At 41.1% G+C, this 71,767-nt stretch overlaps 1 protein-coding gene across 2 annotated transcripts; it reads left to right on the forward strand.

Annotated features, from left to right (window-relative positions):
• Positions 1-507: 507 nt before the first annotated feature.
• Positions 508-52,199, forward strand: SMAD2 (SMAD family member 2). Of its 2 annotated transcripts, XM_059834136.1 has the most exons (11): positions 508-542; positions 12,251-12,544; positions 36,538-36,627; positions 37,782-37,975; positions 38,465-38,599; positions 41,744-41,818; positions 43,107-43,160; positions 44,265-44,477; positions 46,249-46,386; positions 46,561-46,705; positions 50,287-52,199. In XM_059834136.1, exons 2-11 carry the CDS (start codon positions 12,309-12,311, stop codon positions 50,408-50,410), a joined length of 1,404 nt encoding a protein of 467 aa, XP_059690119.1. In that variant the 5' UTR covers positions 508-542; positions 12,251-12,308; the 3' UTR covers positions 50,411-52,199. The 2 variants fall into 2 exon arrangements, with proteins under 2 accessions (XP_059690119.1, XP_059690120.1); XM_059834137.1 differs by lacking the exon at positions 36,538-36,627.
• The last annotated feature ends 19,568 nt before the right edge of the window (positions 52,200-71,767 follow it).

Genomic DNA, 71,767 nt, shown 5'->3' on the forward strand with positions numbered 1-71,767 from the left:
GCACTACTTTTTCTCAGCTCCCACCCTTGCCCGGCGCGGAAGATTACGGGGGCCGGCAGCGGTGAGCGCTCACACCGCCAGTGCGGCTGCGCGCCTGCGGGTCACTCAAACCGCATCCCGCTTCTCCTTTCCCGATCAACCGCCCCTAGCGGGCGCGTGGAGCGAAGAGTGACAGCCGGCGCGGCCAGTGAGCGGTGCCGCCCCGCCCCCGGCGCGCGGGGCACGCAACACCGCCCACCCGGCTCCGTCTCCCTTCGCCTCGCGTCTTTTTTTTTATTTCTCTCTCCTTATTTTTTTTTCCGCCGCGGCCACTCGATTGGCGGCTCAATCCGCCAATCGGCGGCTCGAGCCGGGCCTCCGCGCCCCTTGCCCAATCCTCGCCCGCTGTTTCTCAAGTGACGGGCTGCGTAGCCAATGCGCTGCCTCCCCGCCCACTGCCGGGGGCGGGGCACGGCGGGAGCCAATGGGCGCGGGGAGGGCGGGCGCGTAGGGGAAGGCAGCGCTGAGGGAGGAGGGCGGCCGCGCAGCTCGCCGAGGAAGAGGTTGGTCCCGGGGCGGTTTCGGCGGGCGGCCCGGCCGCGCCGCGGGAGGGGGGCGCCGGGCGGCCGCTCCTCGGGAAAGGGTGCTCCGCCGGCTGCGTACGGGCTGGGGGGAGACGGAACGGGCCTGGTCCCGGCGGGGGACGGGGGCGCCTCCCCACGCCCTCCTCCCCCTTTGTTGTGGTGGGACGCGGCCGGCGCTGAGGGCGGCGGGCGGCCGCGGTGGGCCCCGGCGGCGGCTCGGGGCTTGGGGAGCTGCCGCTCTCGGCGGGAGGAAACGGCCGCGTGGGGCGGGGGGGCGGCTGCTGCCGGCCGCTCGCTGGGTCTGCGTGAGGGGAAGCGGGGGGATGTCGCTGTCACCCCCCGCCGCCCACACGCCGGAATAGCCCCCGACGCGGGGCGGTGGAGGGTGGGAAGGGCCGGCTTGTGCCTCCCTGCCTGTGTATGGGGGTGAGGGGAGGGGGGGGGGAAAAAAAAAAGTTCTGTTTCTCCTTCCTCTCCCCCTCCCTCCCTGCCCGGTCTTTTTTTCTTGCAGCGATCAGGTGTGCAAAACTTCGTGCCGGGGTGGTGGAGAAAGTTAGGAGCAAGTTGCAAAGAAGTGTTTAGGATGGCAGGCTTCGCTTCAGCCCGTGCCCTTTTGTCTGTTCCTCTCCTAGTCCAGAGCCATGGATGTGAAATACACGCTGCCTACATGCGACATGTACATGCGAATTGAGATTAGTGGTTTTCTCCATGGCACTGGTTTTAATGCTGTAGCTATCTATGCATTGTAAGATGTAAACAAACATAATCTGATAAGTGTTTCATCTACCTAGATAAGCACATGGGAGAAGTTGTGTTGTGATAAATGCAAGCAGCTGGTGTTACTGCAGAGTTGTAGAGTTCCTATTTGTAGTTTTTTTGTGGGGAGTGGAGGGGAAGAGAAGAAGTGTGACACAGTACGGTCTTTTAGTCTTCACTCTGGGGAAATAAAAGAAGGAAAAAAAAGTGGGTGGGTGAAGAGCCCTTGTGATAGTCTTGGAGAGCTGTTGAATTGAACAGCTGGGATTGAGGCTGCAGCCTAGTCTCATGTCTTTTTGGTTGTTCATCACAGTTTTTGGCTAAAAAAAACCCCAAACGTGTGTTGTGCTCTTTTCAAATACTTTACAAACAAGTGGAGAGCATTAAGAAAAAGTTTTGCTTACTGGGTTTACCAAACAAGTATTTCTGAAAAAGCGGCTAGCGAGTGCTGCAACCTGTGTATACTGTGTGTAGAGCTCATGTTATCGCAGGTCATGGTTATAAACGAGACAGATTCCATCTGTAGCAAGAAGTTTATAATGACAGCTTATTAGGAGACCGCACATAACAGCAGGTTTGTCTGTTGTTAAGTGTTCCTCTCTTAGCCTGGAGAGCTGTACTTTCAGACTGATTCATGACATTATTTCTGTGGGGGCTGGACTCTCTAGTGAGAGACTGATTATTAGTCTTTGCTCTGTTCTCCAGACTGAAAAAAAACCCACCCCTCTTGTTAAGGCGAAAGGCTTCTCTTAGCAGAACAAGGTTGCTGTTGAGGCTTTCCTATGCTTTATCACAGTGTTGGAGCTTGCGTTGGTGCGTGAGTAGATTATTTGTGTGTTTGTTCTGAGGCATAGCTTTAAAACTTTAACACTTACAACCTCTAGTGAATTAGAGGGGAATGAGAATGTAAGTAAAGGGGAGGTTTTTGAAGTCCCTTCACCCCATTTGCTTTGTACTATCGTGATCAAAGATAGCATTGGTTAAAATGCCTTTAAAAAGAGGAAGGGGAGGATCTCATTTAAGGTGGTTTCAGCTTAACTCAAAGATGAATCTAAGCCTGTATTTAACAATATATTGGGATGTTTAATAGAGTAATGTGGTAGTTAGTTGTTCTGCAGTTGTGTGGGTCAGATGGGCTACACTGACAGTCACTGAAATGAACAAAAGTGTTTGAAGATCCAGTTTTCTTTGTGGAAGAAGCTGGGCATGTGTAATGTAATCTTGGGGAATAATTTGTCAACTTTCCTGAGGTTCTGTTTGATGATAAAAAGAACAACGCAGCTGAAAAAAAGAGGTTAAAAAAATTGGTCTCTTAACTGATCTCTTCTTTTCCTCCAGCCAGAAGCTAGATTCATGTACAAAATCAAATAAGTTTGAATTACACAGTAAATCTCCAAATGAAAGGCCCTCCTGGGTCCTCCTCCATCTTCCTGTTCTTCTTGATCTTTCAGAAGTGTTGAGCACCGGTTGATATAATTGAGTTTATTGGAGCTCAAAAAAAATCTCTGCTACTGAGAGCAACTTTAAAAAACAAAACTTGTTTCCATGTCTCTAATCCCTTTCCCACAGAAGTACTGGGAGAACAGGCTTTGTAGTAGGTTCTGGATAACAATGAATCTGAGCTCTGCTTGAGACTGAAGAGAATTCCTAAGTTTTGTTTATATAAAGGACAGTACGCAAAGTTTTAATTATTATAAAAAGTGTTCTAGAGTTTTCAAATGTATTCAACGCTGCCTTAATGATTGTGCATGTAAATGCCCTGTAATTGAAAGCATCCATTTATGGGCCTGACTTGCTAAGTGAGCTGTAAATTCTGCTTTTCAGATTGGATTTAATGACTTTTATCATAAAGCCACAAACTGGTTGTGAACTGTGCCGAGAGGCAAACAATACCTAAGCTTACTTTGCCAAAATATTTGTAATTGTTGATTTGTTAAACTGAATTGCTGCAGGTCATGCGATGGGATTAGTTTTTTGTAATAGAATGGAGAGTACAGGCAGCCCCTGTGTTCAATACTCTCTGGGCTAGAAGAAATTGGCTACTGCAGAAAACCTTCCTAAACATTGCTCCTCACTTCCAGTAGAGAAACTGTGTTACAAAGAGTAACGCTTCGTTCCAGATGACATTTTATTATCATTACGTGTGTTTGACAGCCATAGTGTAAAGTAAGACCAAGACGACGACTGCGAGAGAGCAGTTCCTGGGTCTCCTATCAGTTTAGTCTGGGGCTCAAGCTTGATTTAATTACACTGGAGCAATACGAGCTTAACATAAGACACTCTTCAGTGCAGAGTGAACTCTGCTTATCAAGGGAGTGGGGGGGCTGGCCTGTTTCAAGAACATTTACCTTAGGCCTGATTTGAAAGTGAAATTGCGTTTACTAATTGTTAAATGCAATTATTTATGGTTCAACAAAGTGGAGAAACTGCTAAGCTCTACAGATGAATACTGAAGCAGGTACCTAAGTACCTGATAATCAGTTCTGTGAGTATTCCTGTCAAATTTAGCCTACAAGTATTTATTTTCTAAAATAATGAAACTGACACTTGCCTGTTACACACAGAAAATTTTAGTCAAAACAAATGAGGTGAGAAGGACTTAAACTGCTGTGGTTTGGAGTGCTTATTCAGTGCTTTTGTGGGGCTGTTAAGGTCTTCTAGTTTTAAGGAGCAATACTGTGAGGTTGTTGGTGATACTTAGTATGTGGAAGAAGTTTGCTGCTTTGCAGAGACAGGTGGATTGGCTGCCTGCAGTTGTGGTAATTTTCCTCTTTTGTAATTCTAGGAGAGTTGCTAAAATACATCGGTCCTATTAGTTTAATCAAAGGTCAGTAAAATTAACATCTCTTCTTCTTTCTCATGTCTCCAGTTGCATGCAATTTTAGTGTACTATGAATGCATGTGTTAATACAGTGTACTTATTTTCTAATAGCAATATAGCTTTTCATTATTATATTTGTCTGTAATTTGCAGTAGTCCTTAGTAACTGAAGAAAACCCCAGCTTCTGAAGCTTTCGTAACATGGTGATCATGCTTGTTTTAGTTCTGTGTATGAGAAACATGAGTTTTCTCATTTGATTCATAATCAAACTTCATGAAATGAGTGAGAGGAGAAAAGTCTACTTTCAAAGTAGGTGGATAATTCTGTTTCCAATGAGCTGTTTAAAGATACTGCAGTTATGCAGAGTTTCAAGATGTGTTGCAGTACCAAAGCATAATAAACTTAAAAATCAATGTGTCAAGTGATTCTGTATATAGGCATGTTACAAAATCCTCATTCTAAAGCTGACCCAGAGGAAGAATCTTCTTTGCTCCTGTCCCCCCCAGATCACAAGCAGCCTGCCTTGAACTTTGTCGGCTCTTGTCAAAGCTGAACCGGGACCTTGGCTTTGCTTCTGGGAGCTTTGGCCTGTGAGCTGACCAGATGGAGCTTCAGGCCAGATGGAGCCCCTTGGGAGGGAGCTCTTTAGAGCTGCTCCCCACTGCTGGCCTAACAAAGAGCTGAACTGGGGGATGGATCTGAGGGCATTGCTCAGTAGGGCTGGAATCCCCTTCCCCCAGCTCTCCATCCCTACCTTCCCCAAGGCAAAAAACCCCCAAACACCCAAAAACCAGTAAGGGACTACTTGAAGCTGTCCTACTCTGACCTGAATATGAGGAGAGAAGGATGGGCACCATCTCACTTTGTTGTGGGGCTGTTCTTCAGAAAAGTATGTATGTGGCAGTTGGTTTGAGCTTCTCCCGTATGACAAAACTAGGTGCCTCTAATATGCATTTGTAGGGGAAGAAAGAATTAGCCCTTCTGCAATCTCAAAAGGCAGTTTTTGGAGGGGTTGTGGGTGCAAAAGAAGTGAAACGTCTTCTCTTGTCTGTTCCACTGAGTGCTTTAGCTAGAGTGTATTCTATCTGAAAGAGAAAAGACTGGCTTTGATTTTAGTTTGAACTTCATACAGAATTCAGGTTTCCTGTGAGTTGAGATCATTAACGTTGGGGAAAACTTTCTCAGATTCCACTGAGAATAAGCTGTCTCCTTGTTTGGAGTAACACAGCCTAAAGGATCCAGAAGCAGATCATAAATTAGTTCTGTTTCGCTTCTGTTCAATGCAAGATGAAATACTTGTTTCATTGTTTCTCTAAGTCTTAGTGACTTTGGATTAATATAGCAGATGTATTCAGTACTGCATAAGCTATGCCCTTTAAAACTTCAACTCTTGGTATTGTTTAACCTCATGTAAAGTCTTGATGCTGCCTTAAATGGGCTGTGCTTCAATTAATGTTACCTTATTCCAAAGCAACTGATATTGCAGGGATGCATGTGAAGGGAAAGGGTGGATATTCCCTCCTCTCCTAAAAGATCTGAAACATTGTGCACTTAGTGAAATTGATAAAGAATCTTGTCCAAATTCCAGGATTAATAAAGAAACATTGCCTTTAAAAAAAAAAAATCACAAAAATGGGACTAAAATAGGGAGGAAATGTACTTGTAGACTCTCTCTCAAATGCCACAAATTATTTTCCTCGATCTTCTTTCCTCAGAAGCTTAACTTCTGTCGTCTTTATTCCAGAAGAGCTCTCGCAAATGAAATTCCTCTAAGCCGGAATACTTGTAGTAAAACCAGGAGAGATCAGATTTCTTTATTTCAAGTTCAAGATGAATAAGCGGACTGATATGAAATACATTGCATAAGGCTTTAGAATAAATTAGCCAGAAATCACTTGATATTTTTGGTAGCACCAGTGTGTTTATAGTATGTTCCAGACACTCAGGAAAGGAAAATTTCCCTTGAAAATTTTAGTCTGCTAGCATGCTGCCCTTAAGGTTTTCTTCATCATTTATGCTTACTTATTGCTAGGATCATGGGCTTAATATTTAATACTTGTTCCAGAGAACCACAGTAGAATGGAATAATAGCAGACATGACTCAAACTGTGACTTTAAAAGTTGCCAACTATGACACTGTTTGACCAACTATAGAAACATGTGTGCATCAGGAGGCAGAGATACACTATGGGGGCAGAGATGAAACAAATACCACCAAGGTTAGGCAATTTGTAAATTTTCCAGTATTAATCTGTTGGGAGTAACAGCACGTGCTCCCTATGTTCCAGTGATCTAAAGAAACACTCGTACCTCTCTGGGCAACAAAGTGAGTACTCCGTGAGTATTCAAAGCTGCAGTTTCCAGGCACAATCCCGAGAACGTGGAAAGGGATAAAACAATGGAAGTTTTCTGCTCTGTATCACACTGCTGCCTTGATACTAATAGCTCAACTATAGTTGAGCTCAGAAGGGGGTCTTGAAAATCGCCCTGCAATTACTCACAGAGTCCCACTATGTTGGTGTGTGGTAGTGGTAACAGTACACAGGAAGGTAAAAGATCAGATTTGGGCTATGATGTTGGGCCTCAGTAGAAAAGAGTGAGCAAAGGAGAGATGGTGCGGAGAATAAGCAATGGCAAAGCACATTTAAGGCCCTTAAAAGCAAAGGTCATAAATAAGTACTCAGTTTTTGGAGATGGTTGGCTGTAGACTACAAGGAAATAATAAAAACTATATTGAAAGGAAGAAGGGATATTGCATGTTTAGCATGTATTTAATCTGCAGCCATTTTAGCAATGTGGAAATGTTTCTTGCACCCAGAAAACAATCACAGAATCACTAAGGTTGGAAAAGACCTGTAAGGCCATCAAGTCCAACCATCAGCTAACGCCACCATACCCATTAAACCATGTCCCACAATGCCTCGTCCACATGTTCCTTGAACACCTCCAGAGATGGTGACTCCACCACCTCCCTGGGCAGCTTATTCCAGTGTCAATCTTTGCCAACACTGCATTTGGGGAAAAAGCATTTTATATCTTTTTGTGGATGAAGAAAGTGTACAAGGAAAAAGATTAGAGGAATGTTTTTTAGCAAGAGGCTAGTGTCAACAGTGACAGAGTATGAGAGGATGATTCTTTAGGAAAAAAGATCAAAACTCCTTATGTTACTGTATCAATTCGAAGGCAAAAGTTACAGGTGATGAATTGAAATGGGATTTGCTGGTCAAAAATGAGCTGCGACAGTGACTCCTAAACTCATTAATATAAATATGATGCCTGAGACTGTCTAGGTGGATACAGTTAGAACCCAATGCAAATGTAGGGCTCCTCATTTTTATTTGAGCCTCTGCCAGATGTTTGGCAGCAGACATGTGCTGTCCGCCTTCTCTCTCCAAATTCCTCATGAGGTGTAGATTTCTGTCTTTGTACTTTTTATTTTAATTATAATGTTCAGAGCTTTAGGATAATATGACCGAAAAGATAACCATAGACTGATACAATTATTCTGTGGTCTTTAGATCAGTCCTTATGCAGTATCTTCAAGTACTTGTAATTTAATTGGCTTGGCATCTGTTCAGAGGAGCTTCCCAAACTGTATCAGCTGTCTTCAGATACTTTCTTTGTGACAAAAGGCTGAAAGTCCTTTATTTGAGGGAGGGACGTGATTCAAATGTACAGAATTGTGAAGCTTGTGGATGAGATGAATACAAACAGTTCTTCAGCAAGGCTTGCAGTGGTAGAACAAGGGGCTCTTTCTGACACCAGAAAGAGATCAAATTAAAACAGCTAAAAGTTCTTCTTTAGGCAGTGGGCATTTAAACTCTTGTGCTGTCTGCCACAAGAGGTTGTGGAGGCAGGTTCAAAAAGTGGTTAGATGAATTTGTGGATGACAAGACCATAAATGGCTGCCAAAGGAATAGGTAGGAATGTAGCCTTTAATTTCTTGCTCTAACAGTTTAAGATGCTGAAGAGCTATGAGGAGAATGGGCAAGCTAAAATGGCCAGGCTCATGTGCTTTCCTTGAGTAGCGTGTCCTTTTGCCACCTTTGGAGATGGAGCATTAGGCTGATGCACCGCTCTGCTGACCCGGTAGGGTATTTCTTATTAATTTCTTTATTGCTGCTTTTTCCTTGCATAATTTGCGTTTATCGAAGTTGCTCAGAATTCAACCTAATTGCCTTGTGCTTTGCAGTGCCTCCTCTAGGCTCAGAGCAGAGTGCCACTTTTGTGTAAATCAAGCTGGCTGAAATATTCTCCTATGAGTACTCATCACAATCATCTGAAGTATTAAGCTGAATGAAGTCCTGTCCTACTTGTGTCACATTCTCTCTGCTCAGCCTTTGAAAGATACAGGGCCGCTACTGGAATAACTTAGTGAAATTCTTATTGATACCCCTGGCAAATACCTGACATGGCAGAACAATAGCTAGAAGGAAGAAGTTAGTTCAAGTCTCCCAGACTCTTAGTCTGCAGCTGTGGTGTATGTTATGTTTTGGTTTTTTTAAATAGCTGCTAAGCTGCAATAATCATTGTAATAAAGGGCTCTTTAAGCGTGACCCTTTGTGGTTTTTTTTTTTTTAAAAAGCTTAATTTTCACAGGGGTAGCAGATCAACTTGTGCTTTCTGACAGCTTCTACAGAAGCTGGATGAGCACACATCTGTAAGTGAACTGGTTAAAACTAAGTATAATATCTGGAAATTTGTTATTAGTTAGGTTTGAGCTGACAGTCTATTGGAAATGCGAAAAGAGAGATTTTTTTTTTTCCTCTGAGTATGTCAAAATAGTATGAGAGTTCAAATATAAAGAAAAACTGAAACGTATGGGGTTTCTAAATTCTTTCCTGCTGCGAGACTTAGATCACTCAATGTGCATTTGAAACAGAAAGGCAAATCTTGGTTTAAAAAAAAAATAAAGCACCAGAGAATACAGAAAATGATATATAGATCAGTGTTATGTCTTAAGGGAGAAAATACTGCAAAATTGGACACCTCATCACAAGGAGTATTGTAAAGCTGAAAAATTAGATAAAAGCATTGAGAATGTTTAGAGGGCCTGGAAGAATAGGCAATTTACCTTGGTGGTAAATGGGACCTGACTGAAGTGTGTGTTTTATAAGGCTGACAATCAAAGGAGTATTCTAGGGCATTGAAAGGTGTCAAATTTGAAGCTAAAGAACAGGAAATACGTATATTATGTGTCAGTGAGCTCCATAAACGGGAGAAGAATTGGTGTGTAGGTAAGCAATGACAGTGGTACTTGGTTGCCTACATCTGTCAGCATTGAATTTAATGTTCATATATTGCACCATCAGTTGCTAGTGTTTAAAATGTTATCTTTGAAGCAGAAGAAGCTATCCTTTTTGGTTTGGTCTTTTTGAATTTCTTGCCCCTGCCTCTGAAGCATCTAATGTTGGCCCTGCTCTAAAGTTGAAGTCTTTTTATAAAAGCTTGAAGGACTGCCGTTCCCTCTTTCAGAAACCTAGTGTGAGTGTTTCTTAAAACAGCGGAGGCCATGCAAGCCTCCTGTTTCATCTCTGGAGCTAGCCGGTGCACTGGATTAGGGGTCTAATACATTTCACTCCCAGGCCTGCAAACAGTTCAGGACATGTGGAAAAGGGAGTAAGACTGCTTAATTTGGCTTTGCCACCAAAATAAATGATCTATATTAAAATATGTGCCCGGGGTGCATTTCCAGCAATGTAGTTGAGGCTAACACTGCTGTTGAAAGCTGGGGCTGGAGTCCTCCATCCACATTCCTGTTACTCACCTGACATCAGCGTGAGTACTTTAAGTACTGTACGAGAGCTGATGCAACTTCTTAACCTGAAAGAGAAATAACTCAGAAAAAAAAAAAACAAACCCCAAAACCTTGATCAGTTTTTACTTGGTTGCCTAGCTGAGTCTTTGTGGAAAGGTATCAGCACTGGTGCCGAGGTGATGGTGGTGCCACAGGAGAGAAGGGAAGGAGACCTGGGCTTCCTGTGGCGGAAGGCTGTTGCACTGGCTTGGCTCCCTGTGAAACTGTACCCTGAGTATCCTAGTCAGTGTTTAATTTGAAAAATGTTGGATATTGGGCTTATTGTGTTTGCTGCAGCCAGGGCTCCAGTGCCGTGCTTTTGTAGTCTGCAAAATCTGCAGTCTTAAATATTGGGCACAATTCTGTAATAATTCAATGTTAATGAAAGAATAAAAGTACTTTTCATATTATAGTCTTGTGTGAAAATGAATGCTTTGACTTTTTACCAAGGCCTCTCCTGACAGGACAAAGAGCAACAGCTTTAAACTGGAAGAGAATAGATTTAGATTGGATATAAGGAAGAAATTTTTTACTATGGGGGTGGTGAGGCACTGGAACAGGTTGCTCAGAGAAGTTGTGGATGCCCTGTCATTGGATGTGTTGAAAGTCAGGTTGGATGGGGCTTTGAGCAACCTGATCTAGTAAAGGATGTCCCTGCCCATGGCAGGGGGGTTGTATTAAATGATTTCTAAAGGTTCCTTCCAACCCAAACCATTCTATGATTCTCTGATTTAGGATAGATTAGTTCGAATGACTTGCATAAAGTTACCAGTGTTAATCTTGAGTCCCTGTTAATTGGAACCTCTGTCTCCTTGACCCTAGAAAACTACAATTCTTGCTTCAGTCCTATTTTTAGGTGCTCTCAGAAACTGGTTTATGGAGGTATAATTTAGTTGAAACTGAAATGTCATTCCTACTGAATGTTCTGTTTTGTGGAAGTTGAAAAGTTATGATTTAAAGTTACCTGTAGAATATAAATTAGCATTTGTTGACTTGTTGGTCCTCACTGAAACTGCAAAGACGTGACAAGGCATAAATTAGCCATGAATACTGTAGCCTGAAGTATTGCAAATAAACCATGCTGTTTTGCAGACGGGAAATATCAGTATGATGAAGTTGGTATATTTTGGGTAGAAGTGAGGAACGTGCCTGTACAGGATGGAGAGGCATGTAAGCTGCCTTGAAAGCTCAAATCGAGTAGCCTGAAGGTAGTGTTAGCTCTTAGCTAAAACAAGGTATTTTCAGCTCACTGAACTAACTTATGCAGCTTGGAAATAAGGTAACTTTCTGGAGTTCAAATACCCATTTTCTGCCTGGAAATAAGGTTGGTTTTGACTTCAGTGCCGTACTTCCATCCGTATGACCATTACATCCTCAAGCAATTTCTAACAGCTGTCTGCCTGAAGTAATATGGTTGATTTGGGGCTAAAACTAGCCTAAGAGAAGCTGCAAAAACAATATGTTTTTTCTAAATGGCTATCATTTCTCTTTTAAATGATTTGAAGTACAAACTGCAGTGAATGCTAAACGTAGCCCAGGTTGATACTGAATGAAAGGCTATCAAAACTGAAAACAGACAGTTCTACTCCTCAGGTGCCTGCAAACTAAGATTTTTACATATCCTTTAATGAATTTTGAAAGACTTGGTGATTTTAAGTACTGCCAGTTGAGAAGATTCATTATCTATAGGCCACTGAACTCTAGCTTGAAAGATGGGAATAAGCTTATTGCCAAACTTCTGAGTGAATTTCAAATCGATGTCCCTAGTGGAACAAAAATTAGTAGTTATTTAAAAGATGACAAACAAAATGAGAAAAGGCTTGCAAAATGGCTGGCTGTTGGAGGACTTCTGTCAAGCTGTAATGACTAAATGACATTCCAAACACAATTTTGCTTGCTAAATTAATTTGGAGACGGGTGGAACATGCATATATGTGTATGCAATTTGTCAATCACTTGTGGGAAATTTTAATAAATTACTAAAACCACCCAGCCTAGGTGCAAAGCTAGACTCAAGTTAACTTCTGTATTTTCTGGAGTTTCCGTTAGCCAGGAAAGACTTGAGGAAAAATTAAATGTCTAATCCAACAGTAGCCTTAGTCTATGCTAACTGTTGAAGAGTCTGCAGCAAACTTGCATTTGAACTGTACTGATGAAGTACCTAGCCATGATGCAGACTACTTCTGAACTATTATCTGACCTGTTTTGGGATGCGGTGTCCTATGGCATTTGGTAATGAAAAATCCTAAGCAAGGTATTTTTTTTCATGTGAAACCTCAGTGCTAATGTGTCTGTTCTGGTTTGTGTTTCTAGGGATCAGACGGGAATCTCTAATTTATTGCTTGCTGAGTGTTCTGTCTGGTGAAAAGTCATGTCATCCATATTGCCATTCACTCCACCAGTTGTGAAGAGACTTCTGGGGTGGAAAAAATCTGCTGGTGGCTCTGGAGGGGCTGGTGGTGGTGAGCAGAATGGTCAGGAGGAAAAGTGGTGTGAAAAAGCAGTGAAAAGCTTGGTCAAGAAGCTAAAGAAGACAGGACAGCTGGATGAGCTTGAGAAGGCAATTACCACTCAGAATTGCAATACAAAATGTGTGACGATACCAAGGTAAGTGCTGCTGTGTTTGAAGCTGTTACAACCACTTAAGAAATGACTAAATGGATGTTTAGGCTATCCTGTGAACAAATGACTAAAAAATAAGTTGCATGCTTTTGATTCTTTAAAAATTCTTTAAAACCTATTTTGGTATTACATAGTGCTTGCTTACAACTGAATCACGTGCGCTGTAAAGTCACAGTTTCTAATAATAACTTTACATTTCAATTTTCATTGCTACGTAGATTCCAATTTATATGTATTCTGGTAGTGCCTAGCACAGCTCTTAGTTTTTAGCACTGTGTTATGCTTTTATTTAATAACCCTGCCTATAATCGGAGGGGCATACTTGAACCTACACTTCCCCTTTAAAAAAAAGACTAGTTTTTCCTTGGTCAACACTTCAGTCATCTAATTATTTTCAGTTATATATAGTAGTTTCATTTAAGTTGTACAAGCTGCATCCATTCTCCCTTTTGAAGGGAAATTTTATCTTTGGAGGCAGGTTGTCTGAAGACCAGTTTATTTACTGTAATTACTATTTGTTATTGATTAATGAAAGTGCTTTTTATTAAATAACTTGGAGTATTTCTAGAACTGCTCTTCTGCTTCTGGTATGTATATGCATTGAGGTGAATGACTTGCATTCTACCCCTTTGACTTTCTCAACTTAATTCATAGCAACTGCTGTGCGAGAGGCAAGGGTTACATTTGTAAGTATAATGCAGTCTGCTCTCGATTCGTGTTGTGCAGAATTCCCACTAAGGTACATGTGTAAGCTCATTATGTGCGACATAAGTATCAAATAACTTCTCAGGTGTGTTTTTCTATGAAAAAGTTAGAGGATCTGGTGGCACAGGAATATTCTGGGCACTTAGCCCCTTGACGCTTAAAATAATTTCTAGGGGAGAGAAACTGCATCTGGTTTATGACCTTAATTTCTGTATTAGCACCTTCATCCCTGCTACCTTTAGACTTTGTATTAATCATAGCGCAAACTAGATTTGATTGGTGTCAGTAATGATTTCCATGTATCAAATGTGTTATAGCTGTTATCTGATAATGGTTTTAGCATTCTCTTTTAGATTTGACACAGCTTTCTGGGAAAATCATGAGTATGCTCTGAATGAATGACTACTTTAATTCTGTTCTCTTTTTCTATTCACCTTTTGTTTCTAATGCTGCCTTCTGGTTGTATTTTCTTCCCTAGAGCAGTCCCAAAATTCTCTGGGTTTCCCTTCTGCTTTCTTCCTCTTGCCAGCTGGAAAACAATCAGAAATAAAATACTAGAGCTTTCTTGTCTTAATGTATATCAGTAGACTAAGATTGAAACCTGTAGGCATTGATGTTTCTTGACTTGACATGAGGTGACTCTATGTATTTAGCAAGTCTTTACCATGACGGAGACAAAATGCTTAACTGGAAGGCGTTTCATGTGGCAGAAGCTAAATATGCCATGCACTTGATATGAAATGTGTATCTAACTTTTAGAGCTCTTAGAGAGACTTCCTAGAGCTCTCCTGCAGGGGTGCTGGGGCAGTAAATATTGCTACTTTGGAAGAATAATTGTCTAAATTTTAATTTTGCAGATGATGTTAGAAGTTACAAACAGTACGCTAATATATCATTGTTTTCCTAGTCTACTTGTTGTCTGTACTTGAGTATCTCCTCCTGTTTGCGTGACCTTTTGTGTTAAAGTACTTATAGTAAATAATTCTTTAAAGCAGAACATGAAGCTCTGTTATACTCTGTATAGCCTCCATGTTGTTACCAGCAGCTCTTGCTGGGCTGTTACGTACTGTTCTCATCTATCCTCCAGTCAGCTGTAAAAAGGACTGGACCTAGGTTTTACTTTTCTTGACTAGCATAGGAGTAAGCTGGTCGCTACAGAGCTCTTCAAGTGGTGTTGGCTATTATACAAGGTTTAATTTTAAACTAAGAAATGGCTTTGGTATTAAGGGGTGAGATGATACCGGGGTTGCCAGCAGCGCTATACAGAATTCTTGAGTTTCATAGTTGGCTTTTGGACTGTTGGTATTATTTCACTTTGACAGCAGTAGTCTGGGTTCCCAAGAAAGAACAAATGTCAACTCAGTACTGTAATGACTTCTGGAGATTCTTGTTCTTGGATTTAGTAAGTTAATGAAACTGCTGCTTGAGACCCACTTTAATGAATGTCTTAAAGATCTGCAGATCAGCAGGGATAAATAATAAAAAAGCTGAATTTGAAACTTTTTTTTCCTTCCTAGTCAGCAGGAGGTTTGAGGTGCTAAGCTGCTGAGATGCTGTTCTGATGTGACAGCTGGGCTAACTTTCCAAACATTCTTCTGCTTGGGGAGGGTTTTTGTGTTTGGTTTTGTGTGTGTGGTTTTTTTAACTAGCTTTAGGTTTAATTACTAATACTGTTTAACTCAGTGTAATTATTGACAAGTGTTGTGAGATGCTTCTGTTTGCAACTGGTGCATTATTACCTCAACAGAAGTTTCACTTGTAGTTTCACAAGTTTCTGGTCCCCTTGGAGATTTCCAGACAGTTTGATACAGTACTTAAGTCTTGTGTACTTTTTCGTCATTGAAACCTAAAAGAACTAAACACCAACAAGTTTTTCTCAGAACTGAGAGCGGCTTGGACAAAAGTTGAATTAAATCGCCTCTTCAGAAATCTGCGTATACTTACTGTACGTCATTGGTAATCCTGCTGCGATTAGGATTGTTCTGTTTCTGTGCTGTTTGTCAAGGTGACTACATACTAAGTGAGGCTGATACTGTTTGTACTGTGCAAAAGCTGCTCATGCAGTAATTAACTTACGCAAGCTAATAGAGGTTCTGAGAAAGCAGAAGCAAACAGATGGAGTGGGTGTTGGCATCGCACAGCAGGGCTGCTTAGCTCTTCATAAGTGGGTCAGTAATCTAGAGCAGAGGCTAAATAAGTACAGAGGTCCTTTTGACACTAGCCCTCTAAGTAATTTGTAGTTATCTTGCTGAATCCTCCCAGCAAGCCAGTGGGATTCTAATCGCATAATCCCTGTGTATCCTGAAACTAAACATTGGCACGTGAGTTCACTTTTCTAAAATACGTAATGAATTCGGTAGAGTTTAAGATCCCGTCTTCATGCTCTCCCTTGCAGTTTTGACACAAATAGGGCACAAGAAGCAGTCAGTGAAGAAACAGAGTATGAGCATCACTTTATATAAATCATGTTCTAATGGAGCGGTTTCTTCCTTATTAGCAAGGATTGTTGTGTTTAAATAAATACTTTGTAACTAGTGATAACTAAAATCTAAGCCTTTAACAAACCAAACCATACCATGTAGCGAATAGTCAGCTGGCATATTCCTAGTCTGTCTTCATTATTTAAAAAGTCATTTCAGTGGTGACAGTACAGAGCATTGGAATCCAAAGTAGGGAAACACAAACTGCTGGTTTCAGTGTCCCAGTATTTTGGTGTGATCAGCTGTGTAGTTTTTCTGTCTTAAAAAGAGTATAGATAGGCTTCGTGCTTTCTTCTTGCTTCTTTCAAGTAAGACTTACCAAAATGCAGTTGCTTTTGTAAGATGCCTGATAATGTACAACTAATAACAGAGTTTAGTTGGGGTAGATTTGGGATAATGTTGACCTGGACTGTTGTAGCTCCTGTATTTTTGGAAATCTGCAAGAACAGCTAGGGGAAGGGAAGCATTGAGTTTAGACTGTGTTGTGATGTCTTATGTTCCTCCAGAGCATACATATCTGAAAACTAATGCAGAACTGACTGTGTACTTCCTGAGCTGTAACTCAGGATAACTTCATATCACATGTCGAATTTTGCTTCCATGCAAACATTTGGGTAATGGGACAACTGTATTAGGGCTTTACCTTATATGAAGGATGAGTACTAATGGAGATGACCTGCCTATATAGAGTACTTCCCAGGTACAACTGTAGTCCTCACTTGTTGCGTGTCGTAACCCATTCGCTCTTCCCCAGAAGTTTCCATCTTGTGCTGTGCTTTCGCTTACCTGTTGTTGAACCTACAGAGCACTGCTGTATCTCATCTCCTTGCTGGCAGTTTCCCGGTTCTACTGCTGATGCGGTCTGCACAATGCAGTACTGAACTGAGGCATATGAGATCACTCAATGTATAGGTGCACCTTTTTTTTTTCCTTTCCAGTATATGTGGGAGGATAAAGGAGAGAGGTGCCTCCCATCAGTCTCAGCATCTCTAGCTTTCATTCATTTTAGCTTTGCATACTGAATATAGCTTTCATGCATGCCCTGGCAAAGGCTATTTGTGGTTGGGAGGAAGGGGGCAGCTAAATGATGCATGTATAACAGTATACCTCTATTTTCTCTTTCCAGATGTTTGTGTACTCATCTCAGTACTGTAGAAGGGTTTGATACAGCGTCACACAACTTCCTGATTGATAACTTAAACTTTCTTCTTCAACAGATAAAATTTCTGTTGATGTTAGTAGTTATATTACAGTTATTATGTAAACTTGCTTTTGATACAATGTGTGGAACAGTTCTTAACTCTTGAATCTTAGCTTTAGTGGGAGGTCCTGAGTTTCTGCAGAGGAAACAAATTTTATCACTGCTTTATGTTAGAGGAAACTACAGCACAAAAGCAAAGCGATGTTGAATGTCTATGAAAAGTGAACTGGCTGAAGTAAGATTTTTAAGACCAACTTCCTCAAATCCCAATTCAGAGGTTCTTTGATGGGATGCTAGTACTATGCAAGTGCTTTAGAGTCTTAGGTGAAATGCAGCAGTTGCTTCCGGCACAGAGAGAAGGCTAATACTCCTACCAAACCCTTGCCCTCTGGGCTGCTGTGCCATTAGTGTTTTAGAAGGTATTGTCTGAAAAACGTTTTTTCTTGCTTAGCAGTTCAGTATGTGTATAGAAAATGTAGTCTTACATGTGCCCTCTGTCCTCCTTGCTCAACATAAGGATAGCATCCCTGTGTTATGTTTCCTGGTTTTCAGAAAGCTTATTTTTGCTTTGTTTTCTGCAGCCTCCCAATTCTGACTTAAGTGAGAGAGATAGCGAGAGGGGCTCAAATCCTGACCTTGTTTTTTGAGGAATGTAGCCTATTTGTGGAATTTACAGTCAACAATTAGACTTCTGAAGCATCTGGCTTCTGCTTCAGATACGAGATGAATTCTGAATTTTCATACCATCCAGAGGCAAAGAAACAACCCTACAATGGGTTCCATGGTTTTGGGAATATGGAAGATTGTGAGGGAGTGTTGGGAATGTGAAGCAAACAGCTGCAAGTGAAGTGGTTGGTTGGCACTGAAATTAGGAGCTATTTACTGACCAACTTCACTAACGCTGGTGTTTCCTTGAGCATGTTAGGATGAAGTAGTAATATTTTAAAGCCATACCTGTTGCATATCTTTCACTTGAACCACTGGTGAAGGTTGGTAACTTTTTAAACTGCTATCGCAGAACCAATCACACCCTCGTTCTCCTGGGGAAGTAGCGTGGTGGTGGTATTTAAGCATTGCTTAAATTAATAATATTTTTTCCTTAAAGTAAAAATGTAGTAGTATATATTGACTGCTTCTGAAGGCTGTAATGTTTTTGGTTTTTTTTGTGAAGCAAAAACCTACATATCCAGGAGTTTTTTCCAAGTGACTTCCGAGCCTAAAAGGCTGCTCTTGATGTTAAAGTGAATAATGCTATTGACACTTGACTTCTTTTCTTATATTTGCTTACAGCATCCAGGAAATAAATCCAGTGCATCTTAATTTTGTTGTATTTCCAGTGTATTCTACAAGGCTTCAAATACTTAAAACTGCAGAATCTGGTGAAAGTTCATCAGACACATGAAGGCAAGATCATTTGACATGGTCAAAATTCTCTACAGAAACTATGAATTTATCTATTATGCTAGTGTTATTCCTTCGCTTGCTTGTCCTGCAGCCCTTTCTTCGTTCCCTGCAGTGAGTTAGCACTATGGATAAGATAAGCAGCCTAGGCATAGCTTTCGGCACATGTTAAAATTGTTTTCTGAAGGCTGGCTCTCTTTATTAATATGAGTGTCCGTACATGGAACTTGTTTGTGCTGATCAAAGTGTCTACAAAGAAGTTAACAGCAGAAGTAAACTGGGCAAAGAAAAGACCTGTTTGAAGATGGGACAGCTGGCTTGGAACTGCTGTTTGAGAGCAAACAAATCTTAAAATGATGACATTTTGATGCCTTTTTTCTTCACATATCTGAGTAAAAAGTAATTTCTATTTGAGGTGTAAAGGGCACGTTTTTTCTTGAATATAACTTATGCTACCAGTTAGCATGTTTTTTTTAATTCCTTGGGAATATTTGTCAAGAAAGTGATCTTATAGCTGCTTGCAGTAACCTAGTTTTAGGGATGCTTTTGATCACCCGTACAGCAGAGTTGTCAAGCTACTGTGGCTTCTAGAATAGATTGTTTTCGAGGTTTAAGATCTTTCCCCAAAATAGGTTACTTCAGAGGATAGCGATATAGAAATTCCTTTGTTTCTTCTCAGGTTAAAGCCATAGGAGATGGGCGATTTCAACAGTTACCCTGCAGGTGGGAAGGTTCCTCTGGAAACTGTTTCAGTAGAGTTCCCAACATCTGCTGCTGAGCTATGAGCTAGTTAGCTGAGAGGACAAGAGCAGGCAGTTGGATTGGCACAGCAGATCCTAAAATAACATTGTTATCCAGACAGGGGTGAAGTCTGTTTTCCCAGAAACAGAACTTGGCACTGTCTGTTAGTTTGCAGCAGAGCCGGGATAATTCACTATTCAAGTTGGGGATGGACATTGATTCTTAATCATAGCTCACAAGTTGAGAACTGTTATGTATAAAGAACCTCTTCAAACCATATACTGTATTTCAGTCTGGATGCATTCACTTAAATGTAAATTGGTTCTATAAATGTTTGAAGACTATAGTTGAACATCTTAAGCTTTCTAAAATAAGTATAGATGTTTAAGACAGTACACCAGAATACACAAAAGCATCATTTTTATTGCTGAGATTACAGGAAGTGCGTGCTTGTAAATTGTTTGTTGATAAGCTGACTGCTTTTTCTCATGACAGGATTATTGAGTATGAAGCAGAGCCCTCTCTGCTTTTCTCTTGTTGGAATTTCAATAAAAATAATGCTTTAAAACAAAGCCAAAGAGATCTTTCCTGGAAGTATGGCAAGAGATGGCTGAGATTTTGGGGAGTGTTGGCCAAGATTAGCTTCAAAATCCCCTGATCCTCCTTGTGATAGCTGCTGCTGTGAATTCTTTGGATGTGTTCACTGGAAAGGTGTAGCAAAAGGATCAAGTTGCCCTTGCTCTTCTCAGTCCTGTAATTATGGTGGGACTTGAATGTTGTCTCTACATTCTCTGTAAAAGACTGAAGGAAGTTCTTGGTGCTTTTTAAGTGTGTTGCGCCAGGCTCTGGCCTCGGCAGGGCAGTGACAGAATGATGGCGTGCTTTGCAGTGGCTTCCTGTTGTGTGTGACATCTCTTCATCTCAGAGTTTTCCCCGTGCGTAAGTACTCCTCCAGCAGCTTGCTGTGTAGCTTCCTGACTTCCTCTTAGTAAATGATGTTGTGCAGTCTGAATTTCAGGCCTAGCAAACAGCCAGGCAGCTGCTTGCCAGGCAAATAGACTCCACCTGCATAGTCTGAACACAAAATGTGAAAAGATGATCCTGCAAGAGAATTGGTCTGTTGTTGCTGAAAGGGGCAAGTGCAAAGCAGTTGACTTTAGGGGTGTTTTTTCTGATGTTTTGCAGTGTCTTTTAATGTGTGGAGAGTTTCTTTCAATAATTCTACGATAACAGCTTTCAACTGGTCCATGTTCTGTAGTGCTGTATTGTGCAGAGAGACAAAAAGAGTGCTTTGAGAGCTTGCACTAACTTCCTTGGGGTCTTTCTTGGAGCTGGGGTGGCAGAAGCTGGCACCTGATTTTGCAAGACCGTGTCCTGCCCAAAGATGAATAGGTCCAGCCCTTCTTAGTTTCCAAATGTTCAAGGTGGCGTCATTGTAGACAGAAGGATGCTGGCCCTAATTACATAAATGTAAAATGACATGCTTAAATTTTAGGTTGCAGAACACCTTTAGACACTGTGTGGACATATAATGGGAAATATAAATGTTCATGTCAAGTTTGACTTCAAGTCTCTATGGAATTTCTAAACTTGAAGTAAAACAGTGTTGGTGACACTACCTTCATGTGTTTGAAATCTACTCCCATGCATTTCCTTTAACTACAAAACTACCTTAAAAATTATAGCCTCAAGTTAAATTTTGCTTTCTCCTGTTTGATTCATAACATCAGTGTATTTGATATATAGGGTAGAATGCAGGATTAATATGAGCCTAAGATAATGCTTTTTTTCTAATAGCATATTTTTCTTCTACCAACACTCCTACCTGAATGGCCACTTAGCAGCAAGACCTTATTCCTGATAACAAAGAAACTTACAGCTGACAGTTTTAAGCTCGTGCAATTCAGGAAGTCATGTGGCTTACCCACATAATTTGTTACGGACTGGGTATGCCAAGTAGAAAGTATCTGCATGTCATTTGAGGTAGGTCAACATGTAAAAATATAAATGTGCAAGATGCTTAGCCAATAGCATTTGAGGTAGGTCAACATGTAAAAATATAAATGTGCAAGATGCTTAGCCAATAGCAAAATGCTACGTGGTTCGAAGGAGCTTGCTTCAAGTCGGCAGGAAGAATTGTTAAATTTTGGGGACTGTATTGTATACTAACTGGAGCACTAGATAAAGGCTCGGGGAATGTGGATTGTGGCCTTGGCTCTGCTGCTTTTTCCCAGGTAACCTTACAAGTTTTTAATATGCTGTCATTTTTCAGTCTATAAATTGAGGTGAAATTTTGTACGGTGTGTGATAATGCCACCTCTTCACCTCACTGGTATAAGCTGTATTACTTGGTTAGGGAGTGTAAGTTTAAGGCATTGTTCCCATTGGAGTATCAGTGATGTGGAACGCGAATTTGGGGATCATGAGTTGTTGGAATTTGTGAGAGTTCTTTATCTTCAAGTTACTGTTGCTCCTGATTAGGATTGCCTTAATGGTAAGAAGCAGGAAGAGTCAGAATCAAAAATAAGTGTTAAAGCTTGCTTGATTTTTATATGCCATTAATTGTTTGTCAGGTTAACAGCTGATGCTGGGGCTGTTGAATTTTAAGCAAATTAAAAATAGCTACTTGTGTTTACTTTAGCGACTTAACCTGCTCAGTGGTACAAAGCTCTAACTAGGAAGAATGATACCTATATCTGTCACGTCATGCTACCGTTAAGAAGACATGTTGGTCACTCAAAAATGTAGACTGTGCTTATTGTCAATATTGAGCCCCAAATTATCTCATAAATAGTACTTATTTTTCTCCAATAAAGGAATCGGGGCTTTAGTCAGCCCAACTCAATGCTAAACTATTCCCTGGCTTACTGTGGCAATTAGTGTCTTTCTATCAGGCCAGCTATTCAGTGTGGCAAAGATTCCTCTCCTCATTAAATTCTTCTTTTGTAGAAGTCAGCCAATTTAGTTTTGTTGGTACTGTAACAAAACACCTGAGTGCTGTTTTTACTGGTGTGAGTGTTTTATGACAACCAGAGCAATTTTACAGGAAAAACTTCCCAATTGTGTAGCTCATGCTGTTAGTCTAGGAAGAATTTATAGGATAAACAACATACTGCAGTTCTTCTAGCGCTACAGCTTTGAACACAAATAGCTAGTTAATGGGTTCCCTACTGATTTAATCCTGCTGGTAATCTACACCTGCTAATTTAATAAAAGTCATTTCCCACGTCTTGTTTACTACTTGTTTCTGTTCGCTTACTCTGACTTGGTGGCAGTGCTGATTGGTGGAAAACTTCTAAAATTTACTGTGTACAATGCCGTAGTCTCATCATGAACAGCTTTCGTTGGCTTCTGTCATGCTGCATTGTTTGAAGCACACCGGCAGGATACAAGAGAACAATTGGGAGCTGGAGTAAGTTCCCATCTCGCTGCATACGCTTCAAAATTGGCAGAAGAACAATGAGATTGGGGAAATCCCATTGGACAAGTGCTGCACAGTAGTCTGACTTCAGCATTTGTTCAGAAAAGATCCCCCAAAGTGTGGCTATTTATTGCGAAATGTGCAAGCAGGTTTCAATAGGTCAAAAATTGGAAGTTTTCATTTAGAGTCTTTGTCTGTAATTGTAGGTAAACTGACCATTTCTTTGGATGCTTGGGTTATCTTTTCTTAGGTACTGGCTGGAGAAAAGCCTGATGCAAAAGCAGCAAACTCTGAGTTTTGCTTAAATGCAGAATTTCGAAGTTACTGTTTAGCTGAATTGGTGAGTTACATCCCAGAACTGGTCTTCACTTCCTCTTAGTTTTGTGGGAAGCTTTAACTCAAGTTCCTCTATTGATATTTGAAATAATTTGAACTCGTGCTGTAGTTCTGAAATTTTGAACAAAGAATGTGGAATGTTTCAGCTTTGTGGCATGGAAAGTTGTGTTTGAAATGGTGTTTGACTCTCAGGTGTTTGGTTGAAAAAGTCTTTTTTCTTCAGTAGACAACTCAAATGTTAATTTCATGAACTCCAACTACATTTTCCAAGAACCACTTCTGAACCTTGCCATGTTTGTGTAAGCTTACAGCAGTGCAGCATCCAATCACAAAAGCTTATTGATAGGTCTTTACATCTTTCTGTAATAAATCTCCCCTTCTGTTATAGTGGGGGAGACTTGAATGTAAACTTAAGGGCTGTATCAGGGGAGGAATTCGAGTGTGTTCTTTCTGATGAATTCCGCAAAGCTAATAATGAAAATACCTGCCTAGTTCCTTTGTATTCAAATTTTGAGTGTCTGATGTTCTGCATATGTCCCATGTACCTGTCTTGCAGACCGATGCCTTGTCTAAGCACAGTTAGTAACCAAAAATCAAGGTTTTGCTGTGCCCTGTATGTCTCAATTAGATGACTATAGTAGACTAGGTGGCTTACTAAAGTGGTTGTGCCTGTTGCAGGCTGCATTGGTGGCAGCCATTTAAAAAATGCTGTAATATTCTGTTCAATGATAGGAAGACATTTTTCCTGGAGCCCAGTGTCAGCGTGTTTGTTCATCCTGTGGGAAGCCTTCAACGTTTTGGCCAATAACCACAGACATTCCAAGAAGGATTTAAGCAGCTCTCCTTGCAGCGAGAAGCCACATAACCGTTCACTTGAATGCTAATGTTCCTCAAGCCTTTGAAACTCTCATCTTTTTGGCTGCAATAAGACAGAGAGAGAGCAGGGCAACTGCCACCTCAGCAGAGGGCAGATGGTGGTAGATCAGGGTTGACTCCTGTTAGGTGGAGTGAGGAAAAGAAACTGTTGGATGTCCTGGGAAAGTGCTTTAACTGTTAAGCAATTGCATGTGAGGCAAGAGCGCTTGTGGGAATCGTCTTCAGATGCGTGTTCTGGGTGTGGATCGTAAGCAAGATGCCGAAGACTTCAGGACTTGTGCATGATCTCAACACTTCCTTTCTGTTTAGCTCTAGGCAGCGAAGCTCAGGAAATAGATTTTGATTCTTGTTGTAGGGGTGTCCCCTGCATACTCAGATTTTCTGTCAATGGTATCTAATGTGGGGTCCTGTATTCTGTTCTGGTCCTGAGCAGCACAGAGAGGCCTGTAGTTAGGCACCTTGGCTATTAAGTTGCTTTCTTGATTTTGCCTTTGCTAAACACATAAGGCAATATAATATCTCAGCAAACATGCTAAGTTCATTTTAAAAATAAAATGCTGCTTTCTTGTACCTGAACACTGGGACTCTTCAAGCCTTTTTATGGCTTCCTTGCTAGTTGTGAATTTTCTTTAATATTTGTCATAAAATATGGGCATTGCTGTGAGTGAAGGTAATACCATAGTCAGACTTCATTTTTGTATTTACATATTTATCAAAATGTTGTAACAGTCATGGCCGAAGTACCATTCACTTCTCTTCCTCCATACGTTGCTTGGGGAAGCTTCCTCTATGGCTCAAACCTTAACTTCATTTGAAATATCTTACAGGAAACACTTTATATAATACTTGATGTTTCTTTGAATTTTCATATCCTTCATCTTTAGAGATAGTCTCTTGTTTGGACATGGATCAAGTTCAATGTATTCTGTTTCACCAATTTTCTGCTAGGTATATGTGGCTTGGACTGCAACAGGGGTTGTTGTGGCATGGTGTAGTGGCTTCCCTGTGTTGAGCACTTTGTCTACAATTACATTATATATCCTGTGTTCAGTTGTCTTCCTGGGTTTCTCGAGATGGGTGTGTAATTCATAGGGGAAGCTGTCCAGAGGCAGCTTCAGTTTGAAATGAGGTATTAAAAGATTCTGTAACTGGTGTTCTAAGAGTAATCTTTTTGCCAGGTTAGCATATTTTTCAAGCAATGTATACAAGATAAATGTCTTGCAGAGCTAATCCCTCCCCCTCACTATCCCAAATACCCACTAGTTTGAGAGGGTTAATCAAAATGTCACATCTTTTTTCAGCTGTCCATCAGTTGCTAAACAGCCCACTCATGCGGTAGCATCAGCCACTCACCCACTTGGAGGATGACGGACTACTTGAGAGAAATTATTTGGCTTAGCCCTTGGTAGCTGTACCTGTTAGCTTGTGGGAAAAGCTTTCACTGCACCTACTATGACTAATAGTGGTTAGAGAACTTGAGATAAAGGTCATTTTTTAATGTCTGTCTGGTGCTAGCCCTGAAATGTGTATGCCAAGCTCTGTTTATGTCTTTTGAAAGTGTGATCTTCTATGAGATTGCTGTCTGCTGTTACAAACCAATTTGTTGTGGATAGATCAGCCAGTATTGTGATGGATATGTCTTCCTTTAAAGTTAGTTTGTCCTTTGATACTTCTGATTCTGTTAAGGATGATACAGAGCATTAATCTGTGAAACTGCTTTGGGTGTCATCTTAACCCACTGCATGATATTGCTTACTAATACAAAACAGAAAAAAAGAAAAAAGTAACCACATGTGGTGTGAAATGAAATTGAGATGAATCTGTTAGGTTGTTCATTCCTTATGTAACTTGTAAGTAAAAGAAAGGTATTTAACAGCTTGACATTAGCACGGTCTTCCAGACTGGGAGCAGTCATTTGTCTGTTTAGTTGGAGCATTTCAGTGGCAATGTAAATATTAGAAAGGAATTGCTTGATCAACTGCTTCCATAGGCATGGTATAATAAGTGGAGGACAGATGGCGATTTCTCAGCTAGAGTGAGTTGCTGAACATACTTGCTTCATAGCTGCCTGCTACATGATGTGGTGCAACATCTCACTAGCTACCCGGAGCTCTGATTCTTTTCCTAAATGGACTTTTTTAGAGCATGTGTTCCTGGTTATGCTTCCTTTACTCCGATAATAGAGTTTTGATCCTTTCTTTCTTTCAGGAGGTGGTGGTCTTGTGTTCTCTGGCGAGCTTTTGTCAGAAAGTCCGAAGACATTTTCAGGTGTGATGTTCTCAGATGAAATACAGATAACTTGTCTGAGAAAATTTATGTTGAAGATATGTAATGAACACGGTACTTTCAGCTATAAGAATTTCAAACTTGCAGACTTCTATCTCAGTTGAAGTTCTGTATTTACATTTCTGAAGTTACTGTGAGAAACTGCAAAATAACACAGCAATCAGAAAACCTTTATTGGCTATAAGAGTGTAACAAATGAAAGCAGTGTAGGAATTCCAAGTTATCATTTCAAGAATGCCATCTTAAAGTACAAACATCCACGTCTTCAGAGCTTGTGAGTTCATGTGATAGTCTTTTTTTTCCTTTGTTGTGTTTTGGGGTTTTTTTTAATCCTGCCTGGTTACTCTCTGGGGAGCTGCCATTGTGAATGCTGTTGTACACTTGTCTTCCTCACGAGATGCGGGGCATTTAGAAGTCACTGGTTTTGATGGCTTTTTTGAACATAGGATTGGGGGGAGTAAATCTGTTCTGGTTCATCTTACCTCCAGTAAGACTGCTTCAGAGTTTGTTTTGCAATACAAATTGCAGCTGCTGAAAGCTGTGGTGTTATGTTGGGAGTGGGGAACTGTAGGGCAAGTTTCCCAGCAAAGCTGTTAGCTCATGATTTCCATAGCCTGCTTTTGCATGCTCCCCATCTTCAGTCTCTCTAGGATAAGACTTGTGGCCAGCTCCCTGCTGACTCTTAAGTGAGGCTGAGCTCTACTGCATGCCTTTTATTTCTCAGTCCTGAAGACCATCTCTGCGCTGCTTGACCTTGCCATTTAGAAGCTTACAAGTTTGCAGGCTGCTCTCCACCTGACTTTGAACAGAGTGTAAAGACTCCTTGATAGGATCTGCATCTGAACAGACCATATGGACAACAAGAAAAGAAAGAAATATTTTACTTCTGCTTGGTTTCCATGGCATCCTGGGAAAATTGCTCTTGAACTTTGAGGTGCTATGCTTCCAGCATCTCCTAGCATCGAGAGAAAAATAGAGGTAACACTGATTGTTGTTGGCTGCTTTATTTTGTCTGACAGCACTGGGCTAGCATTTCAGGATTTGGGAGAAGGGAGGAGGATTAAGTGCTTTGAAGAGGCCCGCCTTATATCTGTATTTTTGCCTTTGTAGGCAGTTTATTGCACATGTGACTAGGAAGAAGTGTGCCTTTAGAAAAGTCAACAGAAGCATATACTGTTCATCAAGATGACTTGTTGGCCTGGCGGTCTGCATAACTGGAACAAACTAGCTACTGGCCCTGAAATGAGCAACGGGCGGCTCAGATGTTAGGCTATAACAGAGTATCTTTTGTACCTCACATTCCACTTTTGCGTCCCCTGTGGACATCCTTAAAGTTTAAGCTGAAGTAAATGGGAGTTGTTCAATGACTTTTTTCTTTTCCCACAGTGCTAGAGAGGTTAATTGTATCCTGTGCCTCCTGCTTTTCTGGCTATTTTGATGTGTTAATTTCTTAGCATACATCCATTTATAAGGAAGGTTACTTAAGTAATTTTCCTCAGTTCAGATGCTGCGTTTTCTATTTGATGTAATGATTTTGAATGTATTGTATAAAATTCTATGTAAACTTTGTTCATAAGAGTTCTGATTATGAGAAGTTGTTTAATGGTTCCTGGTTTATATTCCACTAAATATGCACATACATAAACATCTTTTTTCTTGGATGTAGTATGTCCTGAATGTGCGTGTGGGGAGGAGGGAGGCAGGGAGAAGATGCTTTTTGAGCAAGTAATCTTTGTGTTGCATATGCTTGAAGAAAAAAGGTCTTCTTTTGGATTCTGGGGGAGAGGGTAAACAAGGCTTTTTTTGTTATGTATAGAAGAGCAATTGCTTAAATAAAAGTAAATCTAAGGGGTTGGAGACACTTGGGGAAGCACTCATAATTGTGGGAGCTGAGTGCCCCAGCTGCCAGTTTTACTATTGTTTTGTTGAGTTTGTACTGAGAGAGAAACCTGTGCTTTCAGTTCTGTAAGAGCTTTCTTTTCTGGAGTCCAGGGCTCTTTTAGACATTACTTAATATCCTTTTCCTGGACTTAACAGGCTCTGTTTCTCCTTTGAAGAACGGGAGAATCTGTTAGCAAACTAGCTGCCCACCTGTACTTATAACATGTAAATATCCCTTTACTCTGGTTGCTAATACTATACTACACTACGCTTTAACAGAACTTTCCTAGGGTTCTACTATTCTACCCCAGTGTCTATCACAGAATGGTTTCCATGGAAGAATCTTGTCAAGCTCCTCTTAAGGATGAGTGCCACTGAGGTCTGTGTAAATAGTTTTTAAGAGGAATTCACACTTGCGCTTTTTATTTGGCATTGGTCAAGATACTAGCTCATCCCTTTAGCAAGTGCTTAGAAGAAAAATAAGTATTTCATACTGAATCTTTACATTTTCTGTTGCCAGAAAATGAGATCAGGACCTCTGTGTTACTTCACATCATTCACAAGCAGGAATGAACTGCTGTAGCTTTGAGTCATGCCATTTGATGAATGTGTATGCCTGGTTATGTACATTTAAGTGAGTGGATGACATTTTGTCACTGTAATATGGGATGATGGAGCTGCAAGTAAAAAGATTGGTCAATTCTGCAGGGATGCAAAATGATGTAGGATTCAAAGAGCAGTAGGGTAGATATCTCATGAAGGTAACTTAACATTTGCATTGTTATTGCAGATCTTTCTGGTGTTTTCTAAGTGAGCATAGTGCAAATAACTTTTTTCCTGCTACCCCCAGCACTGGGAAAAGAAACCATGAGCAACATATATTTCAGCAGTTGAAACACTTAGGTCAGCCAAACTACATTTTACAGTAAGCTTTTGTTCAGACAACTGGCTCTGCAGCTAGCTGAGGTGCTGTTTGCAAAGACAGGTAGTATAATTAGGATTGCTGCTGGCTGGTACATAGGCATTTTAGGCTGTAGTAGGGAGAAATGCTAATTGCCAGTATATAGAAAGGACTGTCAAGTCAGAATATGAAAGCAGCTACATTTATTTTCATTTGAAACCCAGAATTAAGGAAACCATGATCAGGCAGATTTGGTAGGAACTGTCATCTATGCTGAATACAATACTGTATGCCAATGAACTTTTTTAAGTGCTGACTTTGATTCATCTCTATTACACCTAAGCCTTTCAAATCAGTCTTTCCTGTTGCTGTTGTCTTTGAGACCCTCTCTGAGCTACTTCCAAAGGTTTGGTATATCTCCCTCCCAGCTTTATGGGTTCTTGAACCCTAGTTGTATCAGGAGGAAGAAAACTGGTATGAGAGGAAGGATTCTGTTCTCTCATCCATCAGTCAATCCTTTTCTCAAAGTTAGTATCAGTGGAGTAATGGACAGTGTCTTCAGAGGAGTGCAACGTCAATCCAGGTATGCCAGTGATGAACCAGAGCCTAAGTCAATATAGCGGTGTTCCCGGCTTGGTTTCCTGCTCAGTATGTTGCTGTATAGTCTTGGATCTAAGATCTTACATAGCAAGATTTAAAAAAACAGACCAACTAAAAAAAGTTAGTATGCAAGGTACAGATCTTCAATCTGTAGACTATAACCTGTTTTCTCAGGTAAATTTTACAGAAGCAGCCATGAGCAATGTTAAAGCAATGGCATTTGCCCATTTGTTGTGAGAAAATGGAATTCCATAAGTCTAGTGACCGTTTCTTACTACTGTAACTCCATTTTGGATAGGTTGGTGTACCTCTTGGAGCAAATTCTGCACGTCTTTTCTGCCCCCTTGACAAAAATCTCAGTCAAGGTAGTAAGTTCTGTAAATGTTAGGCTGCTATAAAGGTGTTTGTGTGCCTGTGTGAAGTAACTTGTCTAGCTCAAGAGAAAATTTGATCATCTTTTCTGTTGTTGCATTTTTCTTGTTTAGTCTTTGAGTGAAAAGGTGAGTGAAAAACAAATGTCACTCACATCAGTAGGGAGGACTTTTCATGAGAATACTAGAATTTGAAAACTTTAAGAGATAAATGGGGTACTATCACAGTTTACTGAAGTTACTCTTCATTTCAGTCACAGCTCTAGCACTGCAAATGCCTCAGAAAATGTAGGCACAGACAAATTAGTTTTAGTGGAAGAAAGGCTAGTGATTATAAGATACAGGACAAAGACAAATGGAGAAGATTGCCTTGAACATGGACTGGCAAACTTGTTAGTGGCTGTAGATTCTGAAAGATATGAAAGAGCCAGGAAAAACGTTAGGGGTTCAGTGTAATACTTCACAAACAAGCAAGTTAAATGTCCGAGACCATTCTATAATGATTCCTGTATAATGTGGGCTTTGACTAGCGTGCTGGAGTTTGCATGCCAGGTTTTATTTGTTGTCTTTCTAGTGCTACCACTTCAGGTAAAAAGGAGGCTGTCAACTGAACTCTGTGCCTTTTAGCTCCTTTAGAGCTGTTCCACTTCTTTGCAAGACTTTGAAGAAGAAAGTGGAATTGTAGTTATGTATGAATTGTGACAATGTTTAGCAACTTTTGTATAGAGTTGATGGTACTTAGTATGTAAATATCTTTGAAGTGGTTCTGCCTACTTTAATCTGATGTCGTACTTGTTGCAAGCACTTCATTTAGTACAAAAAGTACCTAGAACATGCAGCATTGCCAATACTGTAAATAGTGTTAGTGGTAGGATAGTTGCTTTGTTCATTCTGTCTCTCAGTAAAAACTGGTAATAAATTCTTAGTAGCAACAACCTGTAATGTACAGATACCAGCCTAAGCATGTGTGTAACAGTTTTGGTGCACATAGGCTACTGTTTAAAACTCGTCTGGCTTCGGGTTCTTTCAACTATAGCCTCAGATAAAACAGCGTCTCTAAAAAAACCTGAGTATTATTGATGAGACCTACCACCTTTACCCCTGGTTGTATCTTCTATTTTGCAAATGCACTTGTGAAAAGTACAGGGATATCTTGGAGCGTGTGCAGTGCCATGCATAGGCACCATCTTGTTTGATACTGTGGTCATGACTACTTGGACAGTACTTGCACATACTTGCCTGGATCTGCAAATCAGTACATCTGGCTTTTAACTGTGCTGAGAAACTGAACCTAATTAAGCGGCTTAGGTTGAGTACCAACCTGAGGTGGCTTTATTAGTTGGCATCTGGACATCAGTGAGGGGATTGTGGATTGTTCTGTGTAGCTGCATCTCCAACTACCAAAGTTTCTAATTCAGAATTACTGCCACTGGAAGCCAGGATGCAAATGGCTTTCTATATTCACTAAGATGAGGTCGTACTGTCACAGCCTAACATTAATATGCTGGTTGGCAATGGTCATCTTCGCCTGTTCAGCCTTACCCTGTTCCTTTTTTCACCTAGGTGGGTCAGCATCTTTTACCACCTAATCATATTGCAAATACAAAATTTATTTTTGGGTGGTATGTTCCAGTTGAGATGATGTCCATCTGTATTTTTGGACTCTTGAATGTGACTATAGTGTGTTACTTTAGACTGTTTCATCCCATGTAGTTTATATCTGGTTATTAAGGATTTTGATACGGACTTCGATTCCTCCAATAGGGATATAATACATTAAAGCAAGCAATCATACTGCTTACTTCTGAGTGTGACACAAACCACGTTTGTCCATGTTCCTTCTTCATGGGCAGATCAATAATTCATCTCTATTTGAACTGAGACTTGGTAGTTCAGTTTTGTAGTAGACTAACAGATACTACTATTCCACTAAGATAGTTTGCGCTGTTGATGCTGATTGGGAGCATCATCCGTGATATGTAGACTAGGCAATACAAACACTTTTTGGTTATCTTTTGATATTTAGGTTTTTCCTGTGTCCACATTTTTCTTGTGTGTGTCAGTATTTTCTGTCTTACTAAAGGAAGGCAGTTTTGGCACTTTGTCTCAAAATTGTGAAGCATTGCTACAGCTCTTTGCTGTTTAGGTAATTTCTTGCCCAGAGTAGGGTTTTTTTGGAACTCAGATTTTCCTGTTAAAGGAAATGATGAAATGGAAGAAGTGAAGGCATACTGTGTGCTGTTGCATGCTGATAGCCACATTAAAGATTCTTCTTGCCAGAATTGTACAATATCATCTGAGATGCTGCTCCTTATAAGCAGATGAAAAGGCAGGTTGAAACGCCAACTCTTGCGACTCTTTTTGCTTGGGGAAAGGCTCCGACGGAAGTAGCTTCTATCCCACCCAGTAATAACTTCTCTGACCCTTTTTTTACCACATCAGCCCTCTGGTCCATCCCAAGATAGGAACTGCGGGACTGAGTTGTCCCAGGTTTAATGTGTAGCAGCTTAAACAGATTCTGCTAGACTTTGACTTTTCCCTAAAAATCCCTGGGTCTCAAAGAGTAGTTGTTATTCCTTGCAAGCATCCTTTGAGCATTTCTCCTTTCTCTAGGAAATAGTTTTGTTAGAACTTAAAACACTGGGGAAACTGAGCCAGTTTGCTTTATATCCCTGAAGTCCCTCATAATAAATTCACTTATTTTGTGGGGTCTGCAAAAGCAGCAATCTAGCATTCAAGCAAGCTTGCTTGGAGAGTGCTAGAGGCCACAGAACATGGTGATTTGCTAATCTAAGCTAGTGTTGAAAAGATAAAAATATTAGCTTTTGTATAGTTGACCTCGTTTCTGTCAACAGACAAATTGTTTTAAGAACAGCAGTGAAAATGCTCCTTGGAATGAAAGTGTCCGCTCTGGTGGGAGGAAGTATATTAGCTTTAAGCTTGTATTTTGGAGTATATTTTAAGTGCTGTCTGCACAGGAAAGATTTAAGTACAGCTTGGATGCAGGAGCCAAATTATGTTTTGGAAACAATGATGGCTTACCAGTGCTGCAGTATACAGTGAGTTCAAGACCAAAAACCCCTGTTTGGTAAAACATGAAGCCCAAAGTATGCTTCTATACTTTGATTTAAGGGCAGTCTGCTTTCTAAAGGCGAAATGGTGATATGTCTTGGCTGCCTCCCTCCTAATAAATTAAACGTGCCTGGGAACGTTCCCAGGCACTGTGGCCAAGTGGCTCAGAACTGCCTTGTCCATACTCTTAAAACTCTTAGCTACCAGGACAGGGTGGCTGCATCTGAACTGCCCAGTGTGAGTGGTCCCGATGGCGTGCCGACTCACAAAACTGGGAGTTGTGTGGGAGAAGAGTAATTGGCACAGCCCGGTGCTGGGGAATGTCCTAGCTGCTTTCTAGCATACATGACTGTGTTCCAGGGCCTGGGAATGCTTCCAGACAAGACTTAACATATGAGTACAGATGTTAGTCCTTGACTTCTAAATTCTTTATGGACTAAGGCATAGCAGGACTTTTCACATCACAAGGGGTTTAGGACGCTTCAGAAAGGTAGGTTTAGGAGAGAATGCCTCCAATGTGTTTTGGGGCAGTTATTCTGTACTGCTAAAACGTCTGTACCTCCTGTCTCCCTTTTAGATGGTTTTAGTGGTTGTTTAAACATCTTTCAGAATGCAGTCACCTTCTTTCCAGCCACTACCTTTCTGGGATGAGTAGGTGTTGTCTGCCCTCCATCACGCTATTGCTTGCGTATGAATGAACATACACAGCACTTCCATGAAAGGCTACAGTATGAAGTGTGCTTTTTATGGTTGTGAGGAATTTCATTCTGATTTGGTGTGCGTGTGTGTGAATATTAAAAGCCCTAGTTTACTGTCAGGGTGACGTGGTGGGGGGATGGTCTTGCATCTTTTAGGCAGTGGATCTTTTATGTGAGTAGGAGAGTGGGGAGACCACTTTATTTTCTCAAATGTTTCTTCCAGTGAACAGTAAAAGCTGTGTTGAGCTGTTTTTATTGATCATACAGGATGATTTCCTGCAGGCTCCTTCATGTTTGATTGTGGATTATTGGAATTGGAGTATAGTCCTAGTGTAGCTAAACCAGTAGAACATTGATGCTAATCCCAGCTCTAAGCAGGCAGACATCCTGGAAGACAGCGTATCATGTAAGCTGCTGAATAGTGGAGCAGTTTTGCTCTAACTGATCACTTTTTCTGTACCTTCTGGCCTGCCTTCCCTCCATGGTGTCCTGAGTTTCATTGCAAGCTACAGCTCTGTCACACAGTCACTTCAGGATACTGTTTGTCTTTCTGTAGGTTGTGGAATATGCTGTCAGCTTTGATAGTTTGAATATTTATAGAGAGAAGAGGTTAGCAATATAAAATACTGTTCCTGTTCATCGTGCTTTGTCAAGGGCTGTAAAATTTTTACTTTTGCATGTGCTGTCTTGAAAGTCTTGTGTAGCAACTCTGTGGCATGTCACATTTACACCAGGGATGCACCCCACAATTTTGGGAACGTGTAATCTGTGTGACAGCATCAGCTTTGGAGCACTGCTTTGTATAAAGGATCCATTGCTCAAAGGTAGTAAGCTGTCAGAGCTGGCTGTGTCAATTAATATGCAGCAGGCTTTGTGTCTGCTGATTGTTCTTCTAATTTAATGTGTGTGATGATCTGTCTTACCAGCAGTAGTGGTGCATATTTAAGGACACAATACAGTGCAGCGAAGCTCCCTGGTGTCCCACAGGCTGCCTGTGTGTCTTCAGGGCAACTATTTCAGTCCTTACGCAGCTTCTGGCAGCCCACTGTCCTGGAGGCATCTTAGGAATAGGAAAAAGAGAGGTTGCAGGCTCTACTGATGCAGCGATGGTCAGTATCCCTCCTCTGCCCACTCTCTTTCTTGAGAGCTGTGATGCTGACTGTGTCTGAGATGGATGTAACTCGTTCAGGACAGTTGGCTCTTTTGAAGAGCTGGATGTATGTCAGAGAATTAGCCTTTGCGTGTGGCTCTGCAGCTCTCTACTAGACAAAGTCATCTAGTACAAGATTTTACTTGTGTCCATAATCAGTAAAATGTCAAAGGCCATGTTTTATTCAACAATTTTATTTGTGATAAATGCAGGCTGCTGGCTCAATTACACTCTCTCTCCTCCTTTGTAGTGCTTGTGTAGCTCCACAGTGAATAGAAGAACTGATCTGGCTGAAAAGTAACTCAAAAAAATAATTTCCAGCCACATGTTCTGTGGTCAGATAGCCAGTTCATTGATTTGGGTTGCTGCTCAATTGCATGGACGTTTCAGCCTCCTTGGGATGACATTAGAAATGAGGTGTGTGGGACAAGGCAAGAAGGGGATGAGAACCCCTTTAGTAGTAGGGGTAGTTAGTAGATTCTCTTTGTTAGTAGCCCACACTTAGGTTTTATTAAAGTCACCATGGATTTAAGGTGGTTGTCAGCCCTGAAAGTGGTTTTTAAGTACACTGCTGTGCTATCTGCTCTTTTGTTTCATAACATTAATGAATTTTCTCTGCATAGGGGTAAGAAATAAAAATACCTGCTTCACTTTTCTTCCTTTGAACACTCAATCCGAACTTGTGAGCATATCAGCTAAGCTTAGCAGCTTAAATTTTAATAGCAAAGCCTGTATTTAAAACCAGGGTTTTGGTGAACTTGGATTCTTTTCTTTCTGTTGCAACTTTTCAGAGGCTATTAACTTTAAAGGTAATGTAGCAGCCAGTCAAACTTCAGGCTTCGTAATTAGGGAGTGGAGTTGTAAATTGCTAGTCAACCATATTCTTCCCTTCAATTCTGAGGTGCGAAGCCTAGTTGTGTGTTACTTATGTAAAATAAACTCTCAATTTTCACTGGTCACAGAGCAAGTCTTTTAGAACTGGGCTTGATTTATGGTTCTGAAAATGTGCTGCCCGTTTACAAGCCCATGCTGTTTTCTTGCTTTACTTAAATCTGCTGCTGCTTTTAGTTCGTGCCTATCAATGGAGGTTCCTTTTTCTTTACTGTTGTGATCTTGTCATTGAACCAGTTTGGTAAAGAAATAGTTGTCTTTCCTTTCCTCCTGCTTGATTTAGCAATTAAAGTTTTGTTATTCTATAGTTAAGACTTAAAATACTGTACTGTAAAGCCATGTTAAACATTCTGTGTTTTGTACACAGTGGAAAAGAATATTTAGGTTTTTAATCAAGGAGAGTACAGAAAACAGTGAGAAGTATCAGTTACAACGTGCTTTTCTTCAGAGTCCAAATTTTCCTGTTTTGGGAAAAGCAGCAAATTAGTATGTGCGTGGAGAACGAGATTAATGCTTAAGTGGTGGTACCTGAAAGTGAGATTGTGATGTTCAGTTTCAGATACATGTGGCCTTTGTTTGAAGTCTTAGGGAAGCTTATGTTTAAAAACAAACAAAAACAAAAAAACCAATCCAGAAACTACCCTTTAATATGGAATTTTAAGAGCTAGGCTGAGGAAGTTTTGCCTGTTTTAAGGAACATTACAACTGTATTGACTACTTAAAACCAGAGAACTTGTTCACCTTTTAAAAACATTATCATTTACCTTGAATCATGTGTTCCATTTTGATAGCCTCCTTCATATAGAAAATATAGCATGAGATGTCAGTTTAAAGTCTAACAATGCTCTATCTTCTATGTGAAAGGAAGTATTCTGTACATTTTTCCATGTTTGACATCATGGTGTTTTGAATAACCATGTTCCATATTCATATCAATTTTTTGTTTTTGTTTTCAATTTATGCACAGCACTTGCTCTGAAATTTGGGGACTGAGTACACCAAACACGATAGATCAGTGGGATACAACAGGCCTTTACAGCTTCTCTGAACAAACCAGGTGAATATTCTGCCCTCTCTCGCATCATAGAAATCTTGTGGGAGGGATTGGCTTTGGAGGGTCTGTAATGGGATGCTTTAGCTGTAAAATAGACTAAAATGCTTCCTAGGCCTCTCATGGTACAGCATTTTAAAATATTTGCTTGCCAGTGTAGAAATCCGAGTGTTCTCAGCTGATGTTTTGACCAATGAAACTCTAATTCTGGAATATTCCTTTTTCACGCCAGTGCCATTGAAAGAATGGGAAGACTTGTTAAATGCAAGCTCTAATGTGATTTGGTATTTATATTAACAAAGTTGGGATACTTAATTCTTTAGACCTAATCTTACAAAGTGTTTAAACTGCTTTGTATGCCACAAGCTTTCAGTTAAATCTTGCTAATTGGCTCAGATACGAGCTACTAAAGAATTGTTTGTAAATTCTTCAGTAGTTAATGGTGGGCAAATTCTAAACAGGGTCTTTATTTTTTCATGTCACATTACTTGATTTGTGTATTGAGGTTTGTCTCCCATCCCATAACAATCATAAACATCTGCATTTATGTAAGCATATGCAGTCTGTCTTAAAACTAGCAAAACGTTTTCAGCTGGTAGCAAGGCAGATGAAGTCAAGAAGACAAACTGTACAGCCCATACAAGATGTACATTCATGCTTTTTGCATTACAGTTATACTGCCGTGTGGATCACTTGGGCAGCTGACTGCTTATAGGCTTATTTGCAGTCCTGTGGGAATTCTGATGCTTAAAGCCATAAAGCATCCATGCCACAGCAAAGCCTTGAGGTTTAGCAGAGGAAGGGACTATAAGTGTGTGATTTTATTTTCATTTTTTTAACAATTGTCTTCTGCATTTAAAAAAATGTGTATGAAGCAATCGCCCTTAAATACATGGTTGGAGGTAAAATGGCTTTTAATGAACTCTAAATTCACTGGCACTAACTTGAACAGCTCAAAAATAAGTTAAGACACTGCTTGATACCATCATTTTTATCACATTTAAAGCCTTTTAACAAGAGTATAAATGTCACTAACAGTGTCAATCTACTGAATTCTGAGAATAAATAAACTACACATCCCATGTGTGTACACTGTTGCTTGAGCGATTAAGACGACAGCATGCAGTCTGTAAACGCTTCTCAACATCTTTCCCATATAGATCTCTCGATGGCCGTCTCCAGGTATCTCATCGTAAAGGATTACCGCATGTTATTTACTGTCGTTTGTGGCGCTGGCCAGATCTTCATAGTCACCACGAACTTAAAGCAATTGAAAACTGTGAATATGCTTTTAATCTTAAAAAGGATGAAGTATGTGTAAACCCTTACCACTACCAGAGAGTGGAGACACCAGGTAGGAAGACTGCTTCTGACTTTCTATAGCAGCACCTGTACGTACTTGTTCAGCATCATGTTTTAAACAAAAAAATAGAGAAAGGTGATGCTTTCTCTTGCCAAAATTACAAGATGATTAGAGATACAGTTTTTGAGAAGACCATCCCCTGAAAGCTTTTAATGGTAAAGATACTGAAAAATCTTTTCTTTACAAACATGTCGAATAACCCAATAAATACTTCCAGGACCACCAGCAGTTTCCAGCTGGCTAAGTATGGTCTGACATGACAAGGAGAATAGAGATGACTTACCTTTGCTAATAGGGAATAGTCTTACTCAAGAGGCACCTCAGGAATCTGTTTCTTCCAGTAACTAGCAGTACTGAGAGTCAGAAAATTTCAAAACATCTGAAGAAATTGTTAGATGTGTTAGATATTTTTTTTTCTTTTAGCTCACAGAAGCATGTCTTTTGAGTGTCTTACTAATGCTTTGAATTTTGCTTTTCCAGTCTTGCCTCCTGTACTAGTGCCACGGCACACTGAGATTCTAACGGAGCTTCCACCTCTCGATGACTATACCCATTCCATTCCTGAAAACACTAACTTTCCAGCTGGAATTGAACCACAGAGCAATTACATACCAGGTATTTTCTTGACTGCCACCATAAACAGTACATTTAACATTGTGCTACTGGAACAAAGAGGGTAATTTCATCCTCGTAAGTGATCAAATTAATTGAAAGATACACCAATAAATTAAATCTGGTTGATTTCCCATATTAATTCCAATGGAAATACCTGAACACTGTTGTTTGCAGAACACGATCCTGTGTGAAACCATATTGCTGTGGTTTCACAATAACTCACTTGGTTTCAATCGCTTATTTAAGATTCAAAATGCTAATGAGCACAAAGTAGACCTTCACCTTATATTTTAAGCCTGTTTTACAAACATATAGAGGTTGCCAAATGCTGTTTATTGAGTAGTAAACTGCTTCTCAATCTCACCATGTGTAGTATATGGAGAAGACTTTAAGTTGCAAAACAGTGACTTAAAGTGTTTTGATCTGTAGTCCACAATCTATGAAGGTCTGCTTTGTGTATTTGTTACTATTGTGTGCATACAGTTTTGTCTTTTTAGTAGGAAAGAACAGCCTAACAATATTGAACTCTTAAAGAATTCCTCTCCCCCTCTTTGCCTCTTCCCCACCCCCAAAGAAATACCAAGACTAATCTGCTGCAGTGCATCCGAAAGCCTGTACCCTTATTGAAACACAAAATCAGTGACCTTCGTTTCCTGCCCCAACTTCCTGTTTCCTATCTCTTCAGGAAGTTGCCTGGAGTGTGAAACCAAGCAAAGCTGAAGTTTTCTCATAAATGTTTAATGCAGCTATGTTACGAACAAGCTGAAAATTCAGATCTGGACTCTCACGAAGAATAAGAGGACTTCCTTGAGACTCAAATATGTGCAATGTACAAATTGTATCTACATGTCTTAAACAGGATGGTGCTTCTGTTTTCTTTAAATGTATCCAAGAATTGAAATGGCACCAAAAAATTCCAATTAATTTGATCTCATCTGTTTAATTTGTGCCACATTTGTTGCCACGTAGGGACAGCAGATATTTAAAGAGCAGTTTAAGGTGTTAGAAGTTGCTTTCTTAGCTTACGTATACTTTTTTGACTCAATCTGAGGGCTTTTGATAGCATTTGCAAACAACTTACTGGAAAGCCACCATTTGAAAATCCAGTGCTATGGAAATGAGCTAAAGCAACTCTAGGTAGTTATTTGCAGGAAGTCTGTTCAAGGTGATTGCGGGTAATCACATGATATTCAAATGTTTATGCAGCTAACCACACCTTGCCTCCTTCTCTTTGTCACTGACACCCTCCTGTTGTATTCATATCATGGTATCTTACTTTATTTGACCTTGCTAACTTAATCTTGAATACTTCGCTAGGTTCTGATAAGTCTTGTGTCTTGACAGCCTGCTTCAGAGAACCGTTTTCTTTAGCGGTAGGCCAGACTAACAACCCTGCTAGTTTTGTACTGCAATACTGTCTCAGTACCTGGTCTACAGAGAGGTTGGTTTCACCTACAGCTGGAAAGATGATGATTGCGAAGGTGCAGGATGGCCTTCGGGGCTGTATGTTCCCTTTCAGGTTACAGATGTACTGAGCTGCATTGTCCAAACTTTTGGCAGCGTTCAAGCTCTGCTAAGGATTTTTAACGCCGCACTTGAGCATTTATTTCCAGATGTGGTGGTGCTCAACCTCTGACCCTAAACAGTATTAATAGTACTAGGTGGAGGAAATCTTCCCTGTTCAGACAGAGACTAGATACAGAAAATAGTCTGTGCCAAAGAGCCTAGATTAGCAACTGGGAACAGGAGGCAGGAATTGGGATTGGGAGTGATTATTGACCTTTCACCATGGCTGTGGGCTTAACTATAATGAATGATTTGGACATGGGTGAAGTCCACTTTATCACAATGAATTCCAGAAAAATGTTCAAAACAAGTACGATTTTTGTCATCATACTTCTTGCTAGTAAAGACTTCCCTTAATCTTCCTTGTAAATTCTCATTTGAATTTTGTCACATCTATATTTAGCACACTAGTTTTACAGAATAAACCAGAGAGACAATTCTTTAGGTTCATTTTTATTTAATCAACTGACTTGATCTAGTTTCCTCTCACTGACTTCCTTCTGATCTTACTACATTGCTGTAAATCTCAGGCATGATATTTGATATAATTTGATTTTAATTCTTAAGCAAAAAGCTTTATCTTCAAATTTCTGCTGTTTGGTAATAATGTAATTAAATGTCTTTAATCTCTCAGATGTCTCGAGACAATTCTAAGGCGATTGTAGAGATAGTTAGCTTCAAACACTTTCACTAAAGAAATCCAGGTTCTCTGCCTTTAATATATAGGAAAAGACATTTGCCCAGTTCAAAGAAAATTATTTCCTGAAAGGCAGTTGGTTAACTCATTATCTGGATTACGAAGTACATTTTGAATGGAGAAAAGGAACAGCCATACTCTCCTGGGTTTTGAAGATATTTCTGTGGAATTAGACACAGTTTCTAGTATCAGAATGCTTCAAACTTGTTACTGAGTTTATTCTGGTCTGTGAAAGTCCATTTTTAAAGAAAGCTAGTTAAAAGAATAGATGATTGTTTTAATAGAGCTTAGAAGTAATAATGATAATAGAGCTTGTGCAGTATAACTAGTTAGATAAGAATACAGATATCATTAATGAGTAAAATCAGCTGTTGGGTATTGAAGAAAAATGGATTTGAGGACTGAACTGAAAAATAACCTTTAAATCTAGCAACTTCTATAAGGCGTGGGAGAGTATCTGATCTGATGGTTATACTACATAAAGACAGCTCACATTTTTTTTTTTAGTGGAAGTCACCAGATGGTTTTTTTCATTTGTAATTCTACTAAATGTGAAAGCTGTTGATCACAATTGCGAAATTGTTACTCATTGTAGTGAAAGTATCTTGTATTAAATGGAACAAACGAGGATTATCTGCTAATTATATAACATATTTGAGCAATTGACTGGCATACAAGAGATGATACATTTTGCATAGACAGTAAGGCAGGTAATGGGTTTGAAGTCCTACTGAAAGGAAGAAGGGACGGCAAAATGAAATTCTAATTCAGTGTTCAGGTATCATATGGAGCTCATGAACACTTGAGGACAAAAACCCCGAATGTTAAATCTTACAAATTTCCCCAGTCACTGAACCAATAGGTGGATATTTTTTTGACAGAAACACCACCTCCGGGATATATCAGTGAAGATGGAGAAACAAGTGACCAGCAGTTGAACCAAAGCATGGATACAGGTAACGTTTATTTTTTCCACTACTTTCAAGACTTGGGATTACTAGTTGTGATCCCTCTGCATAGTGGCATGAATTCAGCCTGAATGACGATGGCAGTAGCACTCTGTACAACCTGGTGTTTTCTGTCTAAAATACCACTTTCAATCTTTTGTGAACAAAATAATTTTTTGCTAGGGGAATGCTTTTAAAACGTTCTGTGCCGTATTAAGTACATTTGTTTTGTAACAAAAGCATACAGGTCTAATTAAGTCTTCATCAGAAAGCCTTAAAATAGATTTTAATAGCTGACTGGTTTCAACCTACCCCTAACTTTACCTTCTGGAAACAGGTTCATTGAAGCAAAATGTCTGTTACGGAAATGCTGCATTTTGAGAATGTGTCTCTTAACTCTGACAACCTTACCACTTCTGCTGTGTTTCAAATTAATTCTTGTATGGAAGGCTCTATTGAAAGAGTAGTAGAAACATTAAGCATTTGTGCCTTTGCATGAAAGGGTTTCTAGGTAATCTGGTTGGCCTTAGACTTGGACAAAGCACAGTTAATGTGCTGGATAAGAACCTCCTGCTATGTGCTGGCAGACTTGAGTGTGTGTTTGGTTAGCTAATGTTAGCAACCTTTTTCAGTTAATTGGAATCAACAGCACTAGTTTCTGTAAGAACTGCAATATTTTCCCACTATGTGACAATAGGTACCTTAATTAAAAAAGCCTGACATCAGCAGCCATTGTAGGAATGTTTCTGTGCATAGCGTCTCTGTATTTTGCCTACTAGTGCACAAATTGTGTTGGAGACTTCATGTTTTTCTGAGTTTTTTTTTCCTTCCTCCTTTGAGGAAAGAATAATTTCCTCAAATGAGGAAATCCAGGTTGTTCTTTTCTACAGGTAAACCCTCTCCTTTGAGAATAGAGAGGTAATATCTTGATTGTCTCGTCCACTTTTTCTGAGCTTTTTTCACTGAATTTGGGAAGAAGTCACTACCTTCTCACTGGAGAAGTGCATAAATAGAGTTATGTTCACAGAGCGTGCATGGTCAGAGCTCTGCCAAAGACAACACTAAGATGTTAATCGAGTCTTCACAAGGAGGGGTAGGTTCCCAGGAGTCTGGAAAATTAAATGTAATCTTAATTCAGAATAAGCATGTGACACGCTGGAAAACTGGTTGTAGGATTTCTGAGGTTTCTTATTCCAAAGAATTTTAATGTAAAACTGTATCTAGATAATGATCTTAACCTACCCATCTGAAATAACGAGAATCATTTGCTCTGAAACAATCTGTATTGCTTCAACAGGATCTCCAGCAGAGCTGTCTCCTAGTACTCTCTCCCCAGTTAATCATAGCTTGGGTAAGCTGGAAATACTTTTAATTGTTTCTCTGTGTGTGATGACTCTTCTTTTTTTTTTATATATATATATATATGTAATTACATTAAAAATGAAAATGTACTTTAAAAAAGAGCTGTACTAGGAGGAGACTATTGGGTTGGCTTCCTGATGATAAACATAATAGGGCTGGGTTAATAACTTGTTAATAACTACTCTATTTCTGTAACTGTTGAGCTTCTAGCAAAGAGAAAGAATAATATAGTTGTGTGTGCCGGAATAGCATTTATAAATAAATAGTTTAAAGGACATTAGCCTATCCATAGTGCTGCCCAGACTTGCTGTCTCCTTTGTATGTGTGTTCTGCTGCTCTTCTCGTGTACTGTTTCACCTGTGACCACAATACAATTGTTGCTCCCACATTAGTTGCCCACCCGCTTTGATCAGGTGCCATTGCTGTGTGTCTGTATAAATGCCTCAGGAAGATCAGATTCCCTTGGCTTTGTTTAAGGAATGGTGACAGGATGTGACAGGAAAATGCTGTTCAGAATGCTGAGTAAGTAATTAGGGTAGGTAAAAAAGGGAAGCCGTGCAGGAAAAGCTGAAGATGCATAGGGAAGATAGTGAGCTCTAGTAGGGGAGAGTAAAAGGAGCTTAGAGCTGCCTTTAGATAAAGAGACAGTGTAAGATACAGTGTAATACAAGGGAACATAATTTTCATATCAATATTTTTTTCCTTTGTGTGGTTCAGTCTTTGATAATTTAATCTTTTCTTTAACGTTGCCAAAATGTTTGCAAGTTATAGAAAGGCAGCAGAAATGTCTCAACGTCTGGCACTCATAGCAGCATTAGCTTAATCATTTTGCTGAGCAAAATGCAAGTACTGAACTACATGAGCTGCGGTCAGATTAGATCACCCCGTCTTCCCCTCCTCCTTCCCTTGTGTGGAATATTGAATTCCATTCTGTTTACTGGGGTAGGTAAAAATGACAGCAAGCAAAATATAATTTGAGTAGTTTGAGGAGACTACCGCTGTCGTTTCTGGAAGAGACGACTATCAGGGCAGATAGATTTCTTTTCAGCCTCAAATCCTGTGTTAAGCTTGTTTTTTAAAATTTTTTTTTTAGACTTGCAACCAGTTACTTACTCGGAGCCTGCGTTTTGGTGTTCAATAGCATATTATGAATTGAATCAAAGAGTGGGAGAAACCTTCCATGCGTCACAGCCTTCCCTGACTGTAGATGGCTTTACAGATCCATCAAATTCAGAACGATTTTGTCTAGGTCTGCTTTCCAATGTAAACAGAAATGCTACAGTGGAAATGACAAGGCGACACATAGGTAAAAATCTCTGATCTTTTAACTATTTGGTTTCATTTTAGCCATTAAATTATCTGGAATGATCCAGGTAGGATGGGCAGATCTGTGTGTTGGGATCCTTTCACCCTTGTGCAGCCAGCCATTGAACTTCTCTCTCGAGGCTTGAAAGCTTGGTCTCTCTTGCTAGTGGAAAGACAGAGATCATCGCTTCTGAAATAAGGGAGAAATTGTAGCAGCGTCTGCTACCACAGCCAGTTGCAATTGGGAAGAGATGCAGCGATGGCTGGAGCTGAAAGGAGCTGCCTTTCATCAATCAGTAGTCACTAAGTCGGTGGCAGCAGCAGTCACACAGCTGTCAGGCGGAGAGCGACACAGGAGGAAGCCACTCAATTGTATGGGATTTCTGTTGCTCACATTGCTGTTCTCTGCCTTCTGGAAAAAGGTGATGCACCAAAGCATCCCAAGGGGCAGGTTTTTGGCTTTCAGGCTCCTCGTTGGACCACTCTGCCCCGGGTAGCATTTATATTCAGAGTTGCTTATAATTGAAATTTCAGCTTTAATTGCAAAATATTAACATGTTGCTTAGTTTATTCTGATTCATAAAATGCAGAATGGACATTGGTAGTAGTTCTTGAATTCTTTTCTGAAACGGGAAAAGCTGCCATTGAGATAACACGCTGTTTCGACATGATCAAGTTTTTCTTTGTAATTGATAGTAAAGAATATTGTTTTCCACAGTGCAGCATCTTGGCTTTAAGTTCTTCAATAAACGACTTTTTTCTTTTTCCTGGATTCTTTTATTTAGCCACATTCATGAGATTATTTTTTGTTGTTTTTACTTTTAGTAAAAAAGTTCAAGTTTAGTAGAACCTTCTGACTCCCTCTATGCCAAATCCAAATGCTTGTCTAATAAAATTTTAGATGTGCAGAAACGCAGGCTGTGCCTGTGCTGACTGATCAAAACGGTCAGTGATGAGGAAGAGCAAAAATGTAAGGAGTGCTCACTTTTTATAGAGCAGCTTGCATTTTGTTTGAAATACTATTTTAAAGAAAAAGGGGAAGAGCCCTTTTAACAGGGGACCTGTTAATTATAAATAGTTTTCTTTGGGAGATCAGTTTTATGTTACTTCTCTTACAAGAAATAACCTATACAGAGTTTTTTTCCCACTTGGAGAGAGAGAACAAGATCACAATTAAAAGTGAACAATAGGATTCTTACGGGTAGTTTTTTGTAATAGGGCTAAGTGAAATCCTGTTGTTTTTGTCAAAGTAGTACAGAGAAGGGATATGCAGTGGGTTGTGAAATAGTGTGGGCCCATGTAAGCGGAGAGTGTTGAAGTGGTATACTTGTGTTTTTCCCTTTTTGCTGTAGTGGCCTGTGCCACTTCACATACAACACTTAATATTGGCACAAGTTTTAATTCTGTTCAATCTAGTCTCTATATTTAAATTTTGCTATTTCCTGAAGTGAGGAAGCAGTGTTCATTACCAAGTAACTTCTTAACTTGGATTTGGTTACAAGCCACTGTATGGCTAGAAAATCCTGTCTCACTCTTGACCAAAAATTACTCTGCTTCTCTTTCAAATATTGTGTGTTCATGGGAGAAAAATGTGAGTTAATTGTGTTCTGCTCCTGCTACAGCTGTCAGCCCAGCAGCATGGTCCTGTAGATAATTGATTTCTGTTTCTGTTGTAAAGAAAAACCTTGGCCTTCTCTGAAACAAAATACTCCCTTGTTTGTTAATCTGCTTGGGTCATATCATAACTAGAGTTCCTTTGAATTTTGCTACAGGAAGGGGAGTACGTCTCTATTACATTGGTGGAGAAGTTTTTGCTGAGTGCCTAAGCGATAGCGCGATTTTTGTTCAGAGCCCCAACTGTAATCAAAGATACGGCTGGCATCCTGCAACTGTGTGCAAAATTCCACCAGGTTAGTAGCCTACCAAAGGTCTCATGCAAAAATATCTAGTGAATGTACTCATTGGATGACATGTGCTTTCCTTTATGATACCTAGAAGGGGTTTCTTCATAGTTTTGGGCTTCTGTGTAGCAAACAGAAGTATTCATTGATTGTACCCTTTTGACTGTTTGTTTTTCTTTATAGGATGCAATCTAAAAATCTTTAATAACCAAGAATTTGCTGCTCTTCTGGCTCAATCTGTGAATCAGGGTTTTGAAGCAGTTTATCAGCTTACTAGAATGTGTACCATAAGAATGAGTTTTGTTAAAGGATGGGGAGCTGAATATAGGTAAGAAAAAAAACCCTTTGCTTTTAAATTTAGAGTTAATATTTTTTCTTCTTTCACTAATATGTTATTTCTGTCTGGCTTGAAAGCCATATGTATGGGCTTCTTACTGCTATTGTAGATATGCTATCTGCAAGTTGAACTCATATTTTCCTTTTTCTCCCCCTCAGCTATGGAGCTGCTAAGTCATAAAGATCAGTAAACTGATTTTAGTATTGCATGGAAGTCACCTGTTGAGCAAGGAATGTTGTCAAAGTTCCATTTCCTCTCTCAGTCCTGCTTGCTTGCTTATTTTGGTGAAACCACTGACAACATGTAGAAGTCTCACAGTTTGTGCTATGAGATTATTTGCTGTTTATTAGATGTACAGTCATTTTGGTCTCTGTCCTGCTCTGTGTGGAGTATAATGAGTTTGTTAGGTTGTTGTGTGGGATGCAGCTGATAGCACCTGACAGAAAGAATTTGAGCCACTTGTAGTGACTCTGCAGAATAAAACAGCTGGAGAACACACATTTAAGGGATGGCAAATATTTTGGAACTTCCAGTGGAAAAAACTTTGCGGGAGTAAGATGACTGTGTTTATGTAGTAAAACTGCTAAAGCCAGTTTTTTGAGTGGAAAAAATAGGTTTTTTTATCGGCTTTTGAATAGATGCCATTTCTATTCTCTATTAGCACAAACTAAGAACTATAGTTGAGGACTGTGCCTGTTTTTAATGTAATACGGGAATTTGGGAAGAAAAGGCATTGACTTCTAACTGAGCAGTATTAAAGGTTTCATTATTTTGGAGAGCTGGAGATATGGTTTTAAACAAATCCCTTAAACCTTTCCCGAAATTGTCCACTGAAAGAATAGAAGTCTTACATAGCAATACCCTATTGCAATAGATAATGTTTTTTTAAATCCATATCATTTCTGAAGTTGAATAATGGCATATAGGTTCCACTGTAAATCCTGGGGTTTCAATTCTTTTATCTGCTCTTGAAATATTTACGTATAAATAGCAGCATCAGTACATAGGGGAGGCTTCTTGGCTAAATGAAGCCAATTTTGTAAAAGCCTGATTAGATGAAATGAGAAATTTGAGTAATGGAATAAATTGGTACCTCTTTGTTAGCAAGAGGTACACAAGAAAGAATCTGGCTCAAGTTTAAAGAACTGTTGGATTTGGCTCAAAAGGAGTATGTATACACTTACGCATAATTAAATACAACATTCAAATTGGAACAGAAGAAAGGCTTAATCAGTCAGATTATATGGAGACAACTTGAAGTGAGTGGAGTCTAAGTGCTTGGTTAAAACAGTGGGGAGGCTTTTGGTAAAGTTATTTCTAAGGAGGGAGAATGTTGGTTGTTAGTAGTCTATAAACCCTTCAGAGAACGTAGGGTTGAAAAAGCTCTGGTGGAAACACTGCCAGAACAGCACAGAAACTGGTTACTGACATAATGCTGAACTAGTTTCTTTGCATCTCTGTTTAAGATGGTGCTAATAAATTATTGATGCACAAAACTTGAAGTTATGCTACAGTTGTAATTAAAGCAAGAGGAGGTTACTCCTGCAAACACAACCTTGAATTTAAATGAATGTAGTCTGAACTGTCAAAATAGACCAGGAAGCAGGGTAAAATCCATCACTCTTGTTAAGACTTCCATGATTTATTATTATGTCAAAAATTTTTCTCATAAAACAGGCTTTGGCAAAGCGAAAGCATTGCTTACATTTTAGGCATATGGCATATGTGCATAAAGGTGTAGATACGGCAAGGTGGTAGATTTTATAAGCTTGGCTGTCAAAATAGCTTGTAGCTTTTTGCTCGATACATGTTGGCTTGAATGGAGGATGGTGGTAGAAGTTCAGATTGGCAATCAAGTGTTCATGTTAACACAGGAACTATCCAGGGCTAGGATCATCTTCTGAGGAAAGTTAAGTAGAGGTAATTACAGCAGAGAGGCTTAGTGATATGTGAACTGGAAATCCGTGGGTAGAAGAGGCTGAGTTTTAGCTTTGAGACAAACGGCTGCTAAGTGACTGTCAGTATTTTCTCAACTTTTGCCAGTGTGATGCAAAGCCAGGGCTGTTGAACAGAACCAGTTATAAAATTTTGAGGAAGTGTGTTGTGGAACACATTGTAGGGGAGTTGACAGCGGTGGAATAATGAACTTCCTTCTTTGGGAGAGGATTGGAGACTAAATGGAATTATATTTCCTGTGGTTTAGATTGTTCTTTTATTGGATCACTTTGTTTTGGCGTAGGCATTCGGGGCTAAGATAACAATGTTTTTCAGAGTGCTGAGAGAGGACAGACCCCAGCCACTTTCTTCTCCTAGAAAATGTGAAACCACAGACAACTTTTGAAATCCATCCTCTCGCTGGCTTAATCTTTCTGCCTTTTCAGTTCCTCTGTTTATATAAACAGATTTCCTTAAAGCGAAGGGTTGCGGTGCCAACAGTAAAAATGAAGGGGCTGGGTTTGTGTCTGACTAATCTGCTGCCTTTGAATCTTAATGCCTCCTTGCTTTGACTTTGGGAATAGCTAGAATTACTAGGAAAAACTGGCTTAGCAACAGTAGTCTTGCCAGTCTAGTTTGGGAAAACTCCCATGCCTGGAGTGGGTACAGTGAAATAACAGGATTTCTCAGGCAGAGTATGTCCAGTACTGATTTCTTTACTTTGGAGATGAGAAGGAAGATTTTTGAGTAACAGGTCTCAAAACCAAGGATGTATGGGACAGTCACTGAAGCTTTTATGGTTGTCAGTCCTTCAGCTTTACTGAGGCTTTCTATATGGTGTTTAATTAAGGGCTTCTATTGTAGAAAATTATAGGCAAGTTTTTATAGAAGACAAGGGAAAGACCATTTTTACTGAAGTTGTTTGCGTGAGGATGTTACAGTACAAAACTCCCGTAGAAGTCTAAAATTACAGGAAATCAGAGATAAGAGTTTGGTGTTCCTTTGAGATAGCATCATTTAGCACAGTATAACCACACACTGTGTTTTGATGTAGTTTCTGACAACATCTAGCAGTTTCCTTATACATTTTTGTCAATTGCTTCAAAAAGCCAGATCTTATGATTGCAATGGTATTGTGCTGTTTGGCCGCGCTGACAGTGCAGAGCCAAGTGTTTCTTTTCCCTGTTTTTCAGTAGTTGTCTACAAAATTAAATCCCAGTTATGCATGCAGGTTCTTTGAAGGTTGAGATACAGCTGCACACAGCTATCTGTGATGTGAACATTGGCTGGACAATCTTCAGTTCTGAATTTCTTTTTAGAAGTAAGGCTTCTGGTGTGGCACTTGAAGCAAAAGCTGCAGTTCTTATCTTATTCTCCAGAGCAGAATATTCTTGCTGTATTATGGACAAGTATGTGATTATTGATGTGCTTATAGATATGGGGTGTTTTGAGGGTTTTTGTTGCTTTTTTTTTTTCTTCAAAGACTGTCTGAAAAAAGCTTAGTAACAGCTATGGTAATGGTTGCAGGTTTTTACCTTTCTGTGTAATAATAGGGATGGAAACATATTTGATCATGCGATGGAGAACTTTATGGCAGCCAAAGCTGCTTTCTGACTTTGCTATTCTTTATTTTCTAGGCGGCAAACAGTAACAAGCACTCCTTGCTGGATTGAACTTCATCTGAATGGACCTCTACAATGGTTGGACAAAGTATTGACTCAGATGGGCTCCCCTTCAGTACGCTGCTCCAGCATGTCGTAAAACTCCTTCCTCCGTTACCAGTGGGCTAAATATCGAGTCCAATCAACAGACTTAATATAACAGCTCGTCTGTCGTAGTATTTGTGTGTGGTCCCCATGAACTGTTTACTATCCAAAAAGGTTTTTAAAAAAAAGAAAAACAGCACTTGAGGTCTCATCAATTAAAGCACCTTGTGGATTCTGTTTCCTATACTCTGATACTAGATGAAAATTTAGTGTATAGAAATGCCTTCTTCAGAAAGAAGAAGGGACAGTTCTAAAGACTCTTAATGGTGTTTTTATTGGGTATATAATTGAGTGTCCTAATGGTTTATCAATAACATGAATAGCTAAGTATATGTACAGGTAATGTATCATGATCTCAAATATCACAGTATTGTGCTGTTCTACATTTTAGTTCCCATAAATAGTTGTTTGTTTTTTCTTGATTGGGGCAAATATCTCATAAAATTCCAAGACTCTACTCCTTTATTCTTTTATATTTTTTTATATAAGCAGGTTTTCGAGTTGTCCTAAACATAAAAAGCAGACTTTCCTTGTAGAAAAGCTTAACTTTTTGCTGCCTTCTTAAAGAAAAAGAAAATCCCTCCATTGGAAGGGAAAGAAATGTCTTGAGATTTGTCTGTGAAATCTTAAGACACTTTATATGCTTAATGGGGCCTAAAATGAATTCATATTATAAATTCCAAGAATCCATCACACTAGGAGTCTACTTTTCCCTACCCATCTGAGTTGATGCACCTGTTGCCAGTAGTATTGCTGGCACTGATGTTATTTGGGACTTTTTTGTACCTTGAATTATTGAAATCAGTGGTTTTTCTCATGGAATGAGAATTTACCCCGTAGCATTGGATACTGGATTAAGTACACAAGGTTATTGGCTTACCCCTTACATCTGTATTTTTTCATTAAACAGATGTCACTAAAAATCATGTTTTTTTAGTTTTTGGAGCCAAATACCTTGAAAAATCCTTCCCCAGGGTAAACTAGACTCTTTCGTATAGGTTTTAAATAGATGCAGCTTCTTAACGTATTTCAGTAACAGAATTTAAATTTCTGATCTGAGTGGCTTTGTATAGCTTACTTACATACCAGATCATACGCATTCATTATGTCATAACGGGCCTTGTTATTAAAAGTAGTTGCTTCTGCAAAACCTCTAGGATAGTGGTTGCTGAGGTATGACCAGCGAAGGAGGACTTCTAGGTTCTTCGTGACAGTGCATGTTATTGTGAACCCTTGGACACTACAGCTGCACCATATTAAAAATATTTGAAATATATTCTACAAATAAGTCTGGGTTGGGGAAGGGTTGGGAAACTGTATAGAAGGGTTATTCTGACTTGAAAAATATACATCTTACTAACAATCTTGTGATCTAGCTGTCTGTCATTCTTTTGTTATTGTGGCAGTAGCAGGATTACCTTTGTCCGTTTTTCCCATTGTTTCATCCATTACACTAGTACTGTACTTTGTAAGTACAGCTAGTGATAACCTAGCTTTGAGAACAAAAATGTGGCCAGTGTTACAGCTTTTAATCAGTTGACTGAATTGATGATAGTGATGGATATTTTTATGCCATAATGACTAGGGCATAGAAGCAATACCAAAAATCAAGCCTTGAAAAAGTGGGCCAGACACCTTTAAAAAATTGGCAAAGCAGTTACCAGTTTGTGCTAGTTTTACCAGTAGACTAATGTATTGGTAGAACTTGTGAACCTAAGAAATAAGCTTCATGCGTGTTGCATTTGCCTAATATGTGAATACACTAATAAAAGTTTTAATTCTCATGATGGTTGTTTTCTTTATTAATTGCTGTATGTATTTTCTGTTGAAGGTTAGGAATCATTCTAACCCACCCAAATAAATGGAACAAGTGTTCTGTGTGTTGTGGCTGAAAACGTATAGTTTAGGTGTTAAACTCACTTCTTATACAGCTATCGTGGAGGTTCTGGATCTGGTGTGTGTTTAAGCTTCTACTCCCGAACAAGTTTATTAAAGCAGTTGCTTTTTTCTGTCATGGTCAAATGACATCCTACTAGCTCAGATGTTTACTTTCCCCTACGAAACAGTTAGATAAGAGCGACTTGTCTGGGTGAAGGACTCCATTGCATTTATGAGCAGGTTGCAACTTGAATCAGTTGGGTGACCTAATTCTGTAGTCTCCTTACTGTGGATTTCTGTGTGTGTTCTTTCGGTTACGGCGATATTACTTGCTTTGCCTTGAACGTTGTAATAACCTTGACTGTACCCTTTTTTGGTGTGCGCTTCCAAGTAGCGTACAAGGACGCTGCAGACATTATCTGTGGACCTGTGGTGCTGCCTATGTGCAAGGCCATTTCAGTCTGTGTAGAAGTCACTTTTTTTGACTTCTGTTAGTACCACTAAAATATTCTTTCCTGCCATCAGTGTTTCAGCCACAGCTTAGTGGAACAAGGGAACTTATCTGTATTAAAAATGTTTGCTTGCCTGTATATTGTTTAAATGCTTTTGACAGTTCTTGAGTAACTCTAACCTACTCCTGTTTCTTAATCCTGTGCCTTTCTGACTTACCCCACTGCTGTTCTGCTCTTCCTCAAAATCCGACCGGTGCCTGCTCAAGCACCTTAATGTGGAATGCCTGTCGTACGTAAGGAATGTGACTTCATCCCTCTTCTCTTCTGCCAGTCAAAGTACTGATGTCCAAAGTACAAATGAAAAGTGAATTATTTTTTGTTTTGTTAAATAAAATACTTACCAAGCAGGGAGTGCTCAACTGGAGATACTTTTAAGTATGGGTAGCCAGCTGCTTATCTGTATTGTGAAGCTGGAAAAACTCTGTATGTAACTGTTGCCTTAAGTTTGGACTGGGATACCGTGTGCCTGGGTTCTGATCTCTCTCTTGTCCCTAGCCCTGTCTGAGCTTGATTTCCATAGTACTGTCAAAGCCAAGTAATCAAAAATCGGGTAGTTGATGTAAACACCTGAGCCTAAAAATTATTTTTGAGTTGCCTCTTAGCAGCGTGGATGCACGGAGCTGACATTTCAGAACCCTCTCCCCTCCAAAGAAAAAACCAATTTCATGTAGAAGTTCTTCCAGTGCCAGGGCTGGGACTTTGAGAACAATGTCAAATGCTTGGAGTCTTGCACCTTGAAACTGTGAGAACTGATAGTAGAACATCACCTCTGTGTATTCCCCCTTCCTTTGTGCACGTTTCCTATCTAGGTGGGTAAGCTCTCTGCAACAGGAATTCTCTGCTGTTACTTCAGCGTCTTGATGCAGTCCTTTGGCTTCCAGGTGCTGTTATACAAATCTAGAACACAGTGAGAGCTGTGGTGTTTTCTTGTTCTTATTCGGGATGTTGTGCTTAATCAGAACTTGAGACTGATTCCAGGCAAACGGTGTGAATAGTTTAACTTCAGACTCCCTGTATAATCATCAGGGAAAGGTAAAGTCTGAATTTGGGGCTCTGAATTGCTGTCTGGTAGAGAGCCTAGGCTGTTGGCTGAGGCGCCTGATATTCATACTTACTTTATGCATTTAAAAAGTTCTTGGTTGTTATCAAAGTAGTCAGCTCAGATGTTTAGGAATAATAGCTTTAAACTAATCTACACAGTAAAAACTAGAAATCACAACTACCATACTTCACTAAGATTTTTATTTTTATGTGTCCAACTTGACTTTTCATGTTGAAGTGGAAGGGTGTGACGTTTGGGGGTTTGATAATCATCTGCAGCTCTAAATTGTTGGCACAGTGAACTGTGTTTTGTTTTAACCTTCAAACTTGTCATACTTCGTTGTGGTTACAGCTTTTTTTAGCATTGCAAACTGAAATTTTACTGCAGCTGGGTTTTGAGTTAAAATATTGTGAAATACAGGATTTCACTATACTCCACCCACACAGTGTTTTACTTGAGTATGAAGCAGTGTTCCTTTTACCAAAATAAGTTTGACTATAATCTGATTTTGGGGACGCTGAAACTTTGATACGAGTTCTGGAGAGTCGGTGAGGTATTGTCTTCATTAGAAAAATTACACGTATCGCAAGTAATGTGCCAGCTGTACTAGAACATGCTCCTAGAAGGACCTGCTCAGGGAATTAAATTACAGCTGGTCTGAAAGTTTATTACTGTTAAGAAAATATTAATGAAATGTGTGTTTTCCTGACCACTTAAGCTTGGCTAGTAAATAACCATCATAAACTGTATTAAAGGAGGCCATTTAAAAATAACCTTCAGTCATGTCAGTCCTCTTTTCCGTGTCTCCTGTAAAAATTCCTCTAAGGTTGCTGTTTCTTCTCTTGGGAAAGCACAGTTTGTGGACTAAGTTTCTAGTACTAGATTGTCACGGCTACAAAAACTAGAATCAAGGCTTCAAAGCTGAGCACAGTCTTTGATGATACATTAGCTGTTGTTTCATTAACCGTGATCAGGATTAAATCTAGTTAGTTGGCAGAAGAAAAATGAATGGCAAATAATGGATATGTAAAGATGTCAGACCTCTATGCTCTTGATACTTTTCCCCCATGTAGCAGATCCAGTCAGAATGGATTCAGTAAAGCCCAGTTGCTGCTTCTGTTCCTTTTGGAATAGGATCCAAAGTGGCAATGGACATACATGCTCCAGCCCTAGTGGTTTTTTCTTTTAATTTGCAACAGTGAAAGTTGAAACAAAGCTTCTGTCACTCTTGATTTTTCTGTGTTAACAGCATCTAGCTATTTGCTCGTCTAAAACTGTAGTAAGGTATCGTAAAAAAATTGTGTGCCTCGCTAATTAATTGAGCTGATGAGCAATGTGTACCTGAGGCTGCAAATTCAGTTTGATTTTAAAACCTATCTTTGCTTTAAAGTCTTGCTTACTTGCCCTTGCATTTGGAAGTAAAATTCCAAGAACAACTGTTGTGGCACCAAGCACAGAAAAATCATTAAACTTAAGTGCCAGCAGTTACGGTTTATCTTCGGGTGAAGGGGTAGGTGCTGTCCATCGGTTATTTAATCTTTAAAAGGAGTTGTCTAAGCGGTTGGTCACTTTTGATCAAGGAGTAACAAAACAGAGAGGCTGGAGCCTCAAGCAGGCAGCCAATTCACAAGAAGGCTGCGAGTAGAGGTAGGTCAAGCTGAGGAGCCACACTCTGGACCAGGGAATTGCAGACCCCCCGGGGCTAATTGTCACGCTCCAAACTCTTCAGAGATATGAAACAGTTGGACGGGGAATAGTATACGGGTAAGCTTAGGTTGTCTAGATGCATGAATGACTTTAAACTCATTATGCAGTAGTTTTATTTCAGAAACACTTCAGAAGTCCTGTCTCTTGTGTTGCATGTCCTTGAAGAGTTGATCCGTAGGATTCGCAAAGTGAAGCTGAGAAAAAGATGTGCTTAAGCTGTTGAGATTTGGGTAGGGGTTGTTCAGCATGGACTCCCCAGGGCTTTCACAGCTGGGTGTTGGTGTATCTTTTTCCTGTGGAATCACTGATGGAGCCTGTGGTTAAAAAAAAAAAAGAGCCTCAGGCAGCAGAGGCAGGCTTCTCAGGAGAGGAGTAAGATTTGATCCTACTGAAGCTCTGAGAAGAGCAAAATTTATCTTGCCACGGAACAGTGGTGCAGGCAGTGCTGAGATTTGTGAGCTGGTGCAAATCTGAGTAACGCCATGTGAAGGACCACGTACTACCAGAGGGGATGTGAGCTCAGGTACAGGTCCTAGTGAAGTCTTGTATGGACCTGTGCCAAGTTGTGCTGTGTGTCTGTACTGTTCTTCCTCGCATGTTTGGTTCCAAAGCTGGCAGAGACAGATGAAGCTTGGGCTTGTGTCTGCTGCCAGCGTAGATGGGTAAAAGCTCAACATGGTCCACCTCAAGGATGAATGAATGTTTGCTACCCAGACTGCTGGCTAAGATGGAGAAAGGACTTCTGAATTAGTTGCCGTGTATTTTTGTAAGCGGTTTGCTGAATAGCAAAGAGCATTGACTTTGGTAGAGGAGGATCTGGAAAAAACTAGATTTGTAGTGGGGAACGAATGAAATTCTTTTGGATGAGGACTGTCCTGCATCTGAGGAGCTAAGCAGTCTCAGAAGTATAGGAGGACTGTCGAGCACTGAGGCAGGCTGTGGGTTGGGAGGGACTGTGGTTGTTCTGGACAGTATCCACCTCCAGACTGGACATACCTAGTAGGATCTTGGTTTGTAGAAGAGGTGCATATACAACACTGAGGGGTACATTCATATGCCGACATAAACCTCTCCTCTTCTTGTAGTTAAGCCTTGGAAATGATAACATTAATTTGGGAACAATAATCCCCTTCTAGACAAGCACACTGTCTTTTCTTTTACAGCTTCAGAAGTCTGAGTGTCCAATGGAAGGAAAAACCACAGCTATCAGCAACGCTGATGTTAGTACTGATGTGAGGGAAAATATCTTCATAATGTACTCAGACTTTGAGGTTTGTGCAGCGTAGGAAGTTAAAATGGGCAAAGAGGCAGGGCTGAGAAATACTGAGGTTTGGTAGAACAGGAAAAGTGGTGGAGCTGAAAAAAAAGAGAGGGTGGCTGATGTTCAGCTTCGGTGATCTGAGGTTACAGAAGCACCCTTACCAGTTATCTGAACGCTCTTGATAACGTATCTGCTAGTTAAAGATCTTAAAACTAGTTTTCCTTTTGTTAGAGCACTGAAAGAGTTGTTGGAGCACAGGAGCAGGCTTAATGGAAATTGGGCTGAGTGGAGCACAGATCTAGTTTTGCATCTCTGTTGTCAAAGTTAAGACTCAATGTTGTCCCTTGAGAAGCAACTTGAGCTCGAAACCAAAGAACTGACACGACTTGTCCTGCAGCCTGGTACGGGGTGGAAGAAACTGTTACCTGACTGCAAGGAGATGCAGTCTTGCAAAGAAATAAATAGTAATAGTAATAAAAAGCCCACAACCTCTGTGGGAAGAGGTTTGCTGTAATAACTACATGAATTTTCATTTTGGAGAAGTGAGTTTTTTTCTTTAATGAGAATGCTCGGACAATCCTTGAGAGTGTTCAAGTGCTCCTCAGCAAATAGCATATCTCATTCTGTGGAGTGAAGGTGTTTTGTGGTGGGTTTTTTTAGGGACTTAGCAGCGAATCTGACGTACTAAAACTCTGCAAGACTTCTTTGTCTCCTGATTTCATTCTAAAAAATGCTTAAATCCAAATAGCAGCCATGCTTGTTAAACGTGGAGAAAACCCTATGCTCTTAGGTTCTCACCCTGAGGAAGACGAGGCATTGTGGGATGTGGTTTAATGGGCATGGTGGTGTTAGTTGATGGTTGGACTTGAGGTCTTTTCCAACCATAGTAATTCTGTGATTCTGTAATATTAAGGAGGATTTTTTCAAAACCACTTACTTGCCAATAGCAGGAAGTCATATTAGAAGGGGGGAAGAAAAAGCAGCTTCAAAGTTACCTACTTAAAAAAGGGAGGGGGGGATAGTAGGAAAGGAATTAGTGCGCAAGTAACAGTCTAAATATTTTAGTTCTGTTTGGATTGAGAGCACTGGGTTGAAACTTGCCTGGCTGATGGACCAAAGCCTACTTGAAGTTAAGCTTGAAGAGGCTTAATTTCAAGTGTAGAACACTTGATCACAAATGTGTATTATATTTTTAGTTTGTTGGGTCAACAGACACCGTTGTTTTGTGTAGTTTCGTTTGGCTGATGAACAGTATGGCAAAGGTGTCCTGTCTCCAGTGAAGACACTTGAAAACAGGTCAGCCATCAGCTGAATTATTAATTTTGTGTGATGTAAGAAACTAACTCAGTGCATCTGGGAAGGCAGTTCTGATCTTGGTGCCATCCCAAGGGCACAAGCTCAGCAGTCCCATTTCTCATGTGTGTGTTCACATGTACCCTCTTGGACCTTATTTCTGGTCATCTGGTTGAAATCAAGGGGGACTAACAAGGCTTTGCTGCTGCTGTAGTAATAACATAATTATGTGATAATGACCATAAGTTGTGCGTTTTCTCTGAGCTCTACCTGCTGTCAGTAGAGCTGTGGCCGGTTTAGACTTGAGCGGACACTATTTGGAGTCAAAACCCTTGAGCGTTGTCTTTGTTAGGGAACAAAAAGGCACCTGGGAAGTTCTGGGATCTGTTTGTACCCAGTGCTTCCCCTGGGTGTGCTCTGAGAGCCGAGACATTTAAATGAGCAGAAAGAAGGATTTATCATGACATTGGGAGGATAAGCAGGATTTTGGGAAGTTGAATCTCTGACCTAGGGTAAGCAAAGATGCTTCTCCCCCTGCCTTCCCCTAATCCCCCATGTCTGGTGCTGTCAAAAGATCTGGGTATGTTTAGAAGAACTAATGTGCTGTTAATTAGCGCTGCAGTAGGTAGCACTGGCCACACTAATTGCTAATGTTGGGAGTGTTATGACCAACTGGGTGGCTAACAAAATAAAGGCAGGTAGCAATGGATTAACTGACTTTTTTGATTGTGGTTCAGATGCTGGCTTGAGGAGCTCCAGCTTGCTTGCAGAGGCTGCTGGTAGGCTCAATTTGCTAGGACCTTGTCAAAAGCCAGCTTAATGAGTTAGCTAGATATTGAAATGCATTTGTATTTCTTTAGTATTAGGCCCAATCATGGGAAGACATCTAGCTAAGAGAACATGTAGCTGGATTAAAACAATGGGGGAGCAGGGAGGGATTGGTGGACTTCTTCCCATGTGATGGGATGTTTAAGTGGCGGTTCCAGTTCAGACCAAAATCCGTGTATCGGATCCTAATATTTGTGTGTCTGCAGCCATGGAGCTCTGTCTATGAGACTCTTCCTCAGCTCCGATTCAGCTAATTGCAAAACTAATGATTTCTAAGATGTGCCTTTTGAGGTGTATGGGAGCTGTTCCTCCTCTTGATATTCTTAAATGTCCTGTGCTGTAGCTGGCGTTGATGAAACCTAGCCTTTCACTGAGCAGGCTGGGATCTTTTTTGTATTTTGTGTTCTTATTATCCATGTGGTCAAGGCACTATCAGCTCTATCATAAGCCAAGTCCCTTAGAGCCTCTTTCCCACAGAAAAGAACTAATTAAGTGTGAAGATTAAAAAGGAATGCAATACTGATATTGAATATGATAGAGGTAACATGACCATAATTTCAGAAGTTTAAAAAAAAGTCATAGATCTCTTTCTCAGCCTCACTCCCTTAAAAGGTTCTTGCATGGGTGGTTTTATACAGCAGAGGCATCAGATTCTCTCAACGTGGGCGTCAAACCTCCACAACTATGGAGGAGTAGGGGGAAAATGATCTGTTAAAAGTTTGTGTGGAGGAGTGGCAAGAGAGGCAGAGGTAGAGTATGATGAACGGTATCTATGTACAGATGGAAAGCAGATAAGTACAGTCAGTGGGTAGTATTTTATGCCCTTGTTTTGGAGTCCTCAGGTGGTACTTGTGTGGGTCAACCCCTACGTACTTTCAAAAAGTTTAAACTCTTGGGGAATTTCTTGGTTGCTGTTACCCGATGATGCAGCAGCAAACCCAGCATTAAAACCCACATCTTCCTGCCGCCCAGCCTCAGGCTGATTTCACTAAGCTGCAATATTTTTTGACAGCGTACCACTGTTGGCAGCCCATAGCTCCGAGTCATGGGAACTTTGAAGTGACTTGTATATGACTGCAGAGATGTGTTTTGCTTTGTGTCCCCCTTCCTTTGGCTTGTGGAATTGGTCTGGTTTCAGCCCAATGAGACCTATCAGGGTGGCTCTCTTGTCCTTAGTTAACGAGGCGGTGGTGGAGGTACTGTGCCTGTGACCAGACTGTAACTCAAGATGGGGTTGGCCTTCTGACCAGCTGAAATAGGAAAGTATCTTCTTCAAAGAGGCAAAATAATGAGAAACAGGTGTTGATATTTATGAAACTAGTTGTACATCAGTTGACCGACTATTTTTGTTCTTAGCAGTCTTGGAATTTGCAGATGTGACGCTACTACAAGCTGCCTTTGCTCATTGTAAGGGTAAAGCTACTTTGCATAAGGCCTGAGGACCCTCGCTGACCTTGATTCCCTGTGTAAGACAAGCTCGTTCGACCTTAGGCATCAACCCAATGCATGTTTCCAGAGCAATCGGATAAACAATCTGTGCACTTCTCACCTAACAGAGAAGGTGGGTGAGAATGACCAGTGACACATGCTGTTTCACTGCTAGCAGGGATTTAAATATAACCTGTTGCTTGTAAGAGTGAAGGAGTTTGAAAGAACAAAAGCAAATTAGCACTTTGTCTGGAGTGTTGTATTGAGAATAACTCAATCCTTTGAAAATTACTACTCTTTAAAAAAAAATAAGAGGGGTACATTTGTTTTAAGGAACTTAAAATATCAAGAAAGCCTTTGTTGCACAGTGCTAGATGATAGTTTTCATCCAATCTACACAAAAGAAGTCACCAAATTTTGTTAGGTTTGGATTAAAAAAAAACCCCAAAACCAGGCACTTTTGACAGAGTTGAGATGTTACATGGAAAAGTGTTGATTACATGGGACTGTTGAATAAAAGTAAAGCAGGCAAGTTGGTCCCCTGGTCATCTTTCCAGCCAGGCAACCTCACTGAGCTTATGTCACCCCATGTGTCTCCAGCTATTTAAAAATTAAATTTTTCTGACAAGTCTTCTACTGAATATTTCTCACTTTGAATTTTCCTTTCCCATCTAACATGAAAATGATCTGACTCTCTCCACGTAGGGTGGGCATTCAGTTCTAAAATTCCTCCAGCTGCAGTTATATACGGCACAATAACTTCTGTTTGGATGTGAGCATTTCTTTTTCTCAAAGCTGTTGTATGAATTCAGGCCACTTTTAAACCCCTTCATGGGTTTCACTCCTCTCCCTGCCTCCTAACAAGACTGTCTTGTCTTCCAAAAATTGCCTGTGCTATGCTGTTATTTAACTCTCCAGCCTCATTATCTTACAACTTGGGGAAGCAATCTCTTGATCTGCATCATTGAGGGGTGTCATTTTCCCCCTCTCAAGGTGGTTTGTGCAAAACCCTACGTCTCATAAAGCTTAGGACAGCTAGAATCTGGACAAAGGCCACAACAACATGTTTTGAAGACATCCTACAGTGGTTGCAGGTAAGACCTTGTGGTCTCAGGTGGGTGCCAAGCTTGACTCGAATCATGTATTTTTGTGAGCATAGTGTTTGTTAGACCATTTTGTGACTCTAGCAAGGCAACCTTGACTTCCTATGGGCAAGGTTTCCACTATGCTAAACTTGATTCTGCAGTTGATTCTGCCAACCACCATGGTCAGATGGTGTCTATCGCTCTTGGGCACATGGTCTTTGTTCTTCACATGAGGTTTCATATATAAGCTTCCCTTCAGGTGTTCCCAGATGGAGCTGCACTCCCTTTACTCTCCTGCCAGACTTTCCCACAGCAACCTGGTCACCATTTGTGCTGTGGCAAGACTCGTTCGGTGATTGGGAACAAAAGCCTGTCTCTCCCCAGGTTAGTCTTAGCAAACACCATCTTTTCTGGTTGGAGTAGCTCGTACAGGCAACTTCAGTAGCCTTGGTGTATAGTCCTGGTAGACACAGAAATTTCACATTCATGCCCTAAAGCTCTGGACTGTTTTAAAAAGGCATTCATGCAAAGCTTTCTGGTCTGTCAACCACTGTTTGCTATATCAAAAAGATTACCTTTTTCTCTGTCAGGCAGTCCCAATTTCCCTGTGGGTTTGGTGTAAAGGCAACAGGATTTGCTTGTCTCAGCAGCTCCCCTCCTGCTTGTCCTTGAACGCTCTAGGAGATGAATTAGTTTTTCCCCCCCAGGTAGGAGATCTATTTTGAAATTATTTCAAAGGTATGGGATGTGGGGTTAGCCCAATGTAAATAAACCCAGCCTGCTTATTTCCCATGTGACTTGGAAACGTTGATGCTTCTGCTTTTGAGTACATTTGTGCCCATTCTGAGATGTTTCAGATTGCATGGCTGAACTCTCCTGGAGTTGATCTCCTGAGCTTCGCTATTTCTCTCGGAAGCTTTGAAGAAGACAGGATGATGCTGTGATGATTCTGGTCAGTGAAGCAGGTTGGAGGCAGTCGTGATACCACAATCTGATAAAGACTGTTGAGGTCCCTGAAATCCATTTCTCTGCTATTCCTGAGAATATTCCTGAGACAGAGATTAGCCTGCTTGAGTCATCCCAACTCTAAAATGCTGTTCCTCACAGCTGGGATGCCCTGCAGGTCTCTTTGCTTACTAACTCCTCTTCCCCTGAGGTCAGAGATAGTGGAGAGGGGTCTCCTAGGAGCAGCTAATTAAATCTCCTCCTCTCCGTGTTACAGCTTCTCACTCTTTTGGGAGACCCGGTGGAGCCAGCAGCCTGGGTTTCCCCCTCGGCTCTGTTAAGATCCAGTCTATCCCCATGCCTGGTTGAGGGTTGGGCATCTGTTTCCTTCATCTGCTTTCTTAGTCTTAGGTGGGAGGACAGGGGAAGTCTGACTCCTCATGGCCGACTCAGCTTGGCGCTCAAGTGAAGTGTGTTCCTTCAGAGTTTACCCGCATTCTTCTCTAAGACTGCGTCTAATTCAGCCAAGAGATTAATCCTGTTTCTTTCCCCAAGCCTCACACCTCTAAGGCTCTCTTCTTCACACCCTTCATGTTAGGAAAGTTCTCCAGTTTGAAGGTCTTCCTGGTGGGTCATTGGCAACTGTTCTTACAAGGTAAGAATTTGGCAATTCCAAGCAAAGACGAGGAGGGTGCGTTCAGTCTTGCTGCCATGTTGCCGAGGTGCCTCCACCGCCTGGCTCAGCTGCCAGGTCCACATGTTCAAGTTGAAGGAGCCGAGGTGCTCCTTCATGCATCATAGGTCATCTTCCATATCTTCTCCGAGCAGCGTCCTGTCTCTGAAGCTTTGAGGGCAGATGCAACATTGGACTAAGCAGCTTCATGGTTGCGGTTGGTGTGGAGGACTGACCATCTGCCCTTTGAATTAACGATGTAGGGAAATTGCTGGGATTAGGTGGAGATTGTCACCTGAAGATGAAGTCCAGTGTGGGTGAAATGCTGGTTAGCCTCTTCCCACCTGCTTGGATGGAGTTGTCTGGAGTTGTATTTCTGTATGAGAGAGGAAAATGAAAGGTGTGATGGACCTTCACCCATCTGTGCACTGAGTTGTGGGTAGCTCTGGTGCTGGTCCAGGCTCTGCAGAAGTCGCGGCACCATTTCCATGTCTCCAGAGCTGCGCTGGGGCTGTTGCAAAGAGACACAGAGCTTGCAACACAAACCCTCTGCACAGCCCATTAATAAATCTGTAAAATACTACGAAGAACACCATTTTTCTCACATAATGACATGAGGCAATTCAGCTCAACAGTAACAGAGCGGGGAAAAATACAGGAAATAGTTCATGAAAACGCTTTCCAATTACAAAGTACTAAAGGCCACCACACACCCCAGGAATTTATGGAAATGATGCACACCAAAAAACCCTCTCTAAAAGGAATCTGGGTCATGTTTGGTTATTTGATTATGGCCAACTGTTCTTGGTATTTAAATCACATTTAATGGGGAGAAAAATTTGTGGTAGCCCCAAGCCGTGAAAATTCAGATTTTATTTTAAAAAAAAAAAAAAAAGAAAGAAAGCACACAGGAAAAGTTTAAATGAAAAAGCTAATGAAACCCATATCCTGCAGAGCATTTACACTGAAACTTTATAAACATGAAAGAAAATATTCCTAAGTAAGCTAATACTCATTGAACGAGAAGGACTTTCTATCATCCGCTCCGGTAGGGTTTGAACCATGCTGTATTTCAGGCAGTCAGGAAGATAATGAGATTTTTATGCCAAATGGTATTTTTCATATGTATTACTTAAAGCAATTCCTTCCAGACATGGAAAGGCCAGCTTCTTAGTCACTGCATCGGTTTTGTAATATGCATCAGTTTTATACTAGCTGTGAGGATCTGGCCTCCAAAATTTCTAGGTGTTTTTTTTCCCCCCCCCCCACAGATAAATGTTAATCTAACAGGCAGGGCTTTCATTTCAAGTGGAAGGGTAAATATGTGAAGGTTTCCGGGGAAATTTACTACGCTGCAAAAAAAAAATAAAAATGAAAGCTTGAAATGCACGGGCATTATTGGCATAATGTTGTAGATGGGAGAAGCCATCAAACATTGGCTAAATGCTAGTTAGGAGAAGTAATTTTTAAAATTCTTGTCAGCTGAGACAAAGTTATGTCTAAGCTCCCCGTGGCCTTGACAAGCCGTAACAGCCCGCAGAGAGATGTACGTGTGGCAGAGCGCATCAAAACAGCCCGGCTCCAATGGCAGGGAAAGTAAATTAAAGGAACAGGTTTGATCATAAACCTCCTGGAAAAGCCGGGTGGATAATTAGCATAATTACATCATAGCGAATGCAAAGAAGATCATCTTAAGGGATATTGTATTGTGGGAGCTCAGCTTCGACTGGTAGTGCATGTTGAACGACAGACTAATAGACTGCTCCAGGGAACGGAGCAGTAAAATCTTGTTATGAATTTGTTTATCAAGAATGCAGAGATAGGAAGGAACAACGATGGCAGTTAACTGACTGAATTATTGCTTTTTTAACCTTGCTTGCTGCTGATAGTCTTTTGTCAATGCCTGAGCATCCCCTTTACTTTTGGGGCAGAGGAAAAATAGGAGCTGACAGAGGACTTTGAGGCCACAAGTTCTTTTGTAGACCCGGAAAGTAGGAGCCAGCTTCTGCGGCTGCTTCTGTCTCTCTCCTGTTGCCTTTGCCACGTTCTGCTTAGAGCTCAACAGATGCTGATGCTTCAAGAAGTGGCGCTGGCTCCTGTACCGTGGTCATTTTGCTTTCCTAGCTCCTCCTTCCACCAAGACGGGAAGAGAAGTGCTTGACAACTCGTGGAGGATCAAAATCTCCTGGGAAAAATTAAGATACCTTCTTCAATATCCTGATTTGCTGCTTTGTGCTTTTTCTGCCTAACTTGAAAATGTCTCCCGTGGCTTTTTCAGATTGCACAATTGTTGCACAATTGTGCCCGCGCTGTTGTCAGTCCGGGCTCTCCCCTCCCATGGCCTTTTGAACCTACTCACCAGTTTAGGTCACGTTTAACAGAGGATGCTCAGCCTTGTAGGATCTTCTAGGGCCACCTAGAAGGAAGATCCACACCACTACCCTGCTGCAAAGTGAGCTTGATATTTCTCTTCTCTTTGGTTCACCAGCGGTGGATCAGTATCTACTGGCCAGCCGGGTAGCGAGCGTGCAGCCTGGCGAGAGGAGATGCGATCGGTGGGAAAAGTCTCCTTGGGGACTTCCTCAGCAATGGAAGGGGTTGAAATGCAATGGAAGATCCAGGAATAAAGTGCCAGAGGTGGATGCTCAGAGGTGATAGAGAAGCAGCACGTCTAGTGCTTGTTTTGTGTAGACCTGTGCGAGGTTAGTGACTGGGTTGGCATCGTTGTCGCTAACTACCGTACAAAAGTAACTCATTGGCCTGGGTTATAGGTAATGCTTCACATCACACTGCATCAACACCAAACATCTTGGCAGCATCCTGGGTCTCAGCAAGATCAGGTTGGTTGACTCCTCCATCAAACTACCAAAGTTTTTCTGCACAAGCATGCTAGCTGTCCAAATTTCCATATTGAGATAATACTCTGGGCTTCTGGTGCTGCTGCTGTGGCATGGAAAACAGTGATTTAGACCTTTTAAATTAGCTACTGCTTTCCACAGCAAGTGCAAAACAATTCCAAAAACCTTTACAAATGCTGAAGCGATTCTGAGAAGTCGTGTGGGAGGGCATGTCACCATGAAGATGCATTTGTGGTATTAGATAGGAGCAGACATTGTGGCAGCTTTTGGCTGCTGGATGATTATCTCAGCAAAGCCAGCTGGGAAATTAAGATGTGCATTGCTTTTCTTCCTCTGCCAGCAGCTTCACTTCCAGAGCATTCAGCACCAGAAGGTCTCGAAATAGCTGCGTTGCCCTGATCAACATGAACCCTGCCCTGTGTTGTCTTGGGCATCCATGCCGGAGACTGCTTACTGCCCAACGAGGATGTGCAGGAAAGCTTCCAGCCCCAGCGTCATGCCAAGGTAGGTGCTAGTGCTAAATCCTGCTGCTGCGTAAAATCTTGCCTCTCCTGGGGTGGGATTTGCAATCTAGTGTGGGCTCTCCTTTCAGCCATCTTATAAAGAAAAAATAATTTTTTTTGATCCATCAAGTAGAAATTTGGGAGGTGCTGATGCTTCGGGGAGCAATAAATAACGCCAGTCAACCAGGTGGGGCTGGATCCAGACCGCTGACTTAGAGACCAAGACCCAACAGTGCTGCCTGTTGGGTCTTGCCAAGCTCTTGGTCATGACCCAAAGCAGCTTGTTCCTGGGAAGGGGAAAATTAGCAGGGACGTTTCCATGTCTCCAGCCTCCCCTAGCTTTGCCTGCATGACCAAAGGCCAGGCAATCCACTGCCCGTGGCCAAGAGGGTTAAACCCAGGGAAAACACATTGGGATTTCGCAGCTTTAACCTGAATAAAATCAAACATCCACCTGATGGCAGCAGAGAACGGCGAATGGGTGAGTGGTGGCCAGCCTGGCTGTCCATCCAGTGCCGAACATTCGCCGGGGATTTCTGAAATACGGAGCGTGGTTTGGCGATGTGGCCTTCCCAAGGCGAAAGGTGATGTCCCCTGTCCCCATGGTGAGCTCGCCAACAGCATCTCTGTGCCCTCCTGGAGAGGAAAAGGCCACACAGGGTTCGGGTACCACTTTTGGGGATGCCGTGATGCGATGAGCAGCATGAAGTGCCCAGCACGCTTGCAGGATCGCTTCTGCCAAGCATCAGCATCTCGGAAAACCAGGCGGGGAGGGCTGTGATGATGGTACGGCTGCAGGCTGGGTGTCCGTGGTTGTCCCTGCGAGTGGTGCTGGATCCGGCCGCGGTCCCTTCAGCCGTGGGCACTACTTCTGGCAATGGCCAGAGGTGTCGGGAGGAGAGTGAGAATGAGACATGGATGGATGTAATGGGGAATTTGGCAGCTTACCATGTGGTGTTCAAGTGTGAGGGGTCCTGAGGGAAAACTGGGGAGCTGTTTCACACGGGACAGAAGTACTCACTGGCAAGAGATGTCTTGGTACCAAAGCGCATCTCAGGGAAAGGGGTGAGACGCACCAGTGACCGCAATTTGGAGCAAGCACCTTTCTGCATAGCACAGGTGGCATTTTCTGGCCATACCACCAGCATCTTCCCAGGGCTTGCTGGAACAGGCAAGGACGTGGAGTCACGGCCATCCATGGCACATCGCAGTAAAGGAAACCTGGGGTAACTTTCTTGACTGGAACTGTTGTTGAGGAATAACCCTGATTCTGTGATTTTTAGTGTCTGTTCTGCCAAACTGCTTGGGTCACAGCAGGGGGATTTAAGAAAAGCTTTAGGGAATATCTCAGAGGAACAATCTCAAAGCAAAATAACTCTTTCTATTCAAAATATTTTTTTTTATTTTCAATTTAATTCCATTGGGGAAAAATATACTTTTAAATACTCCAGTTGAAAAAAAAAGTTTGATCCACGATTTAACTTCTGAACGAACTTGTACTTTTTGCTGTTATACCTCCAGTTACGTTATCTTTTTTAATTGCCAGCAAATGGAAAAATCTGCTGTACATCTGCAGTGATCAGTGTTGTTGCTGGGCCCTTGTGCCATATTCAACACTAAGCAAAGAGATATTGTGGCAAGAAATGAGATGAAGTTACATGGAAAAAGGAGGGTGGGGGGAACACAGAATAATTTTTTTTCCTTAGAATAACCTTTCTCTCCTCTTGCCCTGTGCAGATCCCTTGTGCAGAAATGGCTTCAAGGCAGCAAAGGAGAGGTTGGAGCTTTTTCTGGCACAGGAAAGGTCTCTGGGGCAGGGGCTGCCCCCCCCCAAGCCGGCTCTGCCCGGCCCCTTCCCACCCAACTTCTCGCACAACGTGCTGTGGTGGCAGCAGGAGGTCTCAAACGGGAATTGGCAGCATCTCCACCAACCTGTTTTATATAACGCCCATCTGTAAGTGCCTTAAACTCTTAAATGATTGTGCGGGGACATAAGGAAGGTAAAAAGCACCCACTGGGTGCCACACTGCTCAGAGCAAAGCCCCTCCTGTCCCTTCCCTCTCCAAATCCCGTTAGGATGTCCCCATTGTTGCTATCAGCTCAGGTCACCAGCCAGAAGAGAGGATGCTTCAGGCTAGTGCCATGAAAACAGGCGTCAATCCAAATCCCCTTCTAAAACCAACCATGGGGTGGAAGCTTGTCATCATCCTGAAGGCAGATGCTGTGTCCACACCCCGATGCCTGGTTTCTCCTTTTGATGCCTTTCAAAGGACTGAAGGAAAAAAAACAAGGAGGAAAAAAATCCAACATAATCTTTTGAAAACTCTAGCATGCTGGTAGATTAACCCAGATGTTGTATGAATTTGAAAAACTAAGTTTGGATGATAATCGCTGCTGTTAGCCTTAAAGAGCTGGCTGGTCTTTGCATGATTACTGGCCCATTTATGAGAATAATTGGAAAACAGTATTTATATCCATGTGACCTTTCAGTGACCAAGTAATCAGAGCAACAACACGTCAATGATTTGGTGTCAGGTGAAAAGCTGCTGACACCCGTAGACCTTTGCTCAGGGAACGCGGCAGCGATGGGCTGGAGGGCAGCCTTGTTTGAAAACCAAGGAAAGCCGGACAAGTTGGTTTCAAAGATAACCTTATTCTGCATTCAAAGCAAACCTTTAGCTAATAATATTAAATGCTAACAAAAGAGACTATGGTCAGTTACGGGTAATAAACTATTAATTAGAGCTTTGTCATAAATGACTCTCGACCTTTGAGCCAAGACAATAAGCAATTGGGCATCCTTTGTTTCCATGCTCTTGACTCCAGCAGTGTCAAATGTTGGATACAGGTGAGTTATGTTGTTCTTCCCCTTTGGGAAAGGTGATGCCCGGTAATTTGAGGATATTCGGCAACTTAGAAACTAATTAGTTTAAAATTAAATTTTCCACTCTGCCAGAACAAGTACAATAAGACAGGTCTTAAGACACAAGAGACCACTTTGGAAAGGAGTAAAGGGTGAATGGGCACATGAAAGAGACGGCACACGTTTCAGGCAGATCTGGACACCCTAATTAGGTGGAACACAAAACCGTCCCCCCCCGTGCCTGCATACCTGAGCTGCTGCCAGCGCTCGTGGGGTCTCACAGCCCCGAATGCTGCCAGGGTCGGGGGAGGCCCTGTGGTCCCCCTGATGTTCTCAAATCCTCCCTGTCCACCTCCTTGCCAGGGGATGATTTCTGCCGACCTCTACCTTCCAGTTCATTTTCAACCTTCTCCCTTGTGCTGGGGCTCACCTAATATGTGCAGCAAACTGCAAGGATAAAATAAGCTCAACCGCCCAATTGAAGACCATTTAAAAATTAAAAAAAAAAAATTAATCATGCACTGAAATGATGGGCTTGCAAGGCACCACAGTGCCTGTTACATCTCATTGCAGGTCTAGCTGAAATCTGCCTTTGAAGGGTAGTATCCCAAATCCCATCTCTTCCCTTGCACTGGGATTTCCTTCCTTGTGCCTCATGCCCCCAAAGACCCTATTTGGGTAAACCTGTTGCTCCCCATTCCCAAGGTCCCGGAGCAGCTCCAGTTTTCTGGGAGGGCATTTGTGGGCTCCTTCCCACCCAGTGGCCATCCCAGGGCTGAGAACAGCTGAGAACCAGGTTGCTCGCCACAGGGGCCAGGGCTACATCTTCCCTTCTTGGCCAAACACATGGTCATCATGGGACGTGCTTCAATGTGCATGGCTGGACGCGCAGTGTCTGCGATGAGGAAGGTGAGGTCGGCTCATGGGATGTGTTTCACTGCCTGGAGCCTGTGTGCAGCACCAAAATTTTGGAAGTATTTGCAGGATTGGGCTCCACTTGAGTAAATCCTACCAGGTAGGAATCCCCTCTTGAGTGCAATCAGGTTGCAATTCATTTGGGTTCCTACAAAAAGTAGTTCTTTTTAAAACAAACAACCCCCCCCCCCACCCTTCTGAATGCTCTCAAAATATTTTTTTAAATACACAAAACCAGAAAGGGTTACATTAATACTGCTAAAAGCCCTTCCCCACACCCCCAAAAGCCCCAAGCCCCTACTCCAAGCCAGCTCTGCCCCCGTAGTCCTCTTGCTTGTGGTTACACCGCTGAATGCTGGAGAAACTGTAATTGTTCATAAGCAAAGTAGCACTTCCCAAAGTACAGTATTTGTTTAATGGATCGTTAAACCGATATAAATAACACTGAAGCATGCATGGAAGCAATGAGAATTTAAACGTAATTACACAGGAAAACTTGGAGCGTGACTGTCCGCTTTCTGAGGCTGCGGTGCAGCATGAGTAGCATCACCAAGTACGGGGATTAAACTGAGTTCAGGAGGGATTTGACTCTCCAAGGCGCTGCTTTAAGTTTCTGCATTTCTGCTTAAAGGGAAAATTTGGGGACAGGCTCTAACCATTTTACTTTGTTCCTGGAATAATTTCCTCTGTAATGATTCCATCCAGATCAATTAAATTAAATAAAAAAGAACCCAACCTTCTCTTCTACAGCCGTGGGACCTGTTGGAAGTGAAGTGAATTAAGATACCACACCATTTGGGGGCCAGTTTTGGAGAACATTATGGAGCTGTCCTTGTGCGTCTGCCATCCGTAGATTCAAGCTCCGTAGGGGAACTCAATGACCGTTTCAGCCGACCCGCCTGGAGCTTTGCCGTGCCATCCCTGCCACTAGCACAGAAAACCCCAACCCCGAGGACACCTGCCCACCTTTTTATTTATTGAGGACTTTGCAACATGCAGAGCCGATGCAGATTTTTTTGGGGGAAAGCTGCTCAAACCATAAAATAATGCAGTGATAAAAAATTAACTTTATATAATAAAAGCCAGACTCTGCTGCCGGTAAGGTCTATGCAACATGAGCGAAGCGTGCATGAAAGCACAACACGGTGTGTGGCCTTTGCAGTGCAAAATGCATATTCAGACCACAGCCAGTAGAGAATAAATCTTCAGGGCTGTTTTCCCAGGTGCTGGCCAGCCTGGCATCGGTGAGCAAGAATTCAACGTTGGGCTGGTTTTGGCTAATCCTACCTGGAAGCTGTGCCATGGTCACCCAAAGACAGGGAGTCCTGATCTTAGTCATCGACTTGGCACCGAGAAAGGCAAAGCTCCCAGGTGAAGGTCGCAGAATGCACAAAGAGGTGAATATTTCTATTTTATCAGCTAATAGTTGCATGTGACTGGATTATAGCTTAAGTATTGTTGGATTAAATTAATCTGTGCTATTAAAGCAGGCGAGACCAGGGAGGAGGCACCGTAGGATGCTGATGGGATTATTTGTCTTCAAAGCACCTATGTAAGGATG

Source organism: Gavia stellata, chromosome Z (genome assembly GCF_030936135.1).
Source record: "Gavia stellata isolate bGavSte3 chromosome Z, bGavSte3.hap2, whole genome shotgun sequence".
NCBI classification, from domain to species: Eukaryota; Metazoa; Chordata; class Aves; order Gaviiformes; family Gaviidae; genus Gavia; species Gavia stellata.

Excerpts from the sequence above, each read along its gene's own strand:
- SMAD2 (XM_059834136.1), top strand. The coding sequence starts at position 12,309 with ATGTCATCCATATTGCCATTCACTCCACCAGTTGTGAAGAGACTTCTG. Across the intron at positions 12,545-36,537 it reads AAATGTGTGACGATACCAAG|CACTTGCTCTGAAATTTGGG; the intron begins GTAAGTGCTGCT and ends ATTTATGCACAG. Across the intron at positions 41,819-43,106 it reads GAACCAAAGCATGGATACAG|GATCTCCAGCAGAGCTGTCT; the intron begins GTAACGTTTATT and ends TTGCTTCAACAG.